Genomic DNA, 72,089 nt, shown 5'->3' on the forward strand with positions numbered 1-72,089 from the left:
ACTCAGCCACTCAGGAGCTTTCACTTTCTTCTTGGTAAGCAACTCCAGTGTATATTTGGCCTTGTGTTTTAAGTTATTGTCCTGCTGTAAGGAGAATTAATCTCCCAGTTTCTGAAGGAAAGCAGACTGAACCAGGTTTTCTTCTAGGATTTTGCCTGTGTTTACCTCCATTTCGTTTCATTTTTATCCTTAAAAACTCCCCGGTCATTAATGATTACAAGCATACCAGTAACATGATGCAGCCACCACTATGCTTGAAAATATGGACAGTGGTAGACAGTAATGTGTTGTATTGTATTTTCCCCAAACATAACACTTTGTATTCAGGATAAAAAATTCATTGCTTTGCCACATTTTTTTGCAGTATTACTTTAGTGCCTTGTTGCAAACATGATGCATGTTTTGGAATATTTTTATTCTGTACAAGCTTCCTTCTTTTTACTCTGTCAATTAGATTAGTATTGTGGAGTAACTACAATGTTGTTGATCCATCCTCAGTTTTCTCCTATCACAGCCATTAAACTCTGTACCTGTTTTAAAGTCACCATTGGTCTCATGGTGAAATCCCTGAGCAGTTTCCTTCCTCCAACTGAGTAAGGAAGGAAGCCTGTATCTTTGTAGTGACTGGATGTATTGATGCACCACCCAAAGAGTAATTAACAACTTCACCATGCTCAAAAGGATATTCAATATATGCTTCTTTTTTTTACCCATCTACCTTCTTAGCAAGGCATTGGAAAACCTCCCTGGTCTTTGTGGTTGAATCTGTTTGAAATGTATTGCTCGACTGAGGGACCTTACACATTATTGTATGTGTGGGGTAAACAGATAAGGCAGTCATTCAAAAATCATGTTAAACACTATTATTGCACACAGAGTGAGTCCATGCAAGGTATTATGTAACTTGTTAAGCACATTTTTACCCCTTAACGCAGTTAGGCGTGCCATAACAAAGAGGTTGAATACTTATTGACTTTTAATTTTTCTAAAAGCATATTTCCACTTTGACATTATGGGGTATTGTGTGTAGGCCAGTGACCAAAACAATCTACATTGAATCCATTTTAAATTCAGGCTGTACCACAACAAGATTTTGAAAAAGTCAAGGGGTGTGAATAATTTTGTGAAGGCAGTGTATCTACAAAAAGTTACATGTCCCCATATTGCAACATTTAGAGTACAGGTCTAGGCTATGCTGTTTTAGGCCTATCATATGGCCTTTACTCACTGAAACATTGTGACACACTCGTTTAGAAAGAAACACAAATGGAAGCATGGTACGGGGAGTGTCGTTCAAACCTATCCTGTAAAACCAGGGACACTCCACAGCGTTGGGGGTGGTTGTAATGTAAGTGCATAATACGCACTTCGGGGATTCCCCATCCGCATCTCCAGACAAAAACAGTCCGCCTTTTCACGTAAGCGCAGAGCGCTTCCCCTATCGCGTTTCATCGCTCACATGCTCTCAACTATGCAGGTTTACCACAGGTTATGACAGTGCCAACGTTATTTTAAAGCCTGTTGCTGATGTTAAGACTCTTATGATGTTTTGAAGTAAATGCCCCATTTTGCGTGTAGGGAAGCGTTTATACCATTTATGCGTTGTTGCAAGATGACTCCACTTATTTTCATGTAGCCTAAACTAGTGGTGTGGGGGAAAGTAAACGCGCTCGATCCGATGGCATGAAACGCAACCGCTACCTTTGGTTTCAGAAAGGAACAGTGAATTCCTACTCAGGTGTGATCGAGTTTTCCTCCCGAGAACTGCTCGCACCATCAAGCAACATATAGACCTCTCGGGGATTAAACCGGTCAAGACTACCTGGAGTGACTGTGGATCGCGGGCCACCATGCAAAGCGCCGAAGATGCGAAGCGGAAATTGGATTTGTTGGAGGATAACCAAATGGACTCTGGTGTTGAATCCTTCCAATCATTAATGAAAGATGACCCCTTTATCAAAACAGATCAGGATTCGACTTCTGAACCCAGTGAAGCCAGGGATAAATTGACTATCACCAGCACAGAGGAGCGGTTGGATTCTGCTTATGGCTCATCGTCACTAAATGTTGAGAGTTTGAGTGAGATTTTAGGGGACTGCAACATTTCAAAGTCTAAAAATGACAGCGCAGAGAACACCGAATGCAGTGAACATGAAGAAAACCTTCTCACCACCATCACTGAAGATGGAGACACGTACGTTTTTTTAACCTCTTTTTAAATAACTCATATTTTAATTTCCCCTATGGCTGTTTTTTGAAAAGGTAAAACGTGTTCTTGTCATGGCGACGAAATTTTGGTGAACAACGTTTGAAGAAGCACACGCATGCGTGTATGTGTGTGCAAGGCATGGTTAACTTTGCATTTTAAATAATTACATTGGGAACCGCCCACAATTCTTGTTGGACACAAATAGCCAGAAGGAAATTGTGAAAAAAATGGACACATTTTTCAGTATAGGCACAAGTATGGACAACAGTCGGCTAATTTTAGTTTAATTTGACAATATCAAATCAAATTATATGTCACATGCGCCGAAAACAATAGGTGTAGACTACCGTGAAATGTTTGTTTTATGACCCCTCCCTAAAGATGCAGAGTTAAAAAGAGAATTATTAACTGGGTGGTTTGAGCCCTGAATGCTGATTGGTTGACAGCTTTTATACCGTATATCGAGGGTATGACAAAACACTTATTTTTACTCCTCAAATTCTGTTGGTAAACAGTTTTTAATAGCAATAAGGCACCTCTGGGCTTTGTGATATATGGCAAATATACTGTGGCTAAGGGCTGTGTCCAGGCACTCAGCGTTGTGTCGTGGTAAGGACAGCCTTTAGCCACGGTATATTGGCCATATACCACACCCCATCAGGCCTTATTACTTAAATAGAATACACAATAATGGGGCTATATACAGGGAGTACCACTACCAGATTAATGTGCAGGAATATGAGGTATTTGAGGTAGATATGTACATAAACCCTGGCTAGAGTGACTAGGCATCAGAATAGATCATAATCAGAGTAAGAATAAAGAACAGTCACAGCAGTGGTGTCCTTAGTATCTGAATACATAATATGACTTCCCCCTCTCTAAAATACATAGCATTGGCTATATTGAGTACCAATTGGGGCATGCAAATGTCTATCAACTCAATTCTAATGCACAAGATGGTGTCTGTCCTACCCCATACATTTGTGCCCAATCCAAAAACCAACTCTTTGCCCCAAGCACCTAGAGACCCTTCCAGATTCAACCTGGTAGATCTTACAGAATTGGATGGGTGCTACTCTTTGGCTGTCCTCTTAGGGGTTTCATCTGGCAATGAAAGCATAAGCTAAAATTACCACTGTCAACAAACAGGTGACGTTTTCATTGATGCCGTCATGTCTGATGGAATGACTGGATGTCTGAGTGTGTTAACCACAATAACAATTTGAAGATGGATGCGTTTTCGTAGATTAGGCCTACTGCACCAATTTGCAGCGAACAATCAAAACAACCACCAATTGTTGTTGCTGTCTGGATGAATAAATCAAGGCTTGGGGAATGACCTGTAGTTTTGCCCTGCACAGCTCTTTCTTTGCGTGTGTCATATTTATCCTAATTCCAATAATCATGGCATGTGATGTCGACTAAGAGGAGAGTTTTAAGTGTGGAGTGATACATACTCTCAGGCCTTTGTGTGAAAGCTGCGGATGAACTCCTGTGAGGTGCCTCGACTTGGAAAGCAGAAGTGTAAAAGACACAGCACTGGAAATTCCCCATGATAGACGAGGCAGGGCACATGTTCACATAGTAATTATCTCCCAAGAATAGACTGATTAATGAAACTCATACAATTACCACAGACACACAGACATGCAGACTTTTGGCCTTATCGGCCTTCTACACTACTTTCACATCAGTTAGTTAGGTTGAAAATGTAGCTCTGGTCCAAAGTAATGCACTTTGTATGGAATAGTGTGTGAACAATGTGTTTTGGAAAGCCTTGATGTAGGTTAAACAAAGCAATGTTGTGCCCATTTCCTGCATTTGACTCTTGTCTGCTAGAACTTCCCCTTTAGCTTTTGGGGTGAGTGTTTCTTGGTGTGGCTGTTTTCCACTTTGACTGTATGAACCAAATGTGATGACAGTGTGAATGGGGTGCAGTAAAGAACTAAATTCATTGCATTTGCATTTTAACTGTGTAGTTAAAGTTCATAGGTCTGCGGTTTGTGTATGTTAAACATCCCTTCATCAACCGATAGTTTTGTTTGTTCTTCTTCAAGTAACTACGGTTCTAGTGGTGAATGATACCCAAGAAGATACATATTTGAAAAGTGCTTTGCGGAATGAAACATCCTCCTGACATGACTGTTCTTTGCATAAAAGTTCCATTATTGCACAACATTCGCAACCAATGAGTGTGGCCTGCTAAGCAAACAGTTGACATTAATGCAATGTCTTACATTTCCAGGTAGGTCTGGATATCATTCTAAGAATGCTCAAGCAGGTAATTCTTTCCATCAAATGATATGTTGTTCTCATCTCCTGAGGCTGCTTACTTTGAAACGTTTAAAGGAAAGTAACTGGACATTTTGAATGAGAAATGATTCCACTCTCCTCGGGCGGCTCACTTTCCAGTCGAATGCAACGTTTAAGTGACAGTAACTCAAAACTGCTTTTGCTTGCTGTGGGGCCTAGGACGGGGTACCGTAAAAGCATTTTATGACACATTTAATGAAAAAAGGTCTTTTATAAATCAGTCTGATTTATTATAGAAATATAATGAGAAAAGTTGTTTTGTTTTTGTTTCCCTTCTAGAGTCCTGCATTTAGCCATCATCCATGAAGATGAACACTTTGCCAACCAACTGGTACAGCTGTTCCCCAAAGATGTCTTGGACATCCAGAACAACTTATACCAGGTACAGTAAACAAACAACAGTCCTCCCTTTACACCCTCAACACTGGTTATACTGGTGTACTGAAACTGACTTAACCTTCATGATACTTCCTCTTGATGATTGCAATTGCCAATGTTTATGACGACAGAGGTGATCATGTTATTTCTGCATCGTGTAATTCAAGAGAAATTCTCTTCCCCTTTCTCCAGTAGTGCATCCTCCCACAGTAACGGTTCGGTGGGTGGTTCCAGAGTTATTTCATAAGGGAGCTTAAATTAAATGGGAAACTCCCCTGCTTTCCCGCCTTTAAAAAACAAATAAGAGTGGAGGAATCGTTTCTGGAATCTTCCCTGTCTCATAGATAAAAACATTTAAGCTAGTCAGGGCAGATTTAAGAGGAGGTTTGAGTGAACATGCAGGGGGGGCGGGGGGGGGCAAGCTGACGTGGTATTGGAGAAATCCTGATGGGTCAGAGAGGAAAGTGGAGAGAGCAGAAATGACACAGTCAGCGTTTTACACCGTGACTCACACACACATAGCCTTGTTATTTCTCTGTTCTGTTAGAGTTTACCAAAAGCCACGTAAGCAGTGGTAGCCCTACTGGTTATATTAGTCATTATATTCCCACCTACACAGTTCAACCAGCAGTTCCACATTGATGCCTTAGGCCTACATTTGATTTATTTTAGTTACTGACCAATGTATTGACATTGACGTTGACTGACCAGGTGAATGGAGGTGATCCCTTATGGATGTCATCTGTTATATCCACTTCAATCAGTGTAGATGAAAGGGAGGAGTCAGGTTAAATAAGGATTTTTAAGACAAATGAGACAAATGGACAAATGGATTGTGTATGAGGGCCATTCAGAGGGTAAATAGCAAAGTGCCTTTGAATGGGGAATGGCAGTAGATGCCAGGCGCACCGGTTTGACTGTGTCAAGAACTGCAACGCTGCTGGGTTTTTCACAGTTTCCCATGTGTATCAAGAATGGTCCACCACCCAAAGGACATCCAGCCAACTTGATACAACTGTGGGAAGCATTGGAGTCAACATGTACCAGCATCCCTGTGGAATGCTTTTGAGTCCATGCCCCGACGAATTGAGGCTATTCTGAGGGCAAAAGGGGGTGCAACACAATATTAGGAAGGTGTTCCTAATGTTTTGTACACTCAGTGTAGATACTAGCTACTGTACTTAAGTTCAGATCCTTGATCAGCTCTTAGCAACCCTGATTGTATTACATTCACTTTAAAAGAGGGCCCATTCTGACTCCAAGTCAGATATCACACCAACCTGTAATACTAACCCATTGTTGGTTGTTTGTTTGGATTGGTACGTGGTTCCATAGAAATAGAATCACTAGAAAGGGGATCCCCATCCTAGTCAATGTTCTGTGATGGGTGAACTGGCGGCCATATTGAGTGTACCCATAGAAGTAATTCTATTTTTATGCGTGGTCTTTAGACGCCGCTACACCTTGCCACCTACCTGAGCCTGTCTTCGGTGGTGCGGGCCCTTGTGGAGAGCGGGGCCAGCCTGGAGCTGCAGGACCAGGAGGGCAACACGCCGCTCCATGTGGCCTGCGAGCAGGGTCAGGCCAAATGCGCCACCGAGATGACCCGGGATGTCTCCCCCAGCAAGCTGGGCTCCGTGCTGGAGACCCAGAACTGGAGAGGTGAGAGAGCAGGGCCCATATTCATTAGGTACCAAATGGGGGAAAAAAATGACTGAAACAGGGAGCCTACCTGGACTTGCCATATAAGAAACACTCATTTTCGTTTTTCTATGTGTGCATTAATGAATACAACCCTGGGCCCGTTACAGTCAGCAAACATGAAATATTACAGCTATAAATGTCATAAATAGAGCTGTTACTTTCCTTATTCTACATGTGTGTTCTACATAATGTACAGAGCTTTCAGAAAGTAGTCATAGCCCTTGACTTATTCCACATTCTGTTGTGTTACAGCCTATTAAATATAAATTTTTGCAAATTTAAAAAAAAAAATGAAATACAGAAATATCTAATTTACTTAAATATTCAATACAGAGTCAATACATGTTAGAATCACATTTGAAAGCCATTACAGGTGTGAGTCTTCCTGGGTAAGTGTCTAAGAGCTTTGCACCTGGAATGAACAATATTGTCCCATTATTCTTTTCAAAACGTATCATTGCTAGAAAAGCATTTTCAAGTCTTGCCATAGATTTTCAAGCAGATTTAAGTCAAAACTGTAACTCGGCCACTCAGGAACATTCACTGTCTTCTTGGTAAGCAACTCCAGTGTAGATTTGGCCTTGTGTTTTAGGTTATTGTCCTGCTGAAAGGTGAATTAATCTCCCAGTGTCTGGTGGAAAGCAGACTGAACCAGGTTTTCCTCTGGGATTTTTTTCTGTGCTCAGCTCCATTCCATTTATTTTTTATCCTGAAAACTCCCCAGCCCTTAACGATTACAAGCATACACATAATATGATGCAGACACCACTATGCTTGAAAATATAGAAAGTGGTACTGGATTTGCCCCAAACATAACACTTTGTATTCAGGACAAAAGCTAATTGCTTTGCCACATTTTTTGCAGTATTACTTTAATGCCTTGTTGTAAACAGGGTGCATGTTTTGAAATATTTTTAGTCTGTACAGGCTTCCTTCTTTTCACTCTGTCATTTAGGTTAGTATTGTGGAGTAACTACAATTGTGTTGATCCATCTTCAGTTTTCTCCTATCACAGCCTTTAAACCCTGTAACTGTTTTAAAGTCACCATTGGCCTCATGGTGAAATCCCTGAGCGGTTTCCTTCCTCTCCGGCAACTGAGTTAGGAAGGACGCCTGTATCTTTGTAGTGACTGGGTGTATTGATACACCATCCAAAGTGTCATTAATAACGTCACCATGCTCAAAGGAATATTCAATGTCTGCTTTTTTATATTTACCCATCTACCAATAGGTGCCCTTCTTTGCAAAGCTGTTGCCACCTTGCACGCTGTATGCCTACTGAATAGAGCCCAGGATGATCAGCTGTTGCCACCTTGCACGCTGTATGCCTACTGAACAGAGCCCAGGATGATCAGCTGTTGCCACCTTGCACGCTGTGTGCCTACTGAACAGAGCCCAGGATGATCAGCTGTTGCCACCTTGCACGCTGTGTGCCTACTGAACAGAGCCCAGGATGATCAGCTGTTGCCACCTTGCACGCTGTGTGCCTACTGAACAGAGCCCAGGATGATCAGCTGTTGCCACCTTGCACGCTGTGTGCCTACTGAACAGAGCCCAGGATGATCAGCTGTTGCCACCTTGCACGCTGTGTGCCTACTGAATAGAGCCCAGGATGATCAGCTGTTGCCACCTTGCACACTGTGGGCCTACTGAACAGAGCCCAGGATAATTAGCTGTTGCCACCTTGCACACTGTGTGAGGGGCTATAACGATACCATGATGTGATATTTCTTTATTTAGTGCCACTTCCTGTTGTTGTGTTGGCGTCTACAGTATGTCTGCATCTGTGCGAGCTTGTTCTTGCCTCGCACTTTGTGTTTTATTTCGACATTGCTCTGTGCGAGACAAGACTGTGGTCTAAATGATTTGTTGTTGCTGTCGAGCTGGTATTCGATGTTCCTGGCTTAGTAGATTTTGGAGATGGAAATCATGTTAATGGTTGTAAACAATTGTATATTTTGTTTGATATGTAGCTTATGTATGTTATTGTGTGTCACGTGGCATGACCTTACTGATGCTTGTTTGATACTAGCTATAACATGTAGTCAAAATAATCTAATCCCTCATTCAGAAAGGTGATTTTTGAAAGGTGATATTTTTTTTAAGGAATGTGTCTTTGTTTTCAGGTCTCACCTGTCTCCACTTAGCCACTGTGAACAGACAGCATTGTCTGATGAAGCTACTGATGAAGAAAGGGGCAGACCTCAACATCCAGGTTTGTCCAATGACGTCCCCGGGTGTACTCCCTTACAATAACCTTGCATTACTCAAGTACTGCATTACATTGTGTTGTAATACTGTAGTTAGTACTTCATAACATTGTGTCTTTCCTAAATCCTCTTAATTTGTAGTAGGGCAGATATGCATTTACCTCGACTTAGATGATCAAGCTGCACCTTTGAGGACTGTCTTTAAATGAATGTATCATGTCATGATATGAGCAAATGTGATATATTAATGAACACATGGTATTTAAAAAAATATATATTTAGAGGTACAGACTTTCTCCTTCAAGCTATGTCCTTTACTACTTTACTGTACTGATAGTGATACGGCCTGAGCTCAGTGGATTCTGATGGATTCATGTAATTAGAGTTGGGTCGTGATGAGGCTGGCTGGGAACCAGGGGGTTTTCTGGAGATGCTTGACGTGTCAGAGAATAGGCCCAGGCCAGCAAGTCTGAGTCACATATAGATGGATATAGAACTCAACACAACATAACAGACTGACCTTACCTACCACAGATATATTTCTGGGGGAAATAAGCTTGCTATACAGTAGATATAATATGCCTAATTTTATGTGTTCAAGACATTGGCACATTTTCAGTTTTAGAATGAATAGCTACTTGATTGAGGAGGACAGCTTGTTTGGTCCTTTGCTCCCCCTGGTGGCCTTTCCCTCCCCCTATCTTTTTTGAGGGGAAATTGTATTTACCGATTCCCTTACCCTTGCCTGTCTTCTCTCTGTCCCCCAGGAAGGTACAAGTGGTAAGACAGCTCTCCATCTGGCCGTGGAGCTCCATGACGCAATCTCTGTGACTCTGCTGCTGAACAAGGGAGCTGACATGGACGCTGCGATGTTTAACGGCTGCACGCCACTTCACCTGGCAGTGGGCCGGCAGGACGCAGCCATCGCCAACCTGCTCTGCCAGTCTGGGGCCGACAAGATGCTGAAGAACATGGAGGATGAGACGGCACTGGATCTAGCCGACGGCAATGATGATGTGAGTTATACAGGAAGGGTCAGTTTCCCACACACAAATGAATCCTTGTACTGGACTAAAAAGATTCTCCATTGAAAATGCTTTTTTTAGTCCAGGACTATAGCTATAAACTTCATCTGTGTCTGGGAAATCAACTCAAAGTGTATTTGGCGTTTGACTCGAAGTCCGCTGATATTCACTGAAAATGCTATAAATACATATTTTTGAGGATTTGGGGGGAAATTGTAACATTCCCAATTTATTTATTGTTATGAAAGAGACTGACTGGACTGTTGTCTGGATCAGAGGTATAAAATATGTGAAAAATAAACCCCCACCATATGGCTTCCTTTCAGATCCTTGCTCTTTTCCCTTTTGATGACATTCAAATCCAGGGCAGGTCAGTGGTTGGAGGGCCATTCTGAGTGTACTCTCACCACCTGAATATACTCTACAGCTGGAGACATTTTGAATCTTGAACATCTTGAGCCTTATCATGGAGCCTCATCGGAAAACTGTAGCTTTACTTCAATCATGTTTCTTATTGTGTGATAGTTTACTTTCATTTATATTGTGTGTACACTGAGTGAACAAAACATTAGGAACACCTGCTGATATAGACTGACCAGGTGAATCCAGGTGGAAGCTATGATCCCTTATTTTTAAATCTACTTCAATCAGTGTAGATGAAGGGGAGGAGACCGGTTAAAGAAGGATTTTTAAGTCTTGAGACCTAAGAGACATGGATTGTGTATGTGTGCCATTCAGAAGGTGAATGGGCAAGAGACTTTGAATGGGGTATGGTAGTAGGGGCCAGGTGCACCAGTTGGAGGGTGTCAAGAACTGCATACTCTGCTGGGTTTTTCACGCTCAACAGTTTCCTGTGTGTATCAAAAATGGCCCACCACTCAAAGGACATCCAGTCAATTTGACACATTTGTGGGAAGCATTGAAGTCAACATGGGCCAGCATCCCTGTGGAACGCTTTGGACGCCTTGTAGAGTCCATGCCCCGATGAATTAAAGCAGTTTTTAGTTCAAAGGGGAGGGGCGGGGGGGTGCAACGCAATGTTAGGAAGGTGCTCCTAATGTTTTGTACATCATGACTATATACTATATGGGCTGAATACTAACCTGCAATCTGCATGCCTTTTGTGTTAATCATGCATTGAAGTCAATGTAAGATTGAGTTGTGCATCAAAAGTCAAAGTTAGGATTTGTCCCTCTGCATGAGAAATTCACATTGAAAAGTAGCTTTTTCTCCACTAGCGAAAGGTACAAAGGGGAAAATGTATATCTACTGAATTAGTTCTATACCTGTAATCAAATACTAGGAGCAGTTAAATCTCACTTGGAAACTAAATGAACTACATTCATTTACTATGAAAAACAGATGATTATGAGTGGGAAGAATTCAAAAGTTTAATTTCCCTGTAAAATACAAGGAATCTACCTCTATCAAATGTGTATACTAACTGATTAAGAAAATGCATTGCTGTCATGCTGTAAGTTAAAATAGTTTCAGCTCTCAGAATGGAACTTTACATTTTTAAAAAACTTTAGTCACTGTAAATCTGTTATCATAAAGAGGTTCTTTATCTATTATCATAACTTAATATATTTCATTGTATATTTCATTTATTGGTTTATACTTTGAATGTATTGCCTTGCCAGTATCTTTGTTGGTAAGACACATTTTATCGTAATAGATGTATTTTCAATACAGTTATATTTTCCCTGTTTAACCATCCTCCTTCTCTCTGATCAATTAGCTTTGATATTTGAGCCTTCTCTTAACAGTTTCAAACTCTTATATTTTGTAATAAACAGAATATAATCAACACCATTTCACTTTTTTTCTTGTCATTCCTAAACATATGTTCAGAATTTCTGTTCATTTTTTAATATATTTTTTTTACCTTTATTTAACCAGGTAGGCCAGTTGAGAACAAGTTCTCATTTACAACTGCGACCTGGCCAAGATAAAGCAAAGCAGTGCAACACAAACAACAACACAGAGTTACACATGGGATAAACAAAAGTACAGTCAATAACACAATAGAAAAATCTATAGAGAGTGTGTGCAAATGTAGTAAGATTAGGGAGGTAAGGCAATAAATAGGCCATAGTGGCGAAATAATTACAATTTAGCAATAAACACTGGAGTGATAGATGTGCAGAAGATGAATGTGCAAGTAGAGATACTGGGTTGCAAAGGAGAGAAAAAAATAACTACAGTGCCTTGCGAAAGTATTCGGCCCCCTTGAACTTTGCGACCTTGTGCCACATTTCAGGCTTCAAACATAAAGATATAAAACTGTATTTTTTTGTGAAGAATCAACAACAAGTGGGACACAATCATGAAGTGGAACGACATTTATTGGATATTTCAAACTTTTTTAACAAATCAAAAACTGAAAAATTGGGCGTGCAAAATTATTCAGCCCCTTTACTTTCAGTGCAGCAAACTCTCTCCAGAAGTTCAGTGAGGATCTCTGAATGATCCAATGTTGACCTAAATGACTAATGATGATAAATACAATCCACCTGTGTGTAATCAAGTCTCTGTATAAATGCACCTGCACTGTGATAGTTTCAGAGGTCCGTTAAAAGCGCAGAGAGCATCATGAAGAACAAGGAACACACCAGGCAGGTCCGAGATACTGTTGTGAAGAAGTTTAAAGCCGGATTTGGATACAAAAAGATTTCCCAAGCTTTAAACATCCCAAGGAGCACTGTGCAAGCGATAATATTGAAATGGAAGGAGTATCAGACCACTGCAAATCTACCAAGACCTGGCCGTCCCTCTAAACTTTCAGCTCATACAAGGAGAAGACTGATCAGAGATGCAGCCAAGAGGCCCATGATCACTCTGGATGAACTGCAGAGATCTACAGCTGAGGTGGGAGACTCTGTCCATAGGACAACAATCAGTCGTATATTGCACAAATCTGGCCTTTATGGAAGAGTGGCAAGAAGAAAGCCATTTCTTACAGATATCCATAAAAAGTGTTGTTTAAAGTTTGCCAGAAGCCACCTGGGAGACACACCAAACATGTGGAAGAAGGTGCTCTGGTCAGATGAAACCAAAATTGAACTTTTTGGCAACAATGCAAAACGTTATGTTTGGCGTAAAAGCAACACAGCTGAACACACCATCCCCACTGTCAAACATGGTGGTGGCAGCATCATGGTTTGGGCCTGCTTTTCTTCAGCAGGGACAGGGATGGAGTCTACAAAAGACCTGAGACTGGGACGGAGATTTGTCTTCCAACAAGACAATGATCCAAAACATAAAGCAAAATCTACAATGGAATGGTTCAAAAATAAACATATCCAGGTGTTAGAATGGCCAAGTCAAAGTCCAGACCTGAATCCAATCGAGAATCTGTGGAAAGAACTGAAAACTGCTGATCACAAATGCTCTCCATCCAACCTCACTGAGCTCGAGCTGTTTTGCAAGGAGGAATGGGAAAAAATGTCAGTCTCTCGATGTGCAAAACTAATAGAGACATACCCCAAGCGACTTACAGCTGTAATCGCAGCAAAAGGTGGCGCTACAAAGTATTAACTTAAGGGGGCTGAATAATTTTGCACGCCCAATTTTTCAGTTTTTGATTTGTTAAAAAAGTTTGAAATATCCAATAAATGTCGTTCCACTTCATGATTGTGTCCCACTTGTTGTTGATTCTTCACAAAAAAATACAGTTTTATATCTTTATGTTTGAAGCCTGAAATGTGTCAAAAGGTCGCAAAGTTCAAGGGGGCCGAATACTTTCGCAAGGCACTGTGTATGGGGATGAGGTAGTTGGGTGGGATATTTACAGATGGGCTGTGTACAGGTGCAATGATCGGTAAGCTGCTCTGACAGCTGATGCTTAAAGTTAGTGAGGGAGATATAAGACTCCAGCTTCATTGATTTCTGCAATTTGTTCCAGTCATTGGCAGCAGAGAAATGGAAGGAAAGGCAGCCAAACAAGGAATTGGCTTTGGGGGTGACCAGTGAAATATACCTGCTGGAGCGCGTGCTATGGGTGGGCGCTCCTATGGTGACCAGTGAGCTGAGATAAGGCGGGGCTTTACCTAGCAAAGACTTATAGATGACCCGGAGCCAGTGGGTTTGGCGACGAATATGAAGCGAGGGCCAGCCAACGAGAGCATACAGGTTGCAGTGGTGGGTAGTATATGGGGCTTTGGTGACAAAACTAATGGCACTGTGATAAACTACATCCAATTTTCTGAGTAGAGTGTTGGAGGCTATTATGTAAATGACATCGCCGAAGTCAAAGATTGGTAGGATAGTCAGTTTTACGAGGGTATGTTTGGCGGCATGAGTGAAGGATGCTTTGTTACGAAATAGGAAGCCGATTCTAGATTTAATTATGGATTCGAGATGCTTAATGTGAGTCTGAAAGTAGAGTTTACAGTCTAACCAGACACCTAGATATTTGTAGTTGTCAACATAATCTAAATCAGAACCGTCCAGAGTAGTGATGCTAGTTCGGCGGGCGGGTGCGGGCAGCGATCTGTTGAAGAGCATGCATTTAGTTTTACTTGCATTTAAGAACAGTTGGAGGCCACGGAAGGAGTGTTGTATGGCATTGAAGCTTGTCTGGAGGTTTGTTAACATAGTGTCCAAAGAAGGGCCAGATGTATACAGAATGGTGTTGTCTGCGTAGAGATGGATCAGAGAATCACCAGCAGCAAGAGCGACATCATTGATGTATACAGAGAAAAGAGTCGGTCCGAGAATTGAACCCTGTGGCACCCCCAAAGAGACTAGCAGAGGTCCGGACAACAGGCCCTCCGATTTGACACACTGAACTCTGAGAAGTAGTTGGTGAACCAGGCGAGGCAGTCATTTGAGAAACCAAGGCTATTGAGTCTGCCGATAAGAACGCGATGATTGACAGAGTCAAAAGCCTTGGCCAGGTCGATGAAGACGGCTGCACAGTATTGTCTTTAATCGATGGCGGTTATGACATCGTTTAGGACCTTGAGTGTGGCTGAGGTGCACACATGACCAGCTCGGAAACCAGCTTGCATAGCTGAGAAGGTACGGTGGGATTCTAAATGGCCGGTGATTTGTTTGTTAACTTGGCTTTCGAAGACTTTAGAAAGGCAGGGTAGGATAGATTTAGGTCTGTAACAGTTTGGGTCTAGAGTGTCTCCCCCTTTGAAGAGGGGGATTACCGCGGCAGCTTTCCAATCTTTGGGGATCTCAGATGATACGAAAGAGAGGTTGAACAGGGCAGCTGGGAGAAGGTGCTCTTATTCTCCATGGACTTTAGTGTCCCAGAACTTTTTGGAGTTTGTGCTACAGGATGCAAATTTCTGTTTGAAAAAGCTAGCCTTTGCTTTCCCAACTGCCTGTGCATATTGGTTCCTAAATTCCCTGAAAAGTTGCATATCGCGGGGGCTATTCGATGCTAATGCAGTACGCCACAGGATGTTTTTGTGCTGGTCAAGGGCAGTCAAGTCTGGAGTGAACCAAGGGCTATATCTGTTCTTAGTCCTAATTTTCTTGAATGGGGCATGCTTATTTAAAGATGGTGAGGAGAGCACTTTTAAAGAATAACCAGGCATCCTCTACTGACTGAAAGAGGTCAATATCCTTGATATCCAGGATACCTGGGCCAGGTCGATTAGAAAGGCCTGCTCGCCGAAGTGTTTTAGGGAGCGTTTGACAGTGTTGAGGGGTGGTCGTTTGACCACGGACCCATTACGGACGCAGGCAATGAGGCAGTAATCGCTGAGATCCTTGTTGAAGACAGCAGAGGTGTATTTAGAGGGTAGGTTGGTCAGGATGATATCTATGAGGGTGCCCGTGATTACGGATTTAGGGTTGTACCTGGTAGGTTCCTTGATAATTTCATGGATGTGTGTCATAGATGTGTGTCATATTAATTGTTTATAAGTAATGTACCTATACTATCTGAGCAGGCCCTCTAAGCTCAAAGGGGATAATACAAAAATGATGGTATATGGAATTAGGATTTAGTCAATTACAGTGCATTCGGGAAATATTCAGACCCCTTCACTTTGTCCACATTTTCTTACATTACAGCCTTATTCTGAAATGAATTAAATACCTTTTTCCCCCTCATCAATCTACCCACAATACCCCATAATGACAAAGTAAAAACAGGTTTTCAGAAATCTTTGCTAATTTATAACAAAGAAATGAAATATGACATTTACATAAGTATTCAGACCCTTTACTCAGGACTTTATTGAAGTACCTTTGGCAGCAATTACAGCCTCAATTCTTCTTGGGCATGACGTTACAAGCTTGGCACACCTGTATTTGGGGAGTTTCTCCCATTCTTCTCTGTCAGGTTGGATGGGAAGCGTCGCTGCACAGCTATTTTCAGGTCTCTCCAGAGATGTTCAATCGGGTTCAAGTCCGGGCTCTGGCTGAGCCACTCAAGGACATTCAGAGACTTGTCCCAAAGCCACTCCTGCATTGTCTTGGCTGTGTGCTTAGGGTCTTTGTCCTGTTGGAAGGTGAACCTTCATCAAGGATCTCTCTGTACTTTGCTCCATTCATATTTCCCTCGATCCTGACTAGTCTCCCAGTCCCTGCCGCTCAAAAACATCCCCACAGCATGGTGCTGTCACCACCATGCTTCACCATAGGGATGGTGCTAGGTTTCCTCCAGATGTGACGCTTAGCATTCAGGCCAAAGTGTTCAATCTTGGATTCATCAGAACAGAGAATTTTGTTTCTCATGGTCAGAGAGTCTTTAGGTGCCTTTTGGCTAACTCCAAGTGGACTGTCATGTGCCTTTTACTGAGGAGTGGCTTCCGTCTGGTCACTACCATAAAGGCCTGATTGGTGGAGTGCTGCAGAGATGGTTGTCCTTCTGGAATGTTCTCCCATCTCCACAGAGGAACTCTGGAGCTCTGTCAGAGTGACCATCGGTTTCTTGGTCACCTCCCTGACCAAGGCCCTTCGCCCCTGATTGCTTAGTTTGGCCTGGCGGACAGCCCTAGGAAAAGTCTTGGTGGTTCCAATTTTCTTCCATTTAAGAATGATGGAGTTCACTGTGTTCTTGGGACCTTCAATGCTTCAGCAATTTTTTGCTATCCTTCCCCAGACCTGTGCCTCGACACAATCCTGTCTCGGAGCTCTAAGGACAATTCCTTCGACCTCATGGCTTGGCTTTTGCTCTGACATGCACTGTCAACTTGGGGACCTTGTATAGACAGGTGTGAGCCTTACCAAATCATGTCCAATCAATTTAATTTACCACAGGTTGACTCCAATAAAGTTGTAGAAACATCTCAAGGATGATCAATGGAGACAGGATGCTCCTGAGCTCAATTTCGAGACTCATAGTTAAGGGTCTGAATAATTATGTTCTGTTTTTGATTTTTTTAATACATTTCCAAACATTTTCAAAAACCTGTTTTCGCCTTGTCATCATGGAGTATTGTGTGTAGATTGTTGAGGGAAAAAATGATTTAATCCATTAAAGAATAAGGCTGTAATGTGACAAACAAATGTGGAAAAAGTCAAAGGGTCTGAATACTTTCCGAATGCACTGTTTGTCATTAATATAGACTAGAGGTCGAATAGATGTTTTCTTGATAGAGCCATTCTTGCAGGCTATTGCTGACTCAGCATGTACTGCAAATCCATCCTATTAATTTTTGTAAACATTGTGGGATGCTGACACGGGAGAACAAAGCCTCCTTGATAACGGCAAACCCCCTTATTTCTCAGTTTCCTGTCTGCTGCTTTTGGTAAATCATATTTATTGTTTTTGCTGGGTTCTTCCCTTTGTACAATGAGTCTGGAAATTCCACTCAGCCGGATAACTTACCTGTTCTCTGTGTACTCTGACAGGCTGCCCGTATTTAATATTCAGGCACAGGCCTAAGGCAAGACTGGGTCCAAGTATAAAAAAGCCTTTCAATGAGGTGAGGGATTCATTTATTGTCTTTGTTGATGGGGAATGTTTTATCTTCTATTTGCATGTTGGCATATTTTATTTCACAAGCATTTTACCCTCTGGGCACAGACAATGTCTATTCCACATTGGTTCAATGTAATTTCATTGAAATGGAAACAAAGTTGTTTCAACCAGTGTGCCCGATGGGGAGGAACTTATTTCAGCCTTTATTTCGGCATTTATCTGATTTATTCTTTGACAACTTGTTAATACTCAAATATAAGCCAGATAAACTAGTCTAGTTTGTTTTTCCGGATCATTAGGAATCCACTGTTTTGGCAGGGGTTATGCAAATTATATTTTCTCAACACTGTAACTGAACAAACAAATCTTTATTTGCCCCAACCAGGACACAATGTTGTGAACCTAATGGCCGACGCCCTTTTGAGTGAACGAATTCCCTAAAATGACTCTATTGTCAGTAGACACACCTGGCTGCTCCTGTGTCCTGTGACAAGACTCCGGGGGCTGTATGTATCAAGCATCTCAGACTAGGAGTGCGGACCAAAATTATTTCCAGCAACATCAAACTGTTTTAGAGACTGACGGACAGGGTCTGATAGTGCTCCAGTTCTCCCTGTCAGAATAAGCAACAGAGGACTTGGAAACCATATCAACTCCTGCAGAAATGGAACTATGGTTGTTGTGAGTAACCTAATTAATATTCCTATAACTCTGCACCGAGAGATACAAACTTTTATCTCCTACCATTCTGATAGATTTGAGACTGTCAGAAAATGTAATGTTTTTTAAATGTTATTTTAACCCCCTTTTTTTCTCCCCAATTGCATGGTATGTTAGTAGCTACTATCTTGTCTCATTGCTACAACTCCCGTATGGGCTCCGGAGAGACGAAGTTTGAAAGTCATGCGTCCTCCGACACAACACAGCGCGCATCCAACCCGGAAGCCTGGCAACCTTGGTTAGCGTGCACTGCGCCCGGCCCGCCACAGGAGTCGCTGGTGCGCGATGAGACAAAGATATCCCTACCGGCCAAACCCTCCCTAACCCGGATGACGCTATGCCAATTGTGCGTCGCCGCACGGACCTTCCGGTCGCGGTTACGACAGAGCCTGGGCCGAACCCAGAGTCTCTGGTGACACAGCTGGCGCCGCAGTACAGCGCCCTTAACCACTGCGCCACCCAGGAGGCCCGTGGTTGTAATGTTAATAATTTAATCACCAGTAAAACCTTCACCAGTAAAACCTTTCTCTTGAATGACCTCATTACTGAGCGCAAAGTTGATTGCATGTTTTTCACTGAAACATGACTGTGTAGTCAGACTGTAGTGCCGCTCTTATTGAAACCTCCCCCCCAGACTACAGCTTTTCATACTCTATCAGAAAAGGGAAAGGGTGGGGGACAGCTTCTAATTTTACTAATGCTCTCAGTTGTAAGGACATTTCGTTTGGCGACTTTGGGTCTTTTGAGCATCTTGCTACACTGTTTAAATGTCAGCCACCAGTGCTGGCTATAACCCTGCATAGGCCACCAAAGCACTGCCCCACTTTCTTTACTGATTTATCTGAACTATTGTCTATTGTCCTTGAGAACTATGATAAAATCATTGTGTTGGGTGATGTTAGTATTCATGTTGACAAAGAGACTGACTCCAAGGCCTGTCTGTATTGAATTTATTAATATTTTGAGCTCTAATCTTTTCATTTCATTGCATGAAAGCATGCATGAGAATGGAGCATGATGGGCAGGTAGGTAGGCACATCCTCTGTGGTTGGTGGTGTGGCATTTAAAATCAGCAATTTGAGCAGATACAGTATTTGCACATCCTCTTTAAGGTAATAGTCTCATAAGGCCACCCTTGGCTAATAAGATGATAGCTGTCGGAAAAGGCCATTGTGTAGCATGCTACGCAGCATGTGTACTGCACTGACAGTGTGCAGCACATACTGTACCCAGCACAACAGTACAACAGACATCACTGATAAGCCAAGGGTGGGCCTGGGAGGGCATAGGCCCACCCACTGGGGAGCCAATCAGAATTAGTTTTTCTCAATAAAAGGGCTTTATTACAGACATAAATACTCTTCAGTTACATCAGTTGTCCGGGTGGCTGGTCTCAGACGATCCCGCAGGTGAAGAAGCCGGAAGTGGAGGCCCAGGGCTGGCGTGGTTACATGCGGTCTGCAGTTGTGAGGCCGGTTGGACGTAATGCCAAATTCTACAAAATTATGTTGGAGGTGGCATACGGTAGAGAAATTAACATTCAATTATCTGGCAACAGCTCTTGTGGACATTCCTGCAGTCAGCATGCCAATTGCACACTCCCTCAAAACTTGAGACATCTGTGGCTTTGTGTTGTGTTACAAAACTGCACATTTTAGAATGGCTTTCTATTGTCCCCAGCACAAGGTGCACCTGTGTAATGATCATGCTGTTTAATCCGTTTCTTGATATGCCACACCTGTCAGGTGGACGGATTATCTTGGCAAAGGAGAAATGCTCACTAACAGGGAAGTAAACAAATTTGTGCACAGAATCTGAGAGAAATAAGCTTTTTGTGTGTATTGAACATTTCTGGGATCTTTTATTTCAGCTCATGAAACATGGGTCCAACATTTTACATGTTGTGTTTATATTTTTGTTCAGTATATGTCCATTTTCAGAAATTTTGGTAAATTAACTTTAATTGTTTAAAGAACTTGTAAAAGAGATTGGTGGGTTTTTCCGGTATCTAATCGTGGCATGGGCTTATTCAATGACAGGCATGTCTGTGTTTTTGGACAGCAACACTTCCTCATTGTCAAGAGAACAGCATTTGCTTGCTGGTGTGCTGAGAAACGTGCTGGCTGTTCTAGCTTCCTTTTTTGTGAGGGACATGCATCTTTCCAAACTTTTGGTTTTCAGTGTGGATAAATTAAAACTCCTTTTTTGGTTAAATTGTTCATGCTTTGGAAAAACTATGTTGATAATATTGTTTCTATTACATTAACGGGTGACAGGCATGTATTCTGTTGTTGTGAATCAACTTAATTCTTCCAAGGTTTCATTACTGATTGACTTTCTTGTTTAATTTAAACTACTTTACATATTGTAGCGATACTTACAGTACTGTGCTGTGCACAATAGTTGTGCTGTACTACAGTGCAGTGGATTCGTAAATGTATTCATCCAGCCCTACAGATGGCAATGTCGCAAAAGAGGACTACAACCTAATTTTCCACTGAAGGGGGGGGATTCTTTCTTGAAGTGAACACATAGGCAATTGATAAGTTGTAAAGGTACTGGGAAAGAAAACCGTTAGCTCAGGGGCGAAATTGCTTTTATAATAACGATTCCAACAGTTGATTTGCGTCGCTACATGCTTCATTGCAACGAAAGCGGTTAAGTTGTTCGGCGTGTTCGCTACGCCAGTTGTAAGTGGGAGGAAAATGCCATCTTTTTCATGGAGGTAGGAACACATTGTGCTGATGCGGTCGCCTCTTAATTTTCCTTTGAAAATGCATTCAATTTAAACCCAACGTAAAGCATTATTTTGTTGATTTGACACAGCAAACTGCTAGTTGTCAATGTGAGCGCGCCTTTGTAAACAACAGTCGGACTGTGCACGCGACGTTTTGTTTTCAGGAAGATTGCAACATTGTACTTAGTTTCTAGAGCTAATGTTAGCTGTTATGACAACAGTTTAACTAGTTACTTACGTCCAAATGAATAAATGCCGAATAAAGACCCTTGCTGTGGCCATTGACATGATGTAGTTCTAGTCATGTAACTGTTCACGCGTTTCAGCTTTTAGTCCATTCCTTTGGGTTGTGTAAATAGTCGTATGTGGTTGCTGTTACTGTATATTATTTACAATGGAGAGAGTTCAGCTTTTCATGGACAAGCCTGTGTAATGTAGTCCATCCCTGTCAAGTCTGTGAAAAACAACATGTAAACGCCAAGGCGTTTATGGGTCCGTGCTGACATCTTAGTCTCAAGTCATACAAGAGTGTATTCTAACCATTACAATAATTAGGCTAACTGTTGCAGAGTACCTACTTTATATAAAAGCAACAAGGCCCTTCTTTGCAATTGTGTAACCTTCAAATATGAACCATGTGATAAGTAGATGAAATCCCGGCAACTGTGGCACGATTTGGCTACTGTCCATTCCAGGAGCCTAAATGTGGCCATTTTTCAGTCTCTGCCCTGACGTGAACAGCTTCGGCCTGCAGGTTGGTTGGTTAAAGTGCAGAGAGGACTGCATTCCTGCGTATAGTGAGCTGCTTGTTCACAGCCCAGGTTGCACTGGGAGAAGCTGCAGTGGCCTGGGGTAGAGGTGCACACAAAGAGCCTCTGTCTGTCAAGCAGAGAAGTATCCAGGCAGGCTGGGAACACACCTTTCACACAGCCTGATTAGGTTACAATCCCCGCCCCCAACACACACACATGCATACTACTAACCTACCTACACCCATCCCTTGTGTATCTGTGGAAAAGGATGCTAGTGTACAGGATTAGTGAACATGACAGGTGGAAACTGGTCTTGCCACCTCGACCAGTAGGGGGCTGTTGTATGAAAAGGGATGGATGGTCTCTTCTCTTGACTCAATGGGTGTTTTGTGCTTTAAATGACAGTGTTCCACCTTCCAATATTAATAAAAGTTTGGATATCTCATCAGAGATGAGTCTGCAGTACTTCAATCCATCACTCTAAAAATGTGGGAAAAACATGCTGCTTCAATGGCTACGTAATGTACCTGCCATGTCTCTGGTACTAATCTTAGTGTGTGTGTGTGTGTGCGCGCGGAAGGCTTTGGCTTGGCCTGGTTCTGATCCTCCCATCTTCGCTGGCGGCGGGCGAAGCGTCGTCGCTGCTGCAGGACTGGCATGACGTGTGGCTGTTCCGTTTCTTCCTCAACGTTCTGGGCTACACCACCATCATCATCCCCGGCTACTTCCTCATCACCTACTTGAAGAGGATCAACTACCTCCAAACAGGTGTGGATGATCTACAAACTGGTGATTACACACACGTTGCACTTATACGCTGGCATACACGCAGACCCATACACACACAGGCCTACACCCTTTCTTCACATGACTAACACCTATCTATCTATCTATCCGGTATGACTTAGTGTCCTTCAAGTTGCAAATCCCATGTTCTCTCTGTTGACATAACATAATCAGTCTGTTGAATTGGATGGATCAGTGAATGGTTGATGTGTTCTGGACCTTGTTTATTCCCCTCCTCCCAGGCCGAGGCATTTTCTATCCTGTCATAAAGGCCTGTGTGTTTGGAAGTGAAACGAAGACAGGTCTCCTAGACGACGTGTCGCTAGCTCCCAGGACTGATGCAGACTCGGGCTCGTCGGCCAGACAAGCCTTCAAGTTAGTCTTCTGCGCTGCAGGACTTCAGGTAGAGCACTTTGTGACATGTAGTTAAAATGGCTGTATACAGCACCTTCAGAATGTATTCATACCCGTTGACATATTCCACATTTGGTTGTGTTACAGCCTGAATTCAAAAATGTATTAAATATATATTTTTTTTACGTTACCCAATAATGACAAAGTTAAAACATGCTAATTTATTGAAAAAATAAATACAGAATTCTAATTTACGTAAGTATTCACACCCCTGAGTCAGTACTTTGTAGAAGCACCTTTGGCAGCGGTTACAGTTGTGACTCTTTCTGGGTAAGTCGCTTTACTTTATTGAGTTTTTTTACAGCGACAGTGCACATTTAATCAACCTTTTAGTAAAAGTGTCGTTCAACCACAGTCCCTGGGCATGTTATTAAAAACTATTACAATAACAATACAGAAAAACAATGAGCAGTGAGCACATCCAAAGCAACAGGACAAGCAACACGTAGCAGACAGACAGAGCAACATAGGACAAGCAACACGTAGCAGACAGACAGAGCAACATAGGACAAGCAACACGTAGCAGACAGAGAAACATAGGACAAGCAACACGTAGGAGACAGACAGAGCAACATAGGACAAGTAGCACGCAGACAAACAGAGCAACAAAACAAAATGTATAAAAGCAACAAACAGTGTTTCCACACCTCACAAGCTACAGATAACATGGAAAGCAGTAATACACAGCTAGGGATTATGTTCCCAAGTCTAATTGGCCTTTAGCCATGATTTAGTTTTTTGTGAAGGTGCGATAGGTGGTGCAGTTGTGTGTGTGATGTCAGTGTGTTCCAGACATGGGAAGCTCTCACAGAGAAAGCAGATTGACTAAAGTTGCTATTCCTTAAGGGAACTATACAGTCATCTCTCATGGCAGAGGGGTGCCAGACCATTTAGGATCTTGAATACAAGCTCAGGATCTCATGCTTTCTTAAGATGTAACAGTGATGATGTCTATCAAGCACTTTGAGAGACTGTTTTTGCAGTGTTACTATGGTCTTTCCCTGTCAACTTCTTTAGATTCTCCCAGATCAATTTAGAATTTTCCTTTGCTTCACCAATTATGTTGATTTAAAAAAAAAGTATTTAATCACCTTATTTCTCAACATGGTAAACCTATGTCTGTCGTGCTCTAATTTGAACTTCAGGGCAGTTTTTCGAGTATGATCTCATTCTTTCATCAGTTTCCAAATTTCTCCATTTAGCCAAGGAAGAATTCCCACGAGCCGGGTTGTGAAGAATTCTAAATTAGAAGCACACGACGCTGAACTGTAGATTGTCATCCCAGCAAGGACGCACTGAGATTATCAGTAGATCAGCTACATTCTGTACATAGCTGACAATCGTGGCAATGTGCTGGAGTTAAAAAGCATAATTGCACTTTAAATGTTTGCGAGAGCTACTTAGCTGGGGTCGGTGTATACCTGATCTTTTAGATAGAATAACAGCATCTGGTGGAAAAGCGGCACCTGCCGCACCGCCCTCCCTTCGATCGGCCACCTTTAAGATCTTTGCACACCTGCATTGTACAATATTTGTACAGTATTATTATTTTTTTAAATTCTTCAAGCTCTGTCAAGTTGGTTGTTGATCATTGCTAGAAATTCATTTTCAAGTCTTGCCGTAGGTTTTCATGGCAATTTTATTTTTTATTTCAAGTCCAAATTGAAACTAGGCCGCTCAGGAATATTCAATGTCGTCTTGGTAAGCAACTCCAGTGTACATTTTGCTTTGTTTTAGGTTATTGTCCTGCTGAAAGGTACTCTGTCATGTGTTGGATTTGCCCCCATAATGCTTTGTATTCAGGACAAAAAAGTTTATTTCTTTGCCACATTTTTTGCAGTTTTACTTTAGTGCATTATTGCAAACAGGATGCATGTTTTGAAATGTGTTCATTCTGTACAGGCTTCCTTTTCACTGTCATTTAGGTTAATTTTGTGGCGTAACCAGAATGTTCTTGATCCATCCTTAGAGTTTAAATGGCTGTGTTAGGAGAAAACTAACTGTTTTAAAGTCACCATTAGCCTCCTGGTGAAATCCCTGAGCAGTTTCCTTCCTCTAGCAGTGGTTCCCAAACTTTTATTTAGTTTTCATGCTAGTGACACGGACTGTGCCAGGCCCGCCACGTCTGACTCATCCAGCTGTACGCATAGAATTCACTGGCTTATATGTGAAGCAGTAGTTGTTTCAAAACATCTGTTGTTTGATGAAGGCATTGTCTGTATAGTTTTTTTTGTTTTGTCCTTTCCCCCCAGCATCTGTGGCAGCAGGAAGAATTCTCCACAATAGTATGGGGCCTGCCTGTCCTAGCCACTCGGTAGCTCACCATATAAGACGCTTCTAGCCCCTTCTTCTTAATGGTATCTGTTGCCTTTATACATGTCTTACTACTCGAAAGTCGTCTTAATTCTCACTCAAAAAACTCCTGTGGCTTATTTTTCAAATGGTAGAAGAAGAATGTATAGACCAGTTGGAAAATATAAATGGACTGTTTGTGAGGGAAAAAATGTGAATCACATTTTTATTTGGCCTACCCCCAATACCTGCTCTATGGCAAATGAGTTGGGAAGGACACCTGTATCTTTGTCCGAGTGTATTGATACACCATCCAAAATGTATTTATTAACTTCATGTTCAAAGGGATAGTCAATGTTTTTGTTTTTTTGTCTACCAGTAGGTGCCCTTTGCGAGGCATTGGAAAACCTCCCTGGTCTTTGTGGTTGAATCTGTTTGAAATTCACTGCTCGACTGAGGGCTCTTACAATTATCTGTATGTGTGGGGTATAGAGATGAGGTAGTTATTCAAAAATATATGTGACTTGTTAAGCACATTTTTATGCCACTTTTTGACACGACATTTCAACTTTTTATTAATTTGCACACATTTCTAAAAACATGATTCCGCTTTGATATTATTGTGTGTGTGTGTGTGTGTGTGTGTGTCGGGTCCAGTGACACAAAATCGCAATTGAATAACTTAAATTCCGGCTGTATTAACAAAATGGGGAAAAGGTCAAGGGGTGTAATACTTTCTGAAGGCACTGTAAATACATTTGATTGGGTAGATTCTATATATTTAAACTGCAATGCAAACATATTGACTTATTCATATCTTATGTACTTCGTATTGTTTAGTCTCCTTCTCTTATCCTGTTGTCTCTCCAGGTGTCCTACCTGACATGGGGTGTCCTACAGGAGAGGGTGATGACTCGCTCGTACGGGGCTTCCTCCCCCGAGGAGGAGGGCGAACACTTCAAGGACTCCCAGTTCCTGGTGTTCATGAACCGTATCCTGGCACTGACCGTGTCAGGCCTGTGGTGTGTCCTGTTTAAGCAGCCCCGCCACGGCGCACCCATGTACAAGTACTCATTTGCCTCGCTCTCCAACGTCCTCAGCAGCTGGTGCCAGTACGAGGCCCTCAAGTACATCAGCTTCCCCACCCAGGTGCTGGCCAAGGCCTCTAAAGTGATCCCTGTCATGCTCATGGGCAAGATTGTGTCACACAAGAGCTACGAGTACTGGGAGTACCTGACGGCGGCACTCATCTCTCTGGGTGTCAGCATGTTCTTGTTGACGAGCACGGCAGATAAGCACCCATCTACGGTCACAACGTTCAGCGGCGTGGTCATCTTGGGTGGCTACATAGTCTTCGACAGCTTCACGTCCAACTGGCAGGACAACCTGTTCAAGCACAAGATGTCATCTGTGCAGATGATGTTCGGCGTCAACCTCTTCTCCTGCCTCTTCACCGTGGGCTCGCTGCTGGAGCAGGGCGCCTTCTTCGACTCGCTGGCCTTCATGACGCGCCACTCGGAGTTCGCATTCCATGCTGTGCTGCTGTCGGTGTGCTCGGCGTGCGGCCAGCTCTTCATCTTCTACACCATCGCGCAGTTCGGCGCCGCCGTCTTCACCATCATCATGACCCTGCGGCAGGCCATCGCCATCCTGCTCTCCTGCTTCCTGTACGGCCACGCCGTCACCATGGTGGGGGGCTTTGGCATGGCCGTGGTCTTCCTCTCCCTCTTCCTGCGTGTCTACGCCCGCAGCCGCATGAAGGCGGGACGCAAGGTACCGCAGCCACAGGTGCAGAAGGTCTAGGAGGAGGAACTGGAAAATGAACTAAAGCCACGTTTTCGGTGGCACTTTTTCTCGTCTGTGTGTCCAGTTTGACTTTTTAAGTGTTCATTTTATGGGTTTCTACTTGTATAGAAAAGGTACAGAAAGGGATTCTAATGCCTTTTAAAGGTGTTTGACTTGACACGAACTGAGCTGTTGTCGGAGGTCATTCGGCTAAAACAATCAGCATTCACAGGCGTTTTAAATTACACGGCAACCGTCGCTTGTCCATTTGTGTATCTGAAGCCCAGCTCAAAAGCATACCACATTGGCATGTGAAATGTAAATAATGGCTGACGCCTTTTGATTTCTGCCTCCATGATATGCTTCTGGAGCAGCACTCGGAACATAAATTTGACATTTGAGGTGTAGTGTTGGCGTTAGCGCTAGTACATGAGCTGTGTACTGCAAGACTCCAGCTCTTGGTAATGTAACATTGCGAAAGGCACCATATTAAGTGGTTTATAAGGCCCCAATGAAAAGTTACTTTGACAGTGAGAGAACATGAGATATTGTGGTGAGCGGAGCAGGGGATCATCTCTGTTTAGATACTATATCAATTTAGTTTAAAAACGATGTCATTATTGCATTGTTCTACTTTTTGGACATGGCATGAGAGAAATGTTCTGTGATCATTACTAGTCAATGATCAGGTAATTCTGTTTGAATATTTTATTTCTTCTGTATAAAGCAGATTCACTTTGGGCAGTGTTCTGACTTGAGATCTGCCCACTTAACTTACGTTTTCGCAGAAGTCTATCATTGACATGAATGAAGGATTTACGCGGACATTCGAGCTGTGCAAACCCAGATCTCAAGTCAAAATACAGATCATAGAAAGTTGATGTTTTTTATCCCTCGTGGATTACCAGAGTATGTCTGATAAGGAATGTTACTGATCGTGTCCCCACAGAGAGAACTAAACCATTTTCCAAGAATAAATGCGCCGCTTTGCAGCAGTTAATGTTTTATATTGTATGGACCTGGGACTGTGTCTGTCACCAACACAGTGCCTACGGAAAGTATTCAGACCACTTGACTTTTTCCACATTTTGTTACGTTACAGCCTTATTCTAAAATGTATTACATTGTTTTTTTCCCTCCTCAATCTACACACAATTCCACCATAATGTCAAAGCAAAAACGGGTTTTTAGAATTGTTTGCAAATGTAATTAAACAAAATATTATATTTGCGTAAGTTTGCAGACCCTTTTCATTCATGCACCTGAGCTCAACTTCGAGTCTCATAGAAAAGGGTCTGAATACTTGGGTAAATAAGGTATTTCTGTTTTTAAAGTTGTATAAATATGCAAACATTTCTAAAAACCTGTTTTTGCTTTGTAATTATAGGGTATTGTGTGTAGATTGACGAGGGAAAAAAAACAATTTAATCAATTTTAGAAAAAGGCTAACGTGACTGTCAAAAGGCTAACGTGACAATGTCGAAAAAGGCTAACGTGACAATGTGGAAAAAGGCAAGGGATCTGAATACTTTCCGATGCAGTGTGTGTGTGTTCGGCCAACAGATGCTTATTCAAGATGCCCATCTTATTTTTAAATAGGACACACTAACGTTGGGTCATGCAAAATACAATTTGCTGTCAAATGCCAGCAAGAGTTGCAGCCAGACGGATTTATTTGAACATTCAGCCTGCACAATTATTTGCTCTCTGCTTTGTTAGTTTAGGATTCAACTCAGCAAACCATAGTGACATATTTGATTAGCATAAATGCCATCAATCTTTATGCTGTATGTTAAAAGTTTTGTGGCATTAATTTAGTGGCCTGGCTGACCCAGGAAGTGTGTATGGAGAGGGAAGGACTTCCAGTTTGCTTAGACAGGCAAATGAATCAGCGCTATGTATATAAACTAATTATCATTAATTGATACACTATATGTTTATATACAGTACCAGTTAAGTTTGGACAAACCTACTCATTCGAGGGTTTTACTTAATTTTTAATTGTTTTCTACATTGTAGAATAATAGTGAAGACTTCTAAACTATGAAATAACACACACTACCATTCAAAACTTTGTGGTCACTTAGACATTTACTTGTTTTTTAACGAAAAGCAAAAAAAATTGTCCATTTAAAATAACATCAAATTGATCAGAAATACAGTGTAGACATTGTTAATGTTGTAAATTACTATTGTAGCTGGAAACAATTTTTTTCATGGAATATATACATAGGCGTCCAGAGGCCTATTATCAGCAACCATCACTTGTGTGTTCCAATGGCACGTTGTGTTAGCTAATCCAAGTTTAGCATTTTAAAAGGCTAATTGATCATTAGAAAACCCCTTTGCAATTATGTTAGCACACCTGGAAACTGTTGTACTGATTAAATAAGCAATACAACTGGCCTTCTTTAGAGTAGACTAGTTGAGTATCTGGAGCATCAGCATTTGCGGGTTCGATTACAGGCTAAAAATGGCCAGAAACGAAGAATTTTCTTCTGAAACATGTCAGTCTATTCTTGTTCTTAGAAATGAAGGCTGTTCCATGCGTGAAATTGCCAAGAAACTGAAGATCGCAGAACAGCGCAAACTGGCTTTCTAACCAGAATAGAAAGAGGAGTGGGAGACCCCGGTGCACAACTGAGCAAGAGGACAAGTACATTAGCATCTAATTTGAGAAACAGATGCCTCACAAGTCCTCAACTGGCAGCTTCATTAACTTCTTGGCGCACCCATCCTGTTAGCGGGATAATTTTCGTCAACATCCACTGAATTGCAGAGCGCCAAATTAAATACTAAAAATATTTAATTTTCATAATCACAAGTGCAATATAGCAAAACAAAGCTTAGCTTGTTGTTAATCCACCTGGCATATCAGATTTCAAAAAAGCTTTACAGCAAAAGCTATCCAAGCGGTTATGTTAGGACATCTCTCTCAGCAGACAAAACGTTACAAACAGCTAGCAGCAAAGTAGATTGGTCACGAAAGTCAGAAAAGCAATAAAATGAATTGCTTACCTTTTGATGATCTTCGGATGTTTGCACTCACGAGACTTCCAGTTACACAAATGTTCCTTTTGTTCCATAAAGATTATTTTTATATCCAAAAACCTCCATTTGGTTGGCGCGTTTTGTTCAGAAATCCACAGGCTCGTGCAGGTCATGACGGGCAGACGAAAATTCCAAATAGTAACCGTAAAGTTCGTAGAAACATGTCAAACGTTTTTTATAATCAATCCTCAGGTTGTTTTTACAATAAATAATCGATAGTATTTCAACCAGACCGTAGCTTTTTCAATAGGAGAGAGAAAATGTCTGCTCCAAGCTGTTGCACATGCAAAACTCTGCTGGCACCAAGCCATCCACTGACATGATGTGATTGTTCTCGCAAATTTTTCAGAATAAAAGCCTGAAACTATGTCTAAAGACTGTTCACACCACGTGGAAGCCATAGGGAAAGGAATCTGGTTGATATCCCTTTTAAATGGAGGGAAGGCATGCAATGGAACAGGGTGATTTGTTTATCTTAGGCACTGCCTGGTTGGACTTTCCTCAGGTTTTTGCCTGCAATATCAGTTCTGTTATGCTCACAGACAATATTTTGACAGTTTTGGAAACTTTAGGATAGAAAACACTCATCTGACAATTTATATGCATATTCACAATTCTGGGCCTGAGAAATAGGCAGTTTCATTTGGGTACGTTTTTCATCCAAACATCAAAATACTGCCCCCTACACTCAACAGGTTAAGGTTCGCCTCAACGTCAGCAGTGAAGATGCGACTCCGGGATGCTGGCCTTCTAGGCAGAGTTGCAAAGAAAAATACAGATCTCAGACTGGCCAATAAAAATAAAAGATTAAGATGGGCAAAAGAACACAGACACTGGACAGAGGAACTCTACCTAGAACGCCAGCATCCCGGAGTTGCCTCTTCACTGTTGACGTTGAGACTGGTGTTTTGCAGGTACTATTTGTATTTCTGATCAATTTGATGTTCTTTTAATGGACAATTTTTAACAATTTTCTTTCAAAAACAAGGGAATTTCTAAGTGATCCCAAACTTTTGAACGGTAGTGTATGGAATCATGTAGTAACCAAGAACGTGTTAAACAAATCAAAATAGATTTAAAATTCTTCACGTGGAATGCTTTTCCAACAGTCATGAAGGAGTTCCAACATATGCTGAGCACTTGTTGGCTGCTTTTCCTTCACTCTGCGGTCCAACTCATCCCAAACCATCTCAGTTAGGTCGGGTGATTGTGGCCAGGTCATCTGCAGCACTCCATCCCTTTCCTTCTTGGTCAACTAGCCCTTACACAGCCCAGTGTTGGGTCATTGTCCTGTTGAAAAGCAAATGTTAGTCCCACTAAGCGTAAACCAGATGGGATGGCATATTGCTGCAGAATGCTGTGGTAACCATGCTGGTTAAGAGTGCCTTGAATTCTAAACAAATAACTAACAGTGTCACCTTCAATGCACCATCACATTACCTCCTCCATTCTTCACAGTGAGAACCCCTCATGTGGAGATCATCCGTTCACCTACTCTGCGTCTCACAAAGACACGGCGGTTGAAACCAAATATCTCAAATTTAGACTCATCAGACCAAAGGACAGATTTCCACCGGTCTAATGTCCATTGCTCATGTTTCTTGGCCCGAGCAAGTCTCTTCTTATTGGTGTCCTTTTTAGTAGTGGTTTCTTTGCAGCAATTCAACCATGAAGGCCTGATTTCATGCAGTCTCCTCTGAACAGTTGTTGACATGTCTGTTCGTTGAACCCTGTGAAGCATTTATTTGGGCTGTAATCTGAGGTGCAGTTAACTAATGAATTTATGTGCTCAGCAGAGGAAACTCTGGGTCTTTCTTTCCTGTGGCGGTCCTCATGAAAGCCAGTTTCGTCTTAGCGCTTGATGGTTTTTGCAACTGCACTTGAAGAAACTTTCAAAGTTCTTGAACTTTTCCGGATTGACTGACCTTCATGTCTTAAAGTAATGATGGACTGTCATTTCTCTTTGCTTATTTGAGCTGTTTTTGCCATAATATGGACTTGGTCTTTTACCAAATAGGGCTGTCTTCTGTATACCACCCCTACCTTGTCACAACTCATTGTCTCAAGCGCATTAAGAAGGATTTTTTTAATTTAAATGTACTTTTAACAAGGCACACCTGTTAATTGAAATGCAGCAGTGTTTGGCTACTTAAACGAACCGAAATATGTTTGAGATTTTTCAAAAACTTTTTTGGTTACTACATGATTCCATATGTATTATTTCATAGTTTTGATGTCTTCACTATTATTCTACAATGTAGAAAATGGAAACGAGTAAAGAAAAACCCTTGATTGAGTAGGTGTGTTCAAACTTTTTCCTGGTACACTGAGTGTACCTAACATTAAGAACACCTTCCTAATATTGAGTTGCACCCCCCACTTTTGCCCTCAAAAGATTTATCAAGTATCATCGAGATCATAAGAGATCATAGCTTTCACCTGGTCGATCCATCATGGAAAGAGCAGGTGTTTGTAATGTTTTGTACACTCGGTGTATAACTTGGAACCGGACATGGACCTGTTATACTGGTATTATCAAAATTTGAATTTATATTCAAACAAGCCATTGTCAGTAATCACCCATAGGGCGTAGCATGTACAGGCACTGTCAATGAAGGGTGTTTATTTGTCAAATTGCAATCACTTCATGAAGTTGACATATAAAACATTCAAATATACAGTGCTGTATCATTAACTATGGTCCAGAAGCCAATCTGCTCTTGCTGCAACACTTGAGATGAATAAGACTCAAAACAATATCAATGCCCTATGTATAGGCTGTACAAATGTTATATTTTTATGTTCTGTTTACATTAGCTTGACAACTTTGTTGAGATGTCAGTTGGCTTATGGTGGTGTTTGAATAGACGGTTTGCCCCACCTCTATCCGGCCTAGACAAAGACTATAGTTAGAACAACTAATGTACTAGTAGCAAAGCAAATGTCATAGAATGGGTCATGGGATGTGGCATATTCAAGATAATTCAATGGTTTTTACAGAGCCTTGAATGTTGCCTAGGGAAGAATGCAATGTAAACATTTGTCTTTGGACACATGGCACGTAGTCGAATACAGTACATGTTTCTTATGATGGAGTCGTACATTTAAAAAAAAAAAAAAAAAATCTGTCTGTAATGATGTGCTTATTTTGGGGAGAGCCGTACTGTTGATCTGCTTTTTGATGTGTGAATGTTTTAATGTGGCCTGAATGGATGGTGATGGTGGTTGATGTTCTCTCTCAGGAATGTGAAGGATGGATTGGACAGTCTTGGGCTTTGGTGTAGAACTAAATGTAACCGGTACTTTCTGTTTTTATCCTTTGTAGTATTTCAACTAGTAGGCTGAATTGATCATTAAAATATTTTAAATTAATTTAAATACATGAAGTTAACACTTGGAATGGATGTATGTGTAATTTCCACCTTGAATGGGTTGTTTTTTGTGTGAAAAGGTCAGAGGGTGCTATGAGATGTTGCTGTGCCCTAGGGGGGCTGACTACACTAGTGATACATTATTTCCTCTTGCACATATTGATTATTGACCTTTAAAAGGTCATGACCTCTTGATATTAAACTAGTATAACCTAAGGAAAATTTGGTGCTATCCTGATCCAGTGTAGTTCTCACGTCGAGTCAGTAAAATGTGGTCATTGTGTGTAAACTAGATTACCAGAGAACAGAATGATCTTCTCCATAAGCTGGCTGTTAGTGTGTGGTGTTGATTTAAAGCTATTATGGTAGTGTGTGATATTTGTCACATTATTTTATCAGTGTGACATCCACATATACACACAGCCATATGGGGGGAACCCCCGGGCTGTCATTACAACACCTCCTACTCCCAAACCGTCCGGATCAGTGTGTGGTGACGTGAGCATCTCCATGCCTCTACACCAGTGAAAAGGGGCAAAAGGCTACACACACACACACACACACCCTCAACCAACCCTCAGTTAACCTTCCCACTCCTGGGGAAACCAACCAGTCACTACAAGCTTTCACTGTGAGTGGCAGGAAAGGGTTAACTAGTGATTATGCTTACTGTAGTAGTGGAACAAAACAGATGTGAAGTGTTATGCTCAGTGTGTAATGTTCTACATCTCCTTCCACCCAACTGTAAAGGTTATTAGTTGGTGGGTCCAGTTCTTGTGTCGTTTATTTTAGGTCACCTCTCTGGTTATGTCATCTGAATTCCAGCCGCTTCTTTAGGGTTGATCAATTTCCTGTCTGTGATGTTTTAGATAACTTATCAGCGTGCGTAAACAAATATTTCCTCCTTCAGATATTGAAGATAGTAATCTCTGATTTAAGCTATTCTATTTAGATTCTCTATCCTTTCAGGTCTACTCATTCTCAGGGCTCATAAACGTAATGGAAACCTAAATACAACACTGGTATCGTGCAAGAGAGCCTCAGTGACGATACCGTGTACATTGACAAAGACAAATTGTAATCTTGTGGGGTGCAAGTTGTGCTCCTTATATTGCATCTTGTGGTTTCAATTTACTGTAAAGCAAATATCGCACACGTTACTTTGAGCAGTTTTTTTAATCACGCCATTCAGAATCAACCACAGGGTGCTCAGCAATTGCCCGACATAATTGACCTTCATCACCCCCATGATGACATTTCTTTAATCAGATCTTGAGTTATCATTTCTATAGATCATGTGTGGTACAGTGTGAATGAACATAATCACCTACTTGGGGACACATTTTGTCACCACCAAGAGTGTGAAGACAACCACAGATCTTTTAGAAGAACAAGTTCCACAGGAAGTCATTTGTTGAAGCAGAGAAGTCACATGAGTTAAATCTTTACATGTGAAATCTCTAGTTGCAGTAGTAAAAGGCAAATTGAAACGTTGTCTAAAAGTCCCTCCCCATCAGTATGTACTGTCCATTTAAACTTTTAATCTACTACTGCATTATCTTTTCACTCCACTGATATTCATAGTAGCCTAGCAGAGGGTCTCCTCTTCTGTCACTCGCTTGGTTAGACCCTTCAGTATCAGAATGACTGAGAAGTGGCCAGGGGTCAGACGCAAGTAAGACACCCACACAAGTGAACACATTTCCTCCATACATCAGCTGAAAACTGCAAATCTACATTTATCTCCACCCCCTCACTAGGCCTCTGCAATATACTACAAACCATGTGATTTCAAAGAATCCACCTTGACTTTTTCATGATTGTCATTGATTGTATGAATAACTCGTAACCTCAATAACATATCTTTGTGTGTTAATGCCTTGAGTGACAACGGAGACATTTGCAGGGTGTGAACCACTACCATTATGGTTCAAGTTGAAAACATATATTCTAGACAGTTTTATGCAAGGTCCAACTTAGAGACAATCTGAAGTTGCTTCATCCACTGATTTACAGTGCCTTTGTAAAGTATTCAAACCCCTTGATTTTTTTTCCACATTTTTGTTACTTTACGGCCTTATTCTAAAATGGATTAAATACATTTTCTCAGCAATCTACACACAATACCCAATAATGACAAAATAAAAACAGGTTACATTTTTTACAAATGTATTAAAATGAAATACCTTATGTAAATAAGTATTCAGACCCTTTGCTATGAGACTCAAAATTGAGCTCAGGTACATCCTGTTTCTACAACTTGATTGAAGTCCTGTGGTAAATTCAATTGATTGGACATGATTTGGAATGGCACACCTGTCTATATATGGTCCCACAGTTGACAGTGCACGTCAGAGCAAAAACAAAGTCAAAGAATTGTCCATAGAGCTCTGAGACAGGATTGTGTTGAGGCACAGATCTGGGGAAGGGCACCAAGTCCTTGAGTAGTCCAGCCAGAACCTGGATGTGAACTCGATTTAACATCTCTGGAGAGACCTGAAAATAGTTGTACAACAATGCTCCCCATCCAACCATACAGATTGAGATCTGCATAGAATAGGAACTCAAATACAGGTGTGCCAAGCTTGTAGCGTCATATCCAAGAGTCAATGCTGTAATCACTGCCAAAGTACTCAGTAAAGGGTCTGAATACTAACGTAAATGTGAGTTTATAGCAGGGTAGCCTAGTGGTTAGAGCATTGGACTAGTAACTTGCAACCTTCCGGCAAGTTCAAACCCCTGAGCTAACAAGGTACAAATCTGTCATTCTGCCCCTGAACAGGCAGTTAACCCACTATTCCTAGGCAGTCATTGAAAATAAGAATTTGTTCTTAACTAAGCACGAGGCAGTGGCGTTTGAGAAACACTGGGTGCCTTCGGAAAGTATTTGGACCTGTGACTTTCAACATGTTAGCCTTTAAAGTTGGATTAGATTGGGAAAATCTACACTATACCCCAATGACAAAGCAGAACGTTTTATTTTACCTTTAACTAGGCAAGTCAGTTAACCTCTTAAGGATATAACTGCCTGAAGCAAGGAAAAAAATTCAGGTTTGTGGAAATTTGAAAGGAATGTAGGAGAATAGTCAATCTGGTGAAAGATAAGACAAGTTATTTTTTGTACCATCTTGAATTGTAAGGCTGTAATGTATTATTCCAGCCCAGGGGCAAAATACATGCCACTAGATGGCAGTGTATGTGCAGTTTGACAGACCCAAAGAACCATTGCATCAAGACTGCCCAAATATGTCTAATTTAACTTACGTTCAAAATTGTGCACTACAATAGCATGGTATTCGTTCACTGTAAATTGGACAGTGCTGTTAGATTTACAAGAATAAGCTTTCTGCCAATATCAGATGTCGGTCCTGGGAAATTCATTAGTTTACCAATCCCGATGAGGTTTAATTTTTTAAGTCTTCAGAACCCAATGCTTGTTATACTCATGTCTAACCCATTGAGACCAGTGTTACCTATAATTTTGATATCATGGCTGGTCAGTTGTAGTTAGCAGTCTGAATTTTAATGGTTGCATTTCTCTAGCCTCAACTTAAACTGCAAAGGTTGTTCACCACTAATGAACAACCCTCTAAATCACAATTGCCAGCATCTGTTCTGTAGTCAAGATTCCATTCTAAATCAGAAGTATGCCAAAACTAAGCCTGTTTGCCTGTGCTCCCCTAAAAATAAAATCTCCCCTGATTTGTGCAGTAGTTTAGACTAGGTCAACCGTTACTTTTTGTTAGACCAATCCATCCAGTGACACTTAGTGGTTGAACTGGGGATTGGACATTAATTGCTCCTCATTTTCAACAAAACCCTGCAGGTGCAGTTTCTAATGTTTTGTAGAACAAAGTAGTCCAGACAGCAAAATAGAACATTTAAGGTATTACATCTTTTAATTTCTGCAAAACAAAGACTGAATACAGACAGGTCTGGACTCAGGCAAAGGAACCTTGCAGTCAACTCTCCATGCAGCGTGCATGTTATGTTGCACATGAGAACCAACCCAACACCGTGTCAGTAATGGAATGTTTCATTTCCCATTGTTCACACATCTACCAGTCCAATATTTTAAACTCAGTGCAACAGGGTACTGTTTTTTCCAGATGCGTTGCCCACCATTAACTATTACATACAGCTTGTACAACAAATGAACCGCATTTCTAGAATTAAGACTTTTTATACCATAAAGGACACTGACCAGGTTACCCATTTAAAAAAGGGCAAATAAACATGTTCGATTGGAAAACGTGAGGCTATATAAGGAGTAGATTTTAAGTGGCATTTAATCCACTTCCTCCATGCGTGATGCATCATCATCTCCCTCTAGAGGTGGGATCTCATCTGGGGCGGGTGCGGAGGTGGGCTCCTCAGGGATCACTTCGTCGTCATCGATTCCTGGGGGGGGGAACATTAGATCAGCATACATTTCAATTATAATCAACTAAGATGACCTTCATTAATGACCTTAATTCGCCCCCTCCCACAGTTGCGTGCATCCTCACCCAGGCCCAGCTTGATCATCCTGTAGATACGGTTGGAGTGAGTTTGAGGGTCATCCAGGCTGAAGCCAGAGGAGAGCAGAGCGGTCTCGAAAAGCAGGATTACCAGGTCCTTCACCGCCTTGTCGTTCTTGTCCAGGTCAGCCTTCTGCCTCAGGGTCTCCACGATGGGGTGGTCTGGGTTGATCTCCAGGTGTTTCTTGGCCATCATGTAGCCCATGGTGGAGTTGTCCCTCAGGGCCTGCGCCTTCATGATCCTCTCCATGTTGGCCGTCCAGCCATACGTGCTGGTCACAATGCAGCAGGGCGACGACACCAGCCTGTTTGACACGGTCACCTGGTGGAACACCAAGCAGCGTTAGTTCACATGGTAACAGCATGGGAGATTAGTTTGGCAAGAACCAGTGTAGCCTAATTTAGTCAAGACGTTTTAAAATGGACAAAATCCAGTTAAATATCATGCAGTCTGGTTAGATATCACCCAAATGGCACATCAAAATTTAGTCAGAAATGGGCAAATTCTCAAGTCTGAATGATAGTGTTAGAATGTTATCGCCACACGCAATCACTGCTTCAAATTCACAACGTATTCTAGAGTCTCTGGGTAATGCCACACGAACACCTGGGGACAAACTACAGCATTCCCACTCAACGCCAAAGTGATCAGCGTCACAACACACCACGGGAGCCCAACAGGACCACCTCAGACTACATGGACTCACCGGGATCAATATTAACTAATGATGAACTAGGGCACCTGTTCACAACCAGAAATACAAGGTAAAACATCAACTGTGGCATTCTAAAAAAAATCAAATACCAGAAATTCATTAAATAATTTCTGAAATCATAGGTTGGTCCAGTCACCTACCTTCTCTACTTTCTTGTCCAGGATCTCCTTCATGAGCTTGCAGAGGTTCTCAAACTTTGTCTTGTCCTCATCCATCTTCTTCTTCTCCTCCTCGTCCTCCGGCAGCTCCAGGCCCTCCTTGGTCACGGAGACCAGGGTCTTTCCGTCAAACTCCTTCAGCTGCTGGACACAGTACTCGTCAATGGGCTCCGTCATGTACAGGACCTCGAATCCTCGCTTGCGCACACGCTCCACAAAAGCAGAGTTGGCCACCTGGTCCTTGCTCTCACCTAAAAAAATATATATACAGTGTCAGTCAACGTCAATGATTCACTGTCTGCCCCTGGGTTTGGGGCTCTACTTTATTGGGGAGAAATGGCTAACTAGACCCACCAGTGATGTAATAGATGGATTTCTGGTTGTCCTTCATGCGGGTGAGGTACTCCGTGAGGGAGGTCAGCTCGTCTCCTGACTGAGAGCTGTGGTAGCGCAGCAGCTCTGACAGCTTCTTGCGGTTCTGGGAGTCCTCATGGATGCCCAGCTGTAGAGAAACAATGACCATTAGTATAATCTGGTAGTCAATATGAGGCCATTAGACATTAAGCTACTGCCCGGGGAAGTTATGCACTCATTTAGCTTATGGAACTTTGTGGGTCCTGAAGCCAGTCTAAATATTATTGATGGTTCTACAACACTAGAGAGGCTGGCTCCTGTTTGGAATGCAGTACAGCAACTAGCCCTACAGGGTATGGGGAGCAAGATCACTAATATTGCTATTAAGAAATTGGGCAAACTACATTGCTAGAAATTAATCTACTCTAGGTAAGCCTTTGTTTAATACCCAGTGAGGTACACCTGATTCACTGAAGAACACCAAATGACAGCAATTGCAGGAGAGGACAAGTATAGTTATTAGTAGCAAAACAATTTCAGTTCAAAAGACAAATAATTATTTTCTCAAGTCCATACCCTTCTCCTGACATACGCAATAGTTACCTTGAGGTTCTTGGAGAAGCCATCATAGAACTTGTTGTAGTTCTCCCTGTCCTCTGCCAGCTCGCCGAACAGCTCCATACACTTCTTGACGATGTTCTTGCGGATCACCTTGAGGATCTTGCTCTGCTGCAGCATCTCTCGGGAGATGTTCAGGGGGAGATCCTCAGAGTCTACCACACCACGCACAAAGTCTGCAGGGGGGGGACACAGACAGACATGATTTTCCCTTTTATAGCACTTCAATATAGAAATAACCTGTGTAAAACACACTAATATACATCATAAGTAGGCTAAAGAGAACAGACTAGTAGCCAACTATTTCAGAGCAGCATTGTCAGCCCATGCCATTAGCCTATATGTAAAAAACATTGAGACAGTGCTGCCTTTGCATTCAGTGGCCCTGCAATAGCCTGTGGCCAGAGGTATTTGCATTACAGAAACCACTGACCATTTAAGAACTTCTCCAACCAAACATGTCCCAGGGGACAAAATGGCGGCCATTTTGGATCTCCAAGGCTGAAAAAGACATGAAGACTGGGTTACTTACTCAGGTACTCCGGGATGAGCTCCTCACAGCTGTCCATGATGAAGACCCTCCTGACATACAGCTTGATGTTGTTCTTCTTCTTCTTGTTCTCAAAGAGGTCGAAGGGTGCGCGACGGGGGATAAAGAGGAGAGCACGGAACTCCAGCTGGCCCTCCACTGAAAAGTGCTGCAGAAGGGAAGACGCAGGAGAGTTAAATATACTCACATCACCTTACCCTGTTCTCAGATCTGTGTGCTTATAGTTATTCCCACAGACCATAGGAGTTGGCTACACAACACAAACAGATCTGGGACCAGGCCATCTGGGCAACCACAGGAAACCATTTTGATTTTGTCGCAATTTCTAAATTTCAATGTTCGTACCTTGACAGCCAGGTGTTCCTCCCAGTCATTGGTCAGGCTCTTGTAGAACTCTCCGTACTCCTCCATGGTGATGTCGTCAGGGTTTCTGGTCCAAATGGGCTTGGTCTTGTTGAGCTCCTCCTGGTCAATGTACTTCTCCTTGATCTTCTTGGTCTTTTTCTTGTCCTTGTCTTTGGAGTCCTCCTCGTCATCAGAGCCCACATCCTCAATCTTGGGCTTGTCCTCTGCCTCCTTCTCCTCTTTCTCCTCCTTCTCGGCCTTCTCCTCCTCCTCGGCCTCATCGTCACTGATCTCCTTTTCACGCTCCTTCTCAACCTGCACAGAAACAAAGGGAGCAATTTAGTTTGAATCATTCAATAAAAATATATAAAACAAACTTTCCCTTACTACTGTATCCTCAGCCACACCTACCGAAAGTGGTCACTAATCACACTTGTCAAATACTTCCATACATATACTTACGAAGAGGGTGATGGGATATCCAATGAACTGAGAGTGCTTCTTGACCACCTCCTTGACCCTCTTCTCCTCAACATACTCCGTCTGGTCCTCCTTCATGTGCAGAATCACCTTAGTTCCACGCAACATGGGCTCCCCTGGAAATTAATTACACCATAGAAATCCATTTACCAATTTTGTCACCACTACAATACACGTAGTGTAAGAACACCTTTAATCCACTATACAGTTTAAAAACAGATGTACTTTGTTTTTTCCTCATTGTTCTGTTGTGCGCAACGCCCCGAACCCAGCTTTCATTGAATGGGACACATACCAGTGTCGACCTTGACTGTGAAGGAGCCTCCGGCTGAGGACTCCCAGATGTACTGCTCATCATCGTTGTGCTTAGTGATGACAGTCACCCTCTCGGCCACCAGGTAGGCAGAGTAGAAACCCACGCCAAACTGCCCAATCATGGAGATGTCAGCTCCAGCCTAGCAAAGAGGGAAATAATTAATCACAACATGTTCTCTCCCTGTATAGTATTTGAATGCATATGCGAATATTTCTGTAATCCAATTGACATACCTGCAGGGCCTCCATGAAGGCCTTGGTGCCAGACTTCGCGATGGTTCCCAGGTTGTTGATGAGGTCAGCTTTGGTCATGCCAATTCCAGTGTCGATTAGGGTCAGGGTGCGCTCCTCCACGTTGGGGATGACGTCAATCTTCAGTTCCTTGCCGTTGTCCAGCTTGGTGGGGTCCGTCAGACTTTCGTATCGGATTTTGTCCAAAGCCTGAAAGACATTGAACGAAATAAATGTCAGCATCAAAAATATCACTAAGTCCAAAGAGGAGTGTTTCACAACATATTCAACATGGGGCCAAACGCCAACCTTCTCACTTACATCAGATGCATTGGAAATCAACTCCCTGAGGAAGATTTCCTTGTTGGAATAAAAGGTGTTGATGATCAGGGACATGAGCTGAGCGATCTCTGCCTGGAAGGCAAAGGTCTCAGCCTCCTCCTCTTGGCGCATTTCTTCAGGCATCTGGGGGCAAAAGCAGCAATGTTATGAAATCTGGAAAACGCCCAAATATAGGAAGTACAGATTTAAATTAAATGCATATTCTAGTGCCATTAGTAACAAGGGGAGTTCATTGCCTTCGGTGCAAATTAGTCATTTAACACCTCCATAGCAGTCCTCAAATCTAACGGGGTTAATGGCCATGCCAATCTGACTGCATTATTGACTTAAATGCCTCAATACAAGAAATGCCAATTTGGGCATTAACAAGTGCCATTTCATGGGGCTCCAGAGTGGCGCAGCGGTCAAAGGCACTGCTCTTCGGCGCTCGAGGCGTCACGACAGAGACCTGGTTCGAATCCAGGTTGCATCACAAGCCGTAATTGGGAGTCCCATAAGGCTGTAGCCTCGTCCAAATCTGGCGTAGGCCGTCATTGTGAAAAGGAATTTGCTCTTAACTGAATTGCCTAGCTAAAAAAAGGTTACATTTTTAAAATTTAAATTCATCGTGATTAACCAACTACTGGAGGTTGAGGAACTAGCAGCCAACATGGCGACATACAGGAGACAATAGACGTTGCCAGCACGTGTTTCACAAATTCGGTGGAAGAATTTCAGGAAATGCGTAAAGAATTCTACTCCAAATTGACTTCCAGAACGTTGACCGAAATTGAATTAGTCCGCACGTGGATATCGACTCGCTAATATCACAGGTGACGACGATTCCGCAGTGCTAGAAATGCACGAGGAAGTAGCTAATGTTAGCTAGCGTACCGTCTCGCGTAGTCATGCTGCCTGTGTCCGCAATGTACAATTCACGTTACTGGAGTCATAAAGGACAAGGTCAAACGTTGCACACAATGTTTAACTACATTCAGAAGGTTCATGGCACAACCAATGCCAACTTCAGGGCAGGTCAAATGGTCACTAAACTGACTGCAACAATTTGTAAAGTATCAGAAACCATGCAGGTGTAGCTAGCTAAAGTTAGCTGCATTGGCCAGACGGAAAACGAAAGCTAGCAAATGGCTGCTGAGCGAAACGTTGACAGTTAGTACGATAGCCAATCCTGTTATCGACAAGGTCTACGCCGACTTAACGTTACCAAGTTAACATTATATAGTTAAGTCACGTTAGCCTCGAAATGTGCTTCTCCAAAAGTGAACCAATCTAGCTAACTTCCGTTAGTACACACATCGAGGACGAATGAGACAGAACCAGGTGTGTGAGACGAATGAGTGGGGACTCAAAATTGCCGCAAAATGTGGATATCGGTTAGATCATTTAGTATATAAGTAAGGAATACGAATTTAATCATATAACTACGCAAAATGTAGCAGACGAATGTAAACTAGCTACAGTAACGTCAGTTACTGAATCGAACATTCTCGACTGATGGATGCCGGACCAAGCCAGAGATGCTAACGCGTTACGATAGACAAAAATAATACTTCAGTTGAGCAGTGATTTGATAAATCAATCTATTAGTACATGGCTGCGTTTAAGAGTTAAGACGTTAATATATACCTTTATTTGTTCCGTTGACTTCTCTTGAATAAAATGCTGCCAATATCTCAAGTCCCCTCTGCTCTCTGACGCAGGAAAATAGAAAGGGATTTCCTTTTAAAAGACCGATATCTTTATACCCTCTTGTGTGTTTGATTGTGCGGACGTATCCATCCGCAGCTGTGTTGTTGCGGCATCTTTGGGTGCAGCATCTCCAACAATTATGAAGGAACCAAACACTTAAGTTAAATTGCATGTAAATGCTTGTCACGTTAAAATAAATATGAATAACTTCATTGAAGTAATAGTTATTTTTTCATTTTCTTTCATAATGATCTTCATCCATTTCCATCATGAAATAGCTACACAGACTGTGAGTTAACCTTGTATCCTCACTGACATTTGTATTTATATTTGTGTCTTTATGCACTCACAGGGCCCTGCACACTCACTCCATCTGCTCACTCACATACATTTAGACTGACTCCATGCACACCCACTTATATACAAGCTGCTGCTTTGTTTATCTTAAATCCTGATTCCTAGTCACTTTACCCCTATACATATCTACCTCTATCACTCCAGTATCCCTGCACATTGTACATATGATATTGGAATTGACCCTGTCTATAGTACGAGTACTTATTGTGTTCTTCAAATTTGTTATGTCTCTTGTTTTTTTCTCTAGTATTACATTGTTATTGATTATTGCATTGTTGGGTTTTGAGTTTGCAAGAAAGGCATTTAACTGTAGTTGTGCATGTGACATTAAAACTTGAGACTTGAATTGCCTCTGCATTCTCAAGCGTGTGGAATATTTTGTAAATTATCTGAAATATCTTTGGGAAAGGCTATTGACGTGATAGGGAATAGATGTATAGTTTTTTGAACTGACGGTTTTTGAGTTTTGATTACATGGCACGATGACAGACTACAGCTTTATTCAAAGCAAATATTTAACATTTAGTTGTGGACACCGTGAATTAGGAAACATATATGATTTTAAACCAACCAACATTTTGTATCAATCGGACAGTGTAGTAAGAAATTGCCGCAAATTAAAATGTATACAAATGTGGAAATTATGGGTCTTTTTACTCTCACGGAAGAATATCAGTCAGCTCTTTTGGGTGTACTTCGTTTTTTCCAGCACTTTCCATGAAAAACCCGCCTACAAAGTGACGTCACGTGCGTGTCAAACGCAGTCCTCACGGCACAGATGTCGCGCCCATTGGTCGCGCCGTAGAGCAGGCTACTCGGATTACCAGAAATGAGCCACAAACTGTTCAAACACAGACAAATACTATGGTAACCAAATTCTAACATACATGAATACAGGGAGCTATGCCTGTTCTATAATTAAAAGACAACTCATTGCTGAAGGTGACAGACAAAGAATGTCAAGGAAGCAGTGGTGTGGTGGAGGCTATACGTAGGTACAGTGTATGCCGTATACTGTACCCACTTTTTTTCAGTGGGCATTGTTTATACTCACTTTTTAATCCACGGATGCGTATCAAAGTAGTGTAGCGGAGGTATATGCCGTGTCAATGATGCATTACAGTCAAAGACAGGCAGAAACTGCTTCTTCAATATAAATCCCCGGTCACACTTATAGGTGGGTTGCAACCCAGTCTCTCATTAAGTTAAGTGTACTATATGTCAAAAATAAGCACAATGTTTGTATGCACTAATAGCAGAAATTCATCGAAATCAATAACACCAGATACCTTTGATGCCACGCCCCTTCTGAATCTCTAAACTCGATGCGCCCTGAGTTTGTGCAATAAATACAAATAAACATAAATGCTTATTTGGTTGAAGCTAGCTATTTTATAGTGAGAACGAGGTAAATTATTGGACAATAAATTACACATAATCTAGTATAATTTCTGTATTTCGGCCCGCATAATTCTACATAATATATTTCAATCAGTTATGTATATTCGTCCATCTTGTAGACAGGAAGTGATATTTATTCGCCCTGGCCAACAGTCGCTTGTATGCTAACGTTAGCTTTTTGGTTCCCGCCGGTTGCAACCCCAGTGAACATTGGACCTTTTTAGCTAGCTGCTCGCCGTTATTAATTATGTAAAAAGACAATCAATAATATCAATCGTGTAAGCACATGGAAATACTTTTTAGCGGATTTTTTAAGGTATTTATTTCATGATTTAAAAGTGTCTGGCAGTGAGTGACAGACTGAAACTCAATCGCATGATTCCGTAGCACCGGAACTGACGTTTTATCATTTCTACCGGAACTGACCTTTGTGTTCGTTCTTATTACACCTGTGTTTGTGTTGAATACGCACCCAATTTAAACAATTACTCTGCACAGAGTACATAACAGAATAAACCATTTTCCCTTTTAATTAGATCTTTGATGGAGTAGCTAGTTTATTTATGGCCTGTGTGTGTGTGTGTCCCATAGAAATTATTACACAGGTGTCTGCACATTTTAAACCATAAACTGTATTTCTCTTTTTGCTGTCTGTATACCAATTGTGTAAATATGAATACACCTAGTTCATAAATAATAATACCAGCTTTGTTTGCACCTGAGATGTTAATGAATTAAAGCAGATAAATAACAACAACATTTGAGCGTTAACTGTGGAAGCTTTGTCTTTTGCACAATATAACGCAGTTCCCACGATAATGAAAACCAACCATCCACAATGTATACCAATTCACTTCTATCATGTGTGAATCTACTATTATATATTTGATTGTGTCTCACAGTATATGATCACACATTTTGGTTAAAAAAAAATTATAGGTTAACTTACAATAATCTTTATTTTCTTGTTTTTATTTTTTATATATCATTTTATTGGTCACATACACATGTTTAGCAGATGTTATTGCGGGTGTAGTGAAATACTTGTGCTTCTAGTTCTGACAGTGCAGCAAAGTAATATCTAACAATTTCACAACAAATACCTAATACACACAAATCTAAGTAAAGGAATGGAATTAAGAATATATAAATATATGGATGAGCAATGTCAGAGTGACAGACTAAGATACAGTAGATAGTATTGAATACAGTATATACATATGAGATGAGTAATGCATAAACATTATTAAAGTGACTAGTGTTCCATTTATTAAATTGTCCAAAGATTTCTAGTCTGTGTATGTAGGCAGCAGCCTCTCTGTGCTACTGATGGCTATTTAACAGTCTGATGGCCTTGAGATATAAGCTGTTTTTCAGTCTCTCGGTCCCAGCTTTGATGCACCTATACTGACCTTGCCTTCTGGATGATAGCGGGGTGAACAGGCAGTGGCTCGGGTGGTTGTTGTCCTTGATGATCTTTTTGGCCTTCCTGTGCTGTAGGTGTCCTGGAGGTCGCCGGTATTGCATCGGGCAGACCACACCACCCTCCGGAGAGCCCTATGGTTCTGGGCGGAGCAGTTGCCGTACCAGGCGGTGATACAGCCCGACAGGATGCTCTCAATTGTGCATCTGTAAATGTTTGAGGGTTTTCGGGGACAAGCCCAACCACAATGGTATTGTGTTCTAATTCTAATCACAGACAGATTCGAGTTCTATGTTTGATTTGAATAAGGTTCAGAAGAAGCGAGCTGCAAAGCAACAGCCACCTGCTCCTGCCACTAGCCTTGCCCCTGACCAATGGAGAGAGAGGGACAGCAGATGCAACATAATTCACAAAATACCTGGACAAAAAAGGTCTAAGAAGACCTCAAGACATGGTAAGTATTATGTACCTATTTAGTTGTGTGTTTGTTTACGCGTGCAAAGTGTAACCATTTTTTTCTAATTAGATAACATATGCCAGTCCTGGCTGCCTCGTGTTAATTGTATATTATTGTCATCAAAGCGGAGGACATGGACTATACCGGAACAGGTGACCATATTGCAGCTAATGGCGGGGGTGAATACCGCCTTAAATAGAGCTTGACCCTGGGGCATCTGACCCTTAAACAGGGTTTCCCAACCCTGTCCACTGGCCCCCCCCAGAAGTTTCACATTTTTGTTTTAACCCTAAATTGCCACACCTGATTTAATTAGTCAAAGGCTTGATGATTAGTTGACTAATTGAACCATGTGTGCCAGTTAAGGGTTAAAACAAACATGTGAAACGTCTGGAGGGGCCAAGGAGAGGTTTGGGAAACCCTGCCCTAAAGGAACCCCAAGGGAGATGCCGAGACGGCCCAGTACATCACCGGGGCCATGCTTCCTGCCATCTAGGACCTCTATACCAGGACTCCAGCCACCCTAGTTATAGACTGTTCTTTCTGCTACCGCACGGCAAGCGGTACCGGAACGCCAAGTCTAGGTTCAAGAGGCATCTAAACAGCTTCTACCTCCAAGCCATAAGGTTTTAGGGCTGTCACTGGGCAATATGGACTTTCAGCTCCCTCCAAAGATGTTCTATTGGGTTCAGGTCTGGAGACTGGCTAGGCCCCTCCAGGACCTTGGAGATGCTTCTTACGGAGACACTCCTTAGTTGCCCTGGCTGTGTGTTTCGGGTCGTTGTCATGCTGAAAAGACCCAGCCACGACCCATCTTCAATGCTCTTACTGAGGGAAAGAGGTTGTTGGCCAAGATCTCGCGATACATGGCCCCATCCATCCTCCCCTCAATATGGTGCAGTCGTCCTGTCCCCTTTGCAGAAAAGCATCCCCAAAGAATGATGTTTCCACCTCCATGCTTCACGGTTGGGATGGTGTTCTTGGGGTTGTACTCATCCTTCTTCTTCCTCCAAACACGGCGAGTGGAGTTTAGACCAAAAAGCTCTATTTTTGTCTCATCAGACCACATGACCTTCTCCCATTCCTTGCGTGCGCTGCAAAATTTTAATCCATAACGGCGTAGTGTGTTACTAATGGTTTTCTTTGAGACTGTGGTCCCAGCTCTCTTCAGATCATTGACCAGGTCCTGCCGTGTAGTTCTGGGCTGATCCCTCACCTTCCTCATGATCATTGATGCCCCACGAGGTGAGATCTTGCATGGAGCCCCAGACTGAGGGTGATTGACCGTCATCTTGAACTTCTTCCATTTTATAATAATTGCGCCAACAGTTGTTGCCTTCTCACCAAGCTGCTTGCCTATTGTCCTTTAGCCCATCCCAGCCTTGTGCAGGTCTACAATTTTATCCCTGATATCCTTACACAGCTCCCTGGTCTTGGCCATTGTGGAGAGGTTGTAGTCTGTTTGATTGGGTGTGTGGACAGGTGTCTTTTATACAGCTAACGAGTTCAAACAGGTGCAGTTAATACAGGTAATGAGTGGAGAACAGGAGGGCTTCTTAAAGAAAAACTAACAGGTCTGTGAGAGCCGGAATTGTTACTGGTTGGTAGGTGATCAAATACTTACAGTGGGGCAAAAAAGTATTTAGTCAGCCACCAATTGTGCAAGTTCTCCCACTTAAAAAGATGAGAGAGGCCTGTAATTGTCATCATAGGTACACTTCAAATATGACAGACAAAATGAGAAAAAAAATCCAGAAAATCACATTGTAGGATTTTTAATGAATTTATTTGCAAATTATGGTGGAAAATAAGTATTTGGTCACCTACAAACAAGCAAGATTTCTGGCTCTAACAGACCTGTAACTTCTTCTTTAAGAGGCTCCTCTGTCCTCCACTCGTTACCTGTATTAATGGCACCTATTTAATTTGTTATCAGTATAAAAGACACCTGTCCACAACCTCAAACAGTCACACTCCAAACGCCACTATGGCCAAGACCAAAGAGCTGTCAAAGGACTCCAGAAACAAAATTGTAGACCTGCACCAGGCTGGGAAGACTGAATCTGCAATAGGTAAGCAGCTTGTTTTGAAGAAATCAACTGTGGGAGCAATTATTAGGAAATGGAAGACATACAAGACCACTGATAATCTCCCTCGATCTGGGGCTCCACGCAAGATCTCACCCCGTGGGGTCAAAATAATCACAAGAACGGTGAGCAAAAATCCCAGAACCACACAGGGGGACCTAGTGAATGACCTGCAGAGAGCTGGGACCAAAGTAACAAAGCCTACCATCAGTAACACACTACGCCGCCAGGGACTCAAATCCTGCAGTGTCAGACGTGTCCCCCTGCTTAAGCCAGTACATGTCCAGGCCCGTCTGAAGTTTGCTAGAGAGCATTTGGATGATCCAGAAGAAGATTGGGAGAATGTCATATGGTCAGATGAAACCAAAATATAACTTTTTGGTAAAAACTCAACTCATCGTGTTTGGAGGACAAAGAATGCTGAGTTGCATCCAAAGAACACCATACTGTGATGGGGGTGGAAACATCATGCTTTGGGGCTGTTTTTCTGCAAAGGGACCAGGACGACTGATCCGTGTAAAGGAAAGAATGAATGGGGCCATGTATCGTGAGATTTTGAGTGCAAACCTCCTTCCATCAGCAAGGGCATTGAAGATGAAACGTGGCTGGGTCTTTCAGCATAACAATGATCCCAAACACACCGCACGGGCAACGAAGGAGTGGCTTCGTAAGAAGCATTTCAAGGTCCTGGAATGGCCTAGCCAGTCTCCAGATCTCAACCCCATAGAAAATCTTTGGAGGGAGTTGAAAGTCCGTGTTGCCCAGCAACAGCCCCAAAACATCACTGCTCTAGAGGAGATCTGCATGGAGAAATGGGCCAAAATACCAGCAACAGTGTGTGAAAACCTTGTGAAGACTTACAGAAAACGTTTGACCTCTGTCATTGCCAACAAAGGGTATATAACAAAGTATTGAGAAACCTTTATTGACCAAATACTTATTTTCCACCATCATTTGCAAATAAATTCATAAAAAATCCTACAATGTGATTTTCTGGATTTTTTTTCTCATTTTGTCTGTCATAGTTGAAGTATACCTATGATGAAAATTACAGGCCTCTCTCATCTTTTTAAGTGGGAGAACATGCACAATTGGTGGCTGACTAAATATATTTTTTGCCCCACTGTATGTCATGCAATAAAATGCAAATTAATTACTTAAAAATCATACAATGTGATTTTCTGGATTTTTGTTTTAGATTCCGTCTCTCGCAGTTGAAGTGTACCTATCATAAACATGACAGACCTCTACATGCTTTGTAAGTAGGAAAACCTGCAAAATCCGCAGTGTATCAAATACTTGTTCTCCCCACTGTACATATTACCTCAACTAACCGGTGCCCCCTGTATATAGCCTCGCTATTGTTATTTGCTGTTGCTCTTTAAGTATTAGTTACTTTTATTTCTTACTTTTTTGGGGGTATTTTTCTTAAAATTGCATTGTTGGTTAAGTGCTTGTAAGTAAGCATTTTACATGTTGTATTCAGAGCAAATTTGATGCAGGCCTTCTAGGCAGAGTTGCAGAGAAAAAGTTCAGACAGGCCAATAAAAATAAAAGATTAAGATGGGCAAAATAACACAGACACTGGAAAGAGGAACTCTGCCTAGAACGCCAGCATCCCAGAGTCACCTCTTCACTGTTGACATTGAGACTGGTGTTTTGCGGATACTATTTAATGAACCTGCCAGTTGAGGACTTGTGAGGCGTCTGTTTCTCAAACTAAACACTCTAATGTACTTGTCCACTTGCTCAGTTGTGCATTGGGGCCTCCCACTCCTTTCTATTCAGTGAAGGGAGTAGTACACAGCGCTGTATGAGATCTTCAGTTTCTTGGCAATTTCTCACATGGAATAGGCTTAATTTCTGAGAATAAGAATAGACTGACAAGGTTCAGAAGAAAGTTCTTTGTTTCTGGTCATTTTGAGCCTGTAATCAAACCCACAAATGCTGATGATTCAGATACTCAACTAGTCTAAAGAAGGCCAGTTTTATTTCTTCTTTAATCAGGACAACAATTTTCAGCTGTGCTAACATAATTGCTAAAGGGTTTTCTAATGATCAATTAGCCTTTTAAAATGATAAACTTGGATTAGCTAACACAACGTGCCATTGGAACACAGGAGTGATGGTTGCTGATAATGGGCCTCTGTATGCCTATGTAGATATTCCATTAAAAAATCTGCTGTTTCCAGCTACAAGTCATTTACAACATTAACAATGTCTACACTGTATTTCTGATCAAGTTGATGTTGTTTTAATGGACGAAAAATGTGCTTTTCTTTCAAAACAAGGACATTTCTAAGTGACCCCAAACTTTTGAATGGTAGTGTATATCTAATATAATGACCTAGATCAGGTATTCCCAAACTGGGGTATGGGTACGCGCAATGCAGTTTTCTAAAAATAATTGTAATTTTTCTTCACATTTTCAAACAGTACCTTTATATTTTCCAATGGGACTATACATTTGGGTGAGGTTTTATTCTCGCCTGAGTAGCCTCATTTCACTGCCAAAAATAAAATTAAAACATCTAGTGTTCAGTGAAATAACAACACAATGTCAAATACAGGTAGCCTAGTCAAATAATTAACATCAAATCCCATTAACCGTTACTCTATTGGGGGAAACCTTCCCTCTTGCTCAGACATTTAGACACAAAACATGACCATTTCGACATGACAACTTTCGAGTAGTAAGACATGTATAAAAGCAATAGATACCATTAATAAGAAGGGGCTAGAAGCGTCTTTTATGGTGAGCTACAGAGTGGCTAGGACATGCAGGCCCCATACTATTGTGGAGGACTAAAGTATTTCTGCTGCCGCGTATATGGCTGGGACAATGCTGGGGAAAAGGTTAAAAAAAACTATACAGACAATGCCTTCACGTTTCACAACATATCAGTGACATGGCAGGAGATGTTTTGAAACAATTACTGCTTCGCATCCAAGGCAGTGAATTATATGCGTACAGCTGGATGAGTCAACAGAGGTGGCGGGCCTGGCACAGCTCTTGGTATATGTCCATTAAGTTTATGGGTCGTCAATTAAGGAAGACATCCTCTTCTGGAACCAGGACAACATGAGAGGATATTTTTAAAGTACTGGACAGCTTTGTGACATCAAATGGACCTTGGTGGTCAAGATGGGTTGGTATCTGTACTGATGGCGCGAAAGCCATGACAGGGAGACAGAGTGGTAATGCACGTGCATGCAGTTGCTCCCAACGCCACTTGGGTAGTACACTGCAGTATCCACCGAGAGGCTTTTGCTGCCAAGGGAATGCCTGACTGCTTGAAAGACGTTTTGGACACTACAGTGAAAATTGTTAACTTTGTTAAAGCAAGGCCCCTGAACTCTCTTGTATTTTCTGCATTATGCAATGATATGGGCAGCGACCATGGTCAGGGCGTGAGTTGGGGTGGGCAGTCTATGTTTTGGGTTTCTATGTTTGGGTTTCTGTTTCGGCCTAGTATGGTTCTCAATCAGAGGCAGGTGTCGTTAGTTGTCTCTGATTGAGAATCATACTTAGGTAGCCTTGGTTTCACTGTTGGTTTGTGGGTGTTTGTTTCATGTGTCAGTGCCACACGGGACTGTTTCGGTTTGGTTTATTTCATGTTATCGTTTTGTATTTCATAGTGTTCAGGCTTTTCTTATTAAAATTTGTCATGAACATTTACCACGCCGCATCTTGGGCCGATCCTTACTCCTCTTCAGACGAAGAGGAGGAAATCTGCCGTTACAATACTGAAGTGCGCTGGTTATCAAGGGGCAAAGTATTGACAAGTTTTTTTTAAATTGAGAGACGAGCTTAGTTTTCTTTACTGACCATAATTTTCACTTGTCTGACAGTTTGCGTGGTGACGAGTTTATCACACGACTGGCCTATCTGGGTGATGTTTTTTCTGCCTGAATTATCTGAATCTAGGGACTCTGCAACTACATTCAATTTTTCAATGTGCAGGACAAAATTGAGGCTATGATTAAGAAGTTGGAGCTATTTTCTGTCTGCATTAACAAGGACAACACACTGGTCTTTCCATCATTGTATGTTTTTTTTTTTTGTGTGTGCAAATGAACTCAAGCTTACGGACAATGTCAAATGTGATATAGCAAAGCACCTGAGTGAGCTGGGTGAGCAATTACGCAGGTACTTTCCCGAAGCTGACGACACAAACAACTTGATTTGTTATATCTTTCATTCCCTGCCTCCAGTCCACTTACCGATATCTGAACAAGAGAGCCTCATCGAAATTGCAACAAGCGGTTTTGTGTAAATTGAATTTAATCACTGCCAGATTTCTGCGCTCAGTTTCTTGCCTTGGCAAATCGCGCTGGTAAGACACCTTTGCAACCACGTACCTATGTGAGAGTGGATTCTCAGCCCTCACTCGCATGAAAACTAAATACAGGCACAGAATGTGTATGTGTAACAGTATAATTTTAAACCGTCCCCCGCCCATACCCGGGCGCGAACTGCACACATCAACAACACACATCAACACCTACGAAGCGTCGTTACCCATCGCTCCACAAAAGCCTACTTCAAGGTCTCAGAGCAAGTGACGTCACTGATTTAAACGCTATTTAGCGCACACCGCTAACTAAGCTAGCCGTTTCACATCCGTTACACTCACCCCCCTTTTGACCTTCTCCCGCAGCAACTAGTAATCCGGGTCAACAGCATCAATGTAAGTAACAGTATAATTTTAGACCGTCCCCTCGCCCATACCCGGGCGCGAACTAGGGACACAACAACTGACACCCACGAAGCATCGTTACCCATCGCTCCACAAAAGCCGCGGCTCTTGCAGAACAAGGGGAACAACTACTTCAAGGTCTCAGAGCAAGTGACGTCACTGATTGAAACGCTATTTAGCGCACACCGCTAACTAAGCTAGCCGTTTCACATCCGTTACATATGGAACATGATTTAGGATTGAGACTCTCTCCAATACAACCAAACATTTCAGAGTTATGTGCATCCTTTCAAGCACACCTTTCTCATTAACCGTTGGTGAACAACTACTTCAAGGTCTCAGAGCAAGTGACGTCACTGATTGAAACGCTATTTAGCGCACACCGCTAACTAAGCTAGCCGTTTCACATCCGTTACATATGGAACATGATTTAGGATTGAGACTCTCTCCAATACAACCAAACATTTCAGAGTTATGTGCATCCTTTCAAGCACACCTTTCTCATTAACCGTTGGTGAGCTATTCACAATTTTTGATTAACAAATAATGTTTTATATATACGATGGCTAAATAAAGAGCAAAATAATGAATTATTATTACATTATTTGTGCCCTGGTCATATAAAACTCTTTGTCACAGCCCGGCTCGTAGGAAGTGACAAACTCACGATCATTCTTACGTTTAATACATTTATCGTATGTGTGTGTGGCAGGCTTACAATTATGGCAACAACAACAAAAAACATTTGAGAGTGCGCTGACCCTGGTGCTAGAGCCGGTACGCAGCTGGAGGTTGAATGTTTGACAGGGTAGGGGACTATAAAAAGTTTGGGAACCACCACCACTGACACATAACATAAAATTATGACATACAGTACCAGTCAAAGGTTTGGACACCGACTCATTCAATGGTTTTTCTTTATTTTTACTATTTTCTACATTGTAGAATAATAGTGAAGACAACACTATGAAATAACAGAAATGGAATCATGTAGTAACCAAAAAAGTGTTAAACAAATCAAAATATATTTGAGATTCTTCAAAGTATTTGTATTTATCATGGATCCCCATTAGCTTCTGCCAAGGCAGTTTATAAAATTTTAGAAACATTACAATACATTCACAGATTTCACGACACTGTGTGCCCTCAGGCCCCTACTCCAATGCATATCTACAGTACTAAATCCATGTGTATGTATAGTGCGTATGTTGTTGTGTGTATGCATGTGTCTGGGCCTATGTTTGTGTTGCTTCACAGTCTCCGCTGTTCCATAAGGTGTTTTTTTTTATCTGTTATTTTAAATCAAATGTTACTGCTTGCATCAGCTACTTGATGTGGAATAGAGTTCCATGTAGTCATGGCTTTACGTAGTACTGTGTGCCTCCCATAATCTATTCTGGATTTGGGGACTGTGAAGAGACCTCGTGGCATGTCTTGTGGGGTATGCATGGGTGCCCGAGCTGTGTGCCAGTAGTTTAGATAGACAGCTAGTTGCATTCAACAAGTCAATGCCTCCTCCACTTTCAGCCAGGAGAGATTGACATGCGTATTATTAATGTTAGCTCTCTGTGTATATTCAAGGGCCAGATGTGCTGCCCTGTTTTGAACCAATTGCAATTTTCCTAAGTCCTTTTTTGTGGCACCTGACCACACGACTGAACAGTAGTCAAGGTGCGACTAAACTAGGGCCTTTAGGACCTGCCTTGTTGATAGTGTTGTTAAGAAGGCAGAGCATCACTTTATTATAGACAAACTTCTCCCCATCTTAGCCACTACTGCATCAATATGTTTTGACCATGACAGTTTACAATCTAGGGTTACTCCAAGCAGTTTAGTCATCTCAACTTGCTCAATTTCCACATTATTTATATAAGATTTAGTTGAGGTTTAAGGTGTATTGAGTGTTTTGTTCCAAATATTCTTTTAGTTTTAGAAATAGTTAGGGCTAACTTATTCCTTGCCACCCACTCTGAAACTAACTGCAGCTTTTTGTTGAGTGTTGCAGTCATTTCAGTCGCTGTAGTAGCTGACGTGTATAGTGTTGAGTCATCCGCATACATAGACACTCTGGCTTTACTTAAAGTCAGTGGCATGTCGTTAGTAAAAAAATGTAAAAGCAAGTGGCCTAAACAGCTACTCTGGGGAATTCCAGATTCTAACTGGATTATATTTGAGAGGCTTCCATTAAAGAACACCCTCTGTGTTCTGTTAGACAAGTAACTCTTTATCCACATTATAGCAGGGGGTGTAAAGCCATAACACAAGTTTTTCCAGCAGCTGCCTTGATGACAACTTTGCACACTCTTGTAAGTCACCTGTAATGCATTTCAATTAACAGGTGTGCCTTGTTAAAAGTTAATTTGTGGAATTTATTTCCTCCTTAATGCATTTGAGCCAATCAGTTGTGTTGAGGTAGGGGTGGTATACAGAAGGTAGCCCTATTTGGTAAAAGACCAAGTCCGTATTATGGCAAGAACATCTCAAATAAAAAAATAAAAATGACAGTCCATCATTACTTTAAGACATGAAGGTCAGTCAATTCGGAAAAGTTCAAGAACTTTGAACGTTTCTTCAAGTGCAGTCGCAAAAACTATCAAGCGCTATGATGAAACTGGCTCTCATGTGGTCCACCACAGGAAAGGAAGACCCAGAATTACCTCTGCTGAAGAGGATAAGTTCATTAGAGTTACCAGCCTCAGAAATTGCAGCTGAAATAAATGCTTCACAGAATTCAAGTAATAGACACATCTCAACATCAACTGTTCATGGGTAGGCAGACCGTTCCATAAAAATGGAGCTCTATAGGAGAGCCCTGCCTCCAGCTGTTTGCTTAGACATTCTAGGGACAATTAGGAGGCCTGCGTCTTGTGACCGTAGCATACGTGAGTGGGTTGATTCGGGTTGGCCCCCCCCCCTAGGGTTGTGCCGTGGCGGAGGTCTTTGTGGGCTATACTCAGCCTTGTCTCAGGATGGTAAGTTGGTGGTTGTAGATATCCCTCTAGTGGTGTGGGGGCTGTGCTTTGGCAAAGTAGGTGGGGTTATATCCTTCCTGTTTGGCCCTGTCCGGGGATGTCCTCGGATGGGGCCACAGTGTCTCCTAACCCCTCCTGTCTCAGCCTCCAGTATTTATGCTGCAGTAGTTTATGTGTCGGGGGGCTAGGGTCAGTTTGTTATATCTGGAGTACTTCTCCTGTCCTATTCGGTGTCCTGTGTGAATCTAAGTGTGCGTTCTCTAATTCTCTCCTTCTCTCTTTCTTTCTCTCTCTCGGAGGACCTGAGCCCTAGGACCATGCCCCAGGACTACCTGACATGATGACTCCTTGCTGTCCCCAGTCCACCTGGCCGTGCTGCTGCTCCAGTTTCAACTGTTCTGCCTTATTATTATTCGACCATGCTGGTCATTTATGAACATTTGAACATCTTGGCCATGTTCTGTTATAATCTCTACCCGGCACAGCCAGAAGAGGACTGGCCATCCCACATATGCTCTCTCTAATTCTCTCTTTCTTTCTCTCTCTCGGAGGACCTGAGCCCTAGGACCATGCCCCAGGAATACCTGACATGATGACTCCTTGCTGTCCCCAGTTCACCTGACCGTGCTGCTGCTCCAGTTTCAACTGTTCTGCCTTATTATTATTCGACCATGCTGGTCATTTATGAACATTTGAACATCTTGGCCATGTTCTGTTATAATCTCCACCCAGCACAGACAGAAGAGGACTGGCCACCCCACATAGCCTGGTTCCTCTCTAGGTTTCTTCCTAGGTTTTGGCCTTTCTAGGGAGTTTTTCCTAGCCACCGTGCTTCTACACCTGCATTGCTTGCTGTTTGGGGTTTTAGGCTGGGTTTCTGTACAGCACTTTGAGATATCAGCTGATGTACGAAGGGCTATATAAATACATTTGATTTGATTTGATTTGATTCAGAGGAGAATGCCAAGAGTGTGCAAAGCTGTCATCAAGGCAAAGGGTGGCTACTTTGAATAATCTGTTTAACACTTATGTGTTATTTCATAGCTTTATGTCTTCACTATTATTCAACAAGGTAGAAAATAGTAAAAATAATGGCAAGCCCTTCAATGAGTAGGTGTGTCCAAACCTTTGACTGGTACTGTATATTTGTCAGAGTGGATTCTCATCTCATCACCAAATAAACACAGTTCTACTAAAGTTATACTTAAGTTGCGTCGATGAAGAAATATAATTTGTATTTTATTTAATAGTTTCCTGTACCGGTACCCATCCTCCTGCAGTGTCCATGCTCCTGCACCTATCCCCACAAGATACAGGTACAGTATGCTAGAATGCCAAACAAATACCACAAATACATTTTTTTTTAATACAGCCAAGCTATTCTTTTCATGAGTTCTGTCATGTATTTTAATTTAAAATCTCCACTGCACTTTCTGATGCAGGACCTACAGGAGCTAATGAGGAGTTTCACTGGGCCATATTGTCACGTAACCCCAAAGGTAACTTGGGCAGAGAGGCAGGCCTTGTGTGCACAAAAGTGGGGGGAAAGAGAGATGCAATGGTGGACAGCATGCTCTCTGCTGAAGGTACTGTGTTGGGCCAGTGTCAGTATTGCAACAGGGAGGATGCTGTTGTGCAGTGCAGAGATTGACTGCCAAGGCATCTTCTCTGTGCCGCATGTGACATAGCCACTCATAGCACCAAGATTTGCACAACAGGGAGACTCTGTTTGAAGGGTTTTACCAACCACCGTAATTCAACAGGATGATGAGGGGTCCCTTACAAGGTGAGTTTATTGTTTTGGTGTTTCAAATTAAATCTGATAGCACCTCCTGCAATACCAACTTTTTAGTCATGCTGCACAATTTTCAATGCATCAGTATTGTCACATTCTGACCTTAGTTGTTTTATTATGTCTTTGTTTTAGTATGGTCAGGGCGTGAGTTGGGTGGGTTGTCTATGTTAGTTTTTCTGTGATTTGCTATTTCTGTGTTTGGCCTGGTATGGTTCTCAATCAGAGGCAGCTGTCAATCGTTGTCCCTGATTGGGAACCATATTTAGGTAGCCTGTTTTCTATTGTGTCTATTGTATTTTCTGTTCTGTGTTTAATGTATGCACCGTACAGGACTGTTTCGGTTTCATTTTGTTTTATTTGTTGTTTTATTATTTAGTGTTCTGAGTTATAAATAAATATAATGAACACTTACCACGCTGCGCATTGGTCCTCCGATCCTTCCTACTACTCCTCCTCGTCAGAGGAGGAAGACGAAAACCCTTACAGAATCACCCACCACCAAAGGACCAAGCAGCGTGGTAACGGGCAGCAGCAGCAGCAGCGATCGCAGGACTCCTGGACATGGGAGGAGATTCTGGACGGCAAGGGACCCTGGGCACAGGCTGGAGAATATCGCCACCCCAAGGTTGAGCTGGAGGCAGCGAGAGTGGAGAGGCGGCGGTATGAGAAGGCAGCACGGCAGCGCGGTTGGAAGCCCGAGAGGCAGCCCCAAAAATGTATTGGGGAAGGGCACACGGGGAGTGTGGCGAAGTCAGGTAGGAGACCTGCCGTGCTTACCGTGGAGAGAGAGGAACCGGACAGGCACCGTGTTATGCCGTGAGCCGCACGGTGTCCCCGGTGCGCAGGCATAGCCCGGTGCAATACATAGCAGCGCCTCGTATCGGCCGGGCTAGAGTGGGCATCGAGCCAGGTGCCATGAAGCCGGCTCAGCGAATCTGGTCTCCAGTGTGTCTCCTCGGGCCGGGGTACATGGCACCAGCCTTACGCATGGTGTCCCCGGTTCGCCAGCACAGCCCAGTGCGGGCTATTCCACCACGCCTCACTGGCCTGGCTACAGGGAGCATTCAACCAGGTAAGGTTGGGCAGGCTCGGTGCTCGAGAGCTCCAGTGCGCCTTCACGGTCCTGTCTATCCGGTGCCACCTCCATGCACCAGCCCTCTGGTGGCAGCCCCCCGTACCAGGCTGTCTCTCCGTCTCCTTCCTACAGGTGCTCCCGTCTGTCCTGAGCTGCCAGAGTCTCCCGTCTGTCCTGAGCTGCCAGAGTCTCCCGTCTGTCCTGAGCTGCCAGAGTCTCCCGTCTGTCCTGAGCTGCCAGAGTCTCCCGTCTGTCCTGAGCTGCCAGAGTCTCCCGTCTGTCCTGAGCTGTCAGAGTCTCCCGTCTGTCCTGAGCTGCCAGAGTCTCCCGTCTGTCCTGAGCTGCCATAGTCTCCTGTCTATCATGAGCTGCCAGAGTCTCCCGTCTGTCCTGAGCTGCCAGAGTCTCCCGTCTGTCCTGAGCTGCCAGAGTCTCCCGTCTGTCCTGAGCTGCCAGAGTCTCCCGTCTGTCCTGAGCTGCCAGAGTCTCCCGTCTGTCCTGAGCTGCCAGAGTCTCCCGTCTGTCCTGAGCTGCCAGAGTCTCCCGTCTGTCCTGAGCTGCTGGAGCCGCCAGTCAGCCAGGCGTTGCCGGAATCGCCCTTCACTCCGGAGCTGCCGGAGTCTCCCGCCTGTCCGGTGCTGCCGGAATCTCCTGTCCGTCCGGTGCTGACGGAATCTCCCGTCCGTCCGGTGCTGACGGAATCTCCCGTCCATTTGGGACCCGTGGCTTGGGTCCCCAGTCAGAGGTCGGCAGCGAGGGTCGCCGCGTTAAAGAGGCCACGGAGGCGGGTAAAGAGGCGGAGAAAGACTATGGTGGAGTGGGGTCCACGTCCCTCGCCAGAGCCGCCACCGCGGACAGACACCCACCCAGACCCTCCCCTATAGGTTTAGGTTTTACGGCCGGAGTCTGCACCTTTGGGTGGGGGGCGGTACTGTCACGTTCTGACCTTAGTTGTTTTATTATGTCTTTGTTTTAGTATGGTCAGGGCGTGAGTTGGGTGGGTTGTCTATGTTAGTTTTTCTGTGATTTGCTATTTCTGTGTTTGGCCTGGTATGGTTCTCAATCAGAGGCAGCTGTTAATCGTTGTCCCTGATTGAGAACCATATTTAGGTAGCCTGTTTTCTATTGTGTCTATTGTATTTTCTGTTCTGTGTTTAATGTATGCACCGTACAGGACTGTTTCGCTTTCATTTTGTTTTCTTTGTTGTTTTATTATTTAGTGTTCTGAGTTATAAATAAATATAATGAACACTTACCACGCTGCGCATTGGTCCTTCGATCCTTCCTACTACTCCTCCTCGACAGAGGAGGAAGACGAAAACCCTTAAGTATTTACAGTCCAAATATACAGAACAATTTGTTTGTGATTCTTTGGTGTCACGTTTTGGTTTCTAGTTTGTCTTTTGCCCATGGCTGTGTCACAGCTGTGTGGTTGCGCCCCCAGCGCCCCGACAGTGACGAGTGACAAGGAGGTCATCCTGATTGGATTTTTTTTTAAGTATGTGGTTTTTAAGGACTTTACTTCTATTCACATGTTTTTAAAGAATGTAATGAATTACTTCTTAATAATTACTCCTGACTCAGGGTGCTACAACCTGTCCCTTCCTGATCTGAACTGCTCCGGATGTCTGAGACATTGGAGAGTGGGGCTGGACGAACTTGTAAAGAGTGTCTACTGGCCAGCCACCGTGACTCACCAGACGATCTACAAAGTGTACCTATTCAAGTCAGTGGCCCCAGGATGCTCCCGTCAAGCTTTTGTGTGAATGTTTGATGGAACAACAAAGCACTTTGGCAGGGTAATTGTGTATAGACTAATCAAATTATAATTTTAATTAATTAGTGGTTAATATTTGTCTCAAATATAAAAATTGCCCCTTATGTTTAGCATGTTATTAGAGTGGAAAGATATGTGGCTAGAAAGCACTTACTGGCTGTTTTGAAATAGACAAGCTTTGTGGAAGTGATTGTCCTGCCTGTCCTGCCTGCTCACAGGAGATGCATGCAATATCAGTAGATGGGAATTGCAAGCAATACCGCTTCCGGAAAGCTTCTTGTTTTATACTACCTTCTTATGTGTTTGATGTTTTGTTGAGTATAATTATACCTTCTTAAAGTGCATGCTGGTCTTTTTGTTATGAAGTATATGTTTGTGATGTTATATTGCAGTTGGTATTCTTTTTAGAAGAACATTAAATTGTCAACTAGAAGGTCATTTTCAATTAAGAAAAATTATGGGACAGTGATTTGTCTTTTTGTGGCAATTGCTCAGCCTCCGACCACAAGGCACTTCAGAGGATATTGCGTACAGCCCAGTACATCACTGGGGCAAAGCTGCCTGCCATCCAGGACCTCTACACCAGGCGGTGTCAGAGGAAGGGCCTAAAATTGTCAAAGACCCCAGCCAACCCAGTCATAGACTGTTCTCTCTACTACCGCATGGCAAGTGGTACCGGAGTGCCAAGTCTAGGACAAAAAGGCTTCTCAACAGTTTTTACCCCCAAGCATAAGACTCCTGAACAGGTAACCAAATGGTTACCCGGACTATTTGCATTGTGCCACCCTCCCAACCCATATTTTACGCTGCTGCTACTCTCTGTTTATCTTATATGCATAGTCACTTTAACACTTTAGCTAGCTTAGTTAGCGGTGGTGCGCCCTAAATAGTGTTTCAATCGGTGACGTCACTTGCTCTGAGACCTTGAAGTAGTAGTTCCCCTTGCTCTGCAAGGGCCGCGGCTTTAGTGGAGCGATGGGTAACGATGCTTCGTGGGTGACTGTTGTTGATGTGTGCAGAGGGTCCCTCGTTCGAGCGAGGGGACAGTTTAAAGTTATACTGTTACATGAATTGGCCCGACCAACCAGTGCTCCCGCACATTGGCTAACCGGGCTATCTGCATTGTGTCCCACCACCCTCCAACCCCTCTTTTTACGCTGCTGCTACTCTCTGTTCATCATATATGCATAGTCACTTTAACGATACCTACATGTACATACTACCTTAATAAGCCTGACTAACAGGTGTCTGTATATAGCCTTGCTACTCTTTATTCAAATGTATTTTTACTGTTTTATTTCTTTACTTACACACACACACACACACACACATACCTTTTTTTCCCCGCACCATTGGTTAGAGCCTGTAAGTAAGCATTTCACTGTAAGGTGCACCTGACAAATAAACTCTTATTTGATTTGAAAACCTAGAAAGAAACCTAGAGAGGAACCAGGCCAGTCCTCTTCTGGCTGTGCCGGGTGGAGATTATAACAGAAAATGGCCAAGATGTTCAAATGTTCAGCATGGTCAAATAATAATAATCACAGTAGTTGTCGAGGGTGCAACAAGTCAGCACCTCAGGAGTAAATGTTCTCAACGCAGGCAGAACAGTTGAAACTGGAGCAGCAGCACTGCCAGGTGAACTGGGGGCAGCAAGGAGTCATCATCCCTCGGACCATGAGGCATGGTCCTAGGGCTCAGGTCCTCTGAGAGAGAGAATGTGTCGGAGGAAACACCGTGCACCTGGCGACCTGGTTAGCGTGCACTGCGCCCGGCCCGCCACAGGAGTCACTAGTTCGCAATAAGACAAGGATATCCCTACCTGCCTAACCCGGACGATGCTAGGCCAATTGTGCGTTGCCCCACAGACCTCCCGGTCACGGCCGGCTGCGACAGAGCCTGGGTGCGAACCCAGAGTCTCTGGTGGCACAGCACTGGTGGCACAGCACAGCTAGCACTGCGATGCAGTGCCCTAGACCAGGAGGCCCTACACACAGCTTTTAGGAAGGAATCTCCGGACACATCTTTTAGTTTTGAGATAAATATTCACGCAGGGCAATTGCAAGTAGCTACATACTATTAATTTTTAGTTAATATACATTTTTGCCCGTTTTTAGATTAGTATTTTTGGGGTTTGAGTTTGAAATTGGGATCTTTTGCTTCGGACAAGGGCATTTCCAACATGGAAATGAATAATTTTGAAAGTATTTCTAAAATTAAAATAAGTATTTCTAAATCTTTTTCAATATAGGAGTTATTATTAGGCTAATTTCATGCAACCCATTCAAAAGTGTCCAAAGCAAAGACAACCATCTCTGACCAAAGAAGAACCCAGGAAGGTGCAAGAAGATCAACAGGGCAAAAGAAGAGAAGGACAAGAACTTTTAGATCAGCCAGTCACCATTTACCCACAATGCATCATGGATTTGATGCTCTCAAACATGGCCACAGACTCCCTCATTGGCTGCATGTACAATCACAGCAGATCTTTTCACATCAGCTCTTATTTTGTTGGTTAGATGTGTTGGGATTTTTTGTGTCGGTTTAAATTAAGTTTGCGGGAAATTGCGGTGGAAACTGCTTTATGCGCAAATATTGATACAATAACCATCATATCATAAACTTGGATTCACTCGTTGATATAGTGTGTGGTCCTCTCACTATGATTTGGGAAGCCATGCAGTTTATTACGCTACAGATGAAATAAAATAAACTTTCACGAGCTACACATGTGAAAATGCATGGTGATGAGTTTGATGCTAATTTCCAATAAGTATCCAGGGTCTTATTATGGTGACATGGTGATCGATGCTTGACTGCCGTTTGACAAATAAAACTATTATCCATAATAATCTCATGTAGATCTCAGCACAGCCTACAGTACCAACACTAGAGCGCACGCGACAACACCAACTGTCGGTAGGCTCGAAAATGTAATGGCAACACATTGAACTTTATGGTTTTTAATTAGGGACATGAAAACTTAAGCAAAAAATTACATTGTGTGTGTACTACGTCATCAAGCACTGATTTTTATCTGCAACAAGTCTGTTTGCTTGCAACACCACTGGTGGAAAAGTGTGCATATTGTCTTCACGCTTTACAGTATGTGCATGAAAATCTGTCGTCAGTTGTATTGAAACCTTGCTAGTGTCACATATTTAATTTCACTGAGATGTCACCTCAAACCTTACCTACCACCACACACTGTGCAGCACACATATGAAATTACTGTCTTGGTCATCCTTAATGGAAAGCCCTGTCAAATGAGATCAAGATAAGTAAGAAGCATGTTTTTGCATAAGGCTGTGGTCTATTATAAATGTGTTCTCAGTGATTTACATGATTGAGCAAAATCTCCAAACAATTCATGAACAGTCAATGAGAAAAACAACATCAATGCTTTAGCCACTTCAAAAGAGTTAACTGCCTACAGCTGCAGTTCTTTGAAATCGTTTATGTACGTACGTAGCCGCAACAAGTAGATGAAATACATTTTTATCCAAATAATATTATGTATCTAGAGAGAACAGGAAGATACTGGAGATACCAGACTGACAATCGCAGCATTATATCCTGTGTGGGATGTATTCTAGGTCAACTCAAAGGCTTCAAAATGATGCTAGTGTACCTTTTTTTTTGTTTGGACTGATTCCTAAGCAGTCAGGCATTCATTATGCAGTACATGCAATTACAACAAGGACACAAGAGGGCGCTCTTACTATGTGTTGGACTAGGGATCAAGAGACTTCTGAGCTGGCTTAATGATTCAAAATCGAGTTAGTTGATACAGTGGAATCATTCTCATGTGCTTCCTTTTCCCACTGCATTTCATTTTAGATTATTATCCTGCTGCTCTCAGATCACCATTCGGCGGATAGTAAGACTAGATTAGATAAAGCACAAAATAATAGGTAGAGATATTTTAGTGATATCCTTATCTGAATTTAAAGACATACAACTACATTTGAAAAACTGACATTTATAGGAATTGGAAAATGAATTAGCCTAGGTGGAAGAGTCTTGACTTTTGAATTCCTAAGACTCATTCTCAATCTTTTTGTATTCTAAACTGTAAACATAGCTGCGGGAAGTAGCGGTGCTGAGGGTGCATTTTCATAAAAGTAGTGCATTGGGCCTTTACTAGTCCTGTATTCGCAGACCAATATAGACATCTGTCGCATGGGCAAAAACATTTCCTTGTCCGAACAAAAGGAAGTTGTATAGTTACGAACAGTACCTTGCAGGATTCAATAGCTGGAATTGTCAGAGTTGTTTCCCTGTTTCATTCTCTGTGATCATCATTCTAATGGGATCCACAAAGAACCAAACCCAGTCCTCAAACATTTACATCAAAAGGTGCAATGTTATGGGCAAGACACAAAACATACACAGCAAATTGAATATTTTTCTTAATCAAATAACATAGAAAACAACCACATTTTGTGCAGTATTAATTTACCATCCTTACAAACCACTGAATCTAAAATGTACATTACTGTATATAGGCTGGTCATCTAGGTTTGTACCTGTAGACTTTCCATCACCATGAAGAAAAACAATTGCACAATACAGTAATTGAGTACATTGAGACATCATGTGGTTTGTGACGATGTACTGTGATAGTAGAGCATGGTGCTTGCAATGCTAGGGTTGTGGGTTCAATTCCCACAGGGGACTAGTACAAAAAAGTATGAAAATGTATGCACTCACTACTGTAAGTTGCTCTGGATAAGAGTGTATGTTAAAATGTAAAAGGAATGAACAGACTATTTCAGTTTTCAAATAGAAAAAAGTTGCATTTGCAAAGTATTTCAAGAAACTGGAAAACATATCAAGCAAGTACTTTAATTTTCCACATATATTATCAGATGAACTGTTTTGTACAGATAATTATCAGACTCAAGTTACTAATGCTGTTAAATGTAATGTATTGTTTTGTATTTATGGTATTTGTATGCATATTTTTGATCCCATACGACTAGTGAAACATAACCAACAACAAATATATAGCGTAATAAATGTGGAATAAATATGATATTGTTTTAAAAAATATATATCAAAAGCAATAAAACAGAGATGATGCAAAACAAATGTCTGTAACTCATGAACGAGTAAATAAATGGTTTTAAAGCTGATCTTATTAAAACAAATTGTTTTAAAGCAGCAGTAGCATACTACCTAGAAACTAGCATACTACCTAGAACAGTCCTGGGCAATTCTTTTCCATGGAGGTCCACATTAGAATATATTTTTGCCATTGCAGGCCAGAATCATATTACAAGATTATACATAATGTGTATGACTGTTGACATATATATCTACTGTAAATCACGTCCAGATATGCTACTCGTTATACTTTTTTAACATGCACAGAAATAAAACCACATCCATGTTCTTCTTTTGGTAGGTATTTTCATTATTAAACATGCAATGAACTACACGGAGGGAAAAGTACACTGTGCATTCAGCACCACAGATAGAACTCTTGTTAACGCGTATGTACAAAAACACAAGAAAGAGAGAGAGCTCAACATTACATTTAAACTACTCAAATCAGTGTGAGGAGTGAAGTATCTGATGGGCATTGACTAAAGCAGTGAAGTAAGGTATAGTTTCTGACTAGAGCAGTGAAGTCCGGTACAGTTTGACGCTATGCGCAGGATTGCTGAGAGGTGAGAGTCAGTGAGAGATGACCTGTGCCTTGTTATATTTCATCACTGAAAATGTCTGTTCCTATACATAGGTTGACCCAAATAGTACAAACCTCTTCGGAGCATGACTCCTATTCTTTGGAAAGTTTTGCTCATCGAGAGATGCATAGAACCTCATCAGTGACATTGTTTTGAATAGTTCTCCAATCACTGCATCAGATTGAAGATCGATAAGCTCAAATTGCAGCTCAGTGGTCACGTTATCCACATTGAAGGTGAAAGGAGAGGAAACCAAGAGCAGGCCATTTTCCAACACTTTGAAATCCTCAAAACGACGAGAAATCTCACCTTTTAAAGCACGCAGCAGCGATGTATACTTCTCCTGCTGGTCATCTGATAGGAAACAGACTAGTAGTGTCGGAAGGTCATCTGATAGGAAACAGACTAGTAGTGTCGGAAAGTCATCTGATAGGGAACAGACTAGTTGTGTCGGAAGGTCATCTGATAGGAAACAGACTAGTAGTGTCGGAAGGTCATCTGATATGAAACAGACTAGTAGTGTCGGAAGGTGGATGAGATCGTTGGCTTCTACTTAGCGGGTCAGGGGGAGTAATTTTCCCTTGAAGGCTTTGACAAGGCTGTACAATCAGGTGTGCAAAAAGGCCCTTCCCTTGTAGTTTGGAATTCAGTTAATTTACCAGGGCCATGATGTCCACGGTGAAGCAAAAATCAGCCAACCATTCTTTATTTGCAGTTGAGAGAAATCCACATATTTTTCCATTCATTTGCAAAAACTCAACAATCTCCGACTTCAGGTCCCACACCTTTTTAAGCACCTTCCCCAAACTCAGCCATCTCACGTTTGTGTGGTAGGGGAGATCTGCATGACCCGAATCTGTCTATTCCAACAGTGAGACAAACTGCCTGTGGTTTAAAGATTTAGCTCTTATTTTATTTTTATATTTTTTTATTTCACCTTTATTTAACCAGGTAGGCTAGTTGAGAACAAGTTCTCATTTGCAACTGCGACCTGGCCAAGATAAAGCATAGCAATTCGACACAATCAACAAAGAGTTACACATAGAATAAACAAAACATCCAGTCAATGATACAGTAGAAAAAAATAAAACAAAAAGTCTATATACAGTGAGTAAAAATGAGGTAAGATAATGGAGTTAAGGCAATAAATAGGCCATGGTGGCGAAGTAATTACAATATATCAATTAAACACTGGAATGGTAGATGTGCAGAAGATGAATGTGCAAGTAGAGATACTGGGGTGCCAAGGAGCAAGATAAATAAATAAATACCGTATGGGGATGAGGTAGATAGATGGGCTGTTTACAGATGGGCTATGTACAGGTGCCGTGATCTGTGAGTTGCTCTGACAGCTGGTGCTTAAACCTAGTGAGGGAGATATGAGTCTACCACTTTACAGTTTACCACTTTAGTGACTGTATCCACAACATGGCCCATTTTCAGAACACAGTTACAGAGCACCTCCTGATGAATAATGCAATGCAGGAAAATGCTTTTTATGATCTGGGTTCCGCTCAACTACTTGATCTTTTTCAAAAGGTCAAAGTTTTTTCCTGTCAAGTTTGGGCATCCATCAGTGGTCACACTGGATAACTATTCAAAACTCAGTCCCAGCTTTGCCAAACTCTTATTAACCTCCTCCAATAAATATTTCCCTGTGGTTGTGCTCTACATTTACTACAGTGAAGTAAGCTCCTCTGTCATTTCAAAGTATGGGGTTATGCCTGGTAAGAATATCAACAACTGTGCCGGATCACGTGCATCACTGCTCTCATCCAAGAACAAGGAGAAATAGGTGAAATCCTTTACCTTGTCTTTCAACTGTTGTTCCATATTCTCTGCGATGCCCCCAACACGCTGTGTCACTGTTCGTCTTGACGGGGAAACATTTTCAAACAGCTCTTTCTTCTTTATGTGCTCTGAGTATTATTCCGCGGGCCGTATTGAATCAGGTCGCAGGACACATACGACCCCTGGGCCGGCCTTTACCGAGGCCTGACCTAGAATGAAGCAATGTACCCAGCTAGCACTTTTGGTTTCTTGAAAGTTGTGGGAATGTATTTGGTTTTTCATCGTATGTGAAAACGAAGCCATACGTTTCTGACCGGTAAAACTGAACTTTTTTAAAACATTTTAAGAACCAAAGTTTTTCCGTTCTGGGAAAGTTTTTGTTTTAGGTTGCAGGGAGGATCTGAGAATGTTTTACTATGGTTCCTTGAAAGTTTTCCTGGGAAGTTTTATTAATGCTCTGATAATGGAAATTATAGGTTATTTGGAGGTTTTTGAACAATTTCCATAAAACGTTCACTGAATGTTTCAATAAGACAGTTTTTTGTTCACTTTTTTGAACTCCAAGCACAGATAGGACACAGAAATTAATTAACCATGCATTTTTATTGTGACACAGCATCAGTGAGATTCAAACCTATAATCTTCTGTTCTTTATCCATGGAATTTATCCACCAGGATGGAGCTAGTATGCCATGTTATCTTATGTATACAAAGCTGTTCATTTTAGCCCATTCAAACAGACCCCATTTCAAAGACAACAATCACTCATTAAGATCAGGTGTGGCCAATAAGTGGGTGTGGCCAACACACCTGAACACACTTAACAAGATAGAGGATAGAAAGAGTTTTGTTGGTAATGAGAACAGAATGTGTTTAGACCCACCCAAATCATGAGAAAACAAAACATAATTACTTGACACATTGGAAAGAATAAAAAACCAGAACAAACTAGAATGCTATTTGGCCCTTAACAGAGAATACACAGTGGCAGAATACATGACCACCATGACTGACCCAAAATTAAGGAAATCTTTGACTATGTACAGACTCAGTGAGCATAGCCTTGCTATTTAAGAAAGGTAAATTGTATGTCTATGGTTGCCTAGATTGGTTCTCAATTAGAGGCTATCGTTGTCTCTGATTGGGAACCATATTTAGGCAGCCATATTCTTTGGGTATTTTGTGGGTGATTGTTTCCTGTGTCTGTGCCACGCGGGACTGTTTCGTTGCCAGTTCACGTTGTTATTTTGTATGTGTTCATGTTGAATTTTCCTATTAAAAACCATGGACACTTACCACGCTGCGTTTTGGGCCGATCCTTGCTACACCTCTTCAGAGGAAGAGGTGGAAATCTGCCGTGACAAAGAGAAGACAGGCTACGTGCACACTGCCCACAAAATTAGGTGTATGTGTTTTCAAATAACATTCTTAGGATTTTCTCTGAACGTTACTAATGTTTTCTAGTGTTTTTATGGATCGTTTTCTTAACATTCTCTGAACAATTTGAGAACAAGCCTTTAAATATAACCACGAGGAAACCTGTAGGAAATGTTATGCTGAAGTACTGAATTTCCCACAGAACATTGTTTATTAAAGTTCTTGGAACAATTTGAGAACATGACTTTAAATAGACTTCAAACTGAAAGGAAATCGGTGTACTTTGAAGTACTGAAATTCCCACAGAAGTATCTTGTTTCTGAACTACCTGAGAACATTCCCAATGTCAAACCAATTGGAGAACATTCTTAGAACATTACCAAAATAGATATTAAATGTAACCATGTTTGAACTTTTAGGAGAACATTCGACTAAAGTAATGAAATATCAATGTCATGTTCATTAAATATGCTGAGAATGTTCCAAATCCAAGCAACTGTTCTGCACCATTCCAAGAAAGTTGAGGGAAGGTTTTAGGCCAAAATAACCACAGGACAACCTCGCTCTCATCAAGCGCTAAGAAACATATGGTTCTTAGAATGTTATGTGTTAACTGGGTATTAGACGTTTACATTTTGGGGTATTTTTATTTAACCTTTATTTAACTACCAAGTGGTATGCTAGTATAGACTGAAATATAGACCTTTGAGGCTTAGAGCTAAGATGAGATATGATGACATGGGACACTTCACAGAGTTTGCTACTGTACCTTGACCTAGCCCTAAACAGAGAGAAGTTTACCTCCAGTATCATTGGGGCAGTGGGTCAGCTGTGGAGAGGGAGCCCCTCATGACATGTCTGTGTCACACTCAGACCTCAGGTCGGCCACTATCCAACCGTGGGAATGCTTGAATGTAAAAGGTATTACCCCTACTCTAAAATTTTCCCCGAAAATGTGTACTACACATGAGTGCGGCACACTCAGCATGAAACCCTGAGAACAATGAGGGGAGAGGCACGATATGAGGACTGTTTTAGTTTCGGTGAATCAATGTGCCACTGAAGTCATATAAATAATGTCATATGGCTTGTCCTTTTAAGGGAGGACATGAAAAGATAAGAACAATACCTGTATTACCACAGTTATTTTACAAGAAGTCAGGGCAATTTGTTAATCAGGAAGTATACCTGTTTCTAGGTAAAATAATTTGTAATCAAATCTTTG

At 42.1% G+C, this 72,089-nt stretch overlaps 3 protein-coding genes across 4 annotated transcripts; 2 read left to right on the forward strand and 1 right to left on the reverse strand.

Moving 5' to 3' along the window:
• Positions 1-1,403: 1,403 nt before the first annotated feature.
• LOC139414994 (NF-kappa-B inhibitor epsilon-like) lies at positions 1,404-11,657 on the forward strand. Its single transcript, XM_071162687.1, has 6 exons — positions 1,404-2,194; positions 4,805-4,907; positions 6,355-6,565; positions 8,734-8,822; positions 9,585-9,833; positions 10,169-11,657. Exons 1-6 carry the CDS (start codon positions 1,851-1,853, stop codon positions 10,235-10,237), a joined length of 1,065 nt encoding a protein of 354 aa, XP_071018788.1. The 5' UTR covers positions 1,404-1,850; the 3' UTR covers positions 10,238-11,657.
• Positions 11,658-20,934: 9,277 nt separating this feature from the next.
• On the forward strand, positions 20,935-33,666 carry LOC139414995 (adenosine 3'-phospho 5'-phosphosulfate transporter 1-like). Of its 2 annotated transcripts, none has more exons than XM_071162688.1 (4): positions 20,935-21,178; positions 22,523-22,731; positions 22,971-23,131; positions 26,305-33,666. In XM_071162688.1, the coding sequence occupies exons 1-4, from the start codon at positions 21,159-21,161 to the stop codon at positions 27,235-27,237; spliced, it is 1,323 nt and encodes a 440-aa protein (XP_071018789.1). In that variant the 5' UTR covers positions 20,935-21,158; the 3' UTR covers positions 27,238-33,666. The 2 variants fall into 2 exon arrangements, with proteins under 2 accessions (XP_071018789.1, XP_071018790.1); XM_071162689.1 differs by having other exon boundaries at positions 20,953-21,178; positions 22,523-22,710; positions 26,305-33,358.
• A 3,850-nt stretch (positions 33,667-37,516) lies between these two features.
• LOC139414999 (heat shock protein HSP 90-beta-like) lies at positions 37,517-44,087 on the reverse strand. Its single transcript, XM_071162695.1, has 12 exons — positions 43,897-44,087; positions 42,250-42,393; positions 41,932-42,138; positions 41,678-41,837; positions 41,365-41,498; positions 40,903-41,217; positions 40,540-40,705; positions 39,993-40,183; positions 39,390-39,537; positions 39,018-39,286; positions 38,150-38,483; positions 37,517-38,042 (listed from the first exon to the last, which is right to left on the reverse strand). The coding sequence occupies exons 2-12, from the start codon at positions 42,391-42,393 to the stop codon at positions 37,930-37,932; spliced, it is 2,181 nt and encodes a 726-aa protein (XP_071018796.1). The 5' UTR covers positions 43,897-44,087; the 3' UTR covers positions 37,517-37,929.
• Between the last annotated feature and the right edge of the window lie 28,002 nt (positions 44,088-72,089).

Source organism: Oncorhynchus clarkii, chromosome 8 (assembly GCF_045791955.1).
Source record: "Oncorhynchus clarkii lewisi isolate Uvic-CL-2024 chromosome 8, UVic_Ocla_1.0, whole genome shotgun sequence".
NCBI lineage: Eukaryota > Metazoa > Chordata > Actinopteri > Salmoniformes > Salmonidae > Oncorhynchus > Oncorhynchus clarkii.

Bases quoted from the DNA above. Each gene is read 5' to 3' on its own strand.
- LOC139414994 (XM_071162687.1), top strand. From the start codon at position 1,851: ATGCAAAGCGCCGAAGATGCGAAGCGGAAATTGGATTTGTTGGAGGAT. The intron at 6,566-8,733 runs GTGAGAGAGCAG...CTTTGTTTTCAG, and splicing joins GGAGACCCAGAACTGGAGAG to GTCTCACCTGTCTCCACTTA. The intron at 8,823-9,584 runs GTTTGTCCAATG...TCTGTCCCCCAG, and splicing joins GGGCAGACCTCAACATCCAG to GAAGGTACAAGTGGTAAGAC.
- LOC139414995 (XM_071162688.1), top strand. From the start codon at position 21,159: ATGCCATCTTTTTCATGGAG. The intron at 22,732-22,970 runs GTGATTACACAC...CCCTCCTCCCAG, and splicing joins TGTGGATGATCTACAAACTG to GCCGAGGCATTTTCTATCCT. The intron at 23,132-26,304 runs GTAGAGCACTTT...TTGTCTCTCCAG, and splicing joins TCTGCGCTGCAGGACTTCAG to GTGTCCTACCTGACATGGGG.
- LOC139414999 (XM_071162695.1), bottom strand. From the start codon at position 42,393: ATGCCTGAAGAAATGCGCCAAGAGGAGGAGGCTGAGACCTTTGCCTTC. The intron at 42,139-42,249 runs GTAAGTGAGAAG...AATGTCTTTCAG, and splicing joins TGATTTCCAATGCATCTGAT to GCTTTGGACAAAATCCGATA. The intron at 40,706-40,902 runs GTACGAACATTG...TCCCTTCTGCAG, and splicing joins AGGAACACCTGGCTGTCAAG to CACTTTTCAGTGGAGGGCCA.